Raw genomic sequence first — 72,089 nt, 5'->3', positions numbered from 1 at the left:
TGCCCGGGCGCGCGCGGGGAGCACGGAGCCGGCACGCAGGCGTGTCGTGCGCGTGGCGAGGCAACGCGAGGAGGGCGAGCATGACGTGGTGAGAAGGGTGAGGTGTGGTGCAACGGGGAGAGGGAAGGAGAAGGGGAGGGCTCATGGGCGATGCAGGGGGAGGCAGTGGGCTCGGGGAGGTCGCCGCAGTGTCGCCGACGATGGGGGCGGCGAAGGGCGGCGTCATGCGGGAAGGTGCGGTGTCGGGGCCGAGCGGCGGAGGGCTCGGGGCCGTTCCAGCGGGGAGGAGGTGACGACGACGGCGGTCCGACGAGGAAGCGACGCCGGCGAGGTAGAAGCGGGGCGACGGGGGTCGCCTGCCCCGGTCCAGATCGGGTCCGAGAGAAGGGGGCGCGAGGAGAGAGTGGGGGGGGGAGTGGGAGCGAGTGGGGATGGGCGTTAGGGTTTCGGGGGGTTAATGGGTGCGTGGGGGTTGGGCCAGGTTGGGACGGTGGGCTGGCTGGCTGGGCTGTTTGGCCCAGTTGGCCAGGGGGTCTCCCTCATTTGTTGTTTTGTTTGTTTTGTTTTGTTTTTCTTTCTCTTTTTATTTATTTTTCTTTTCTGTTTTTTGCTCATTTTAAATATATAGGCCTTATATAAAAACATGGTTTGTATATGACAAATAGTTAGGGAATATTTTCAACACATCGAACATTTTAGTTTTGACTTTTGAAAACTTTAATTGTTCTAACTTTAATTCAAATTTTGAATTTGAATCCGTTTCGAACTAACGCGAGATTATCATCAGTAACCGAGGTGACGAGGCGTCATTAACGCGGGATTACTGTAGCATAATTATCCGGGCGTCACAAATCTCCTCCACTACAAGAAATCTCGTCCCGGGATTTAGGAGCAGGAGTAAGGGTGATTGGATTTGGTTACGAAATTTTGACGAGTGTCCTCGGTCTTGGTTGCTCTTCTCGAAGAGGTCGATCCATTATGTTGATGTCTTCATTTCTCTGCTTCAGGTCATCATGATGAAGTCGGCATCCTTTCTTCAGGAACTTCATCGTACTTACGAAAGGACAAGGGGTAACTTCGGAATTACGGGCCTTACAAGGTTGACTATCTGGCGGATAACTCAGGGAATGTGGTAGAAGTAACTCTCGAATAGATACTTAAGAAAATATCGAGAGTAAAGTAAGAAGGTACCATGAGAAGTTTCCAATGGGCAGGCAATCGTTGGATGGCCTAATCAGAAGGTGAAGAGGGTTCAGAGTAACGAGAATAAGTATTGCGTCTGATACCAGAATAGATCACTTGGCAGGTGGCCCGTGAATTACACAAGAAGTCAAGCGCGAGGAATAACTTTGACAACATGGTGTACAGGAGAGTCAGGTTTCGATCCTGGGACCTGTGGGTTATGGGCCCACCATGTGGGTTAAAAGTAGGAAGAGCGGTGACATCTTGCATGGTCGGGATAGCAAGGCATGTAAGAGGGTAGCCTGTCATTTATGTCCGCAACAAAGTCGGTACCAAGGGCGAGGGACGAAGAGAACCATTTTCCTGCTCGTTGAACGAGGCGGACCAGTAGGTAAAGTTCTCGTCCATCGGTGGCTACCGGAATGTCATCAACAATAGTAACATGGTCTTGCTGACAGAATTGTACACCGAGGTGCCTACATAAGCAGGAGAATATTAGGCAAACAGATGCATAGCGATGCATGGCATGACAAGTAGCGGTGCTAGGGGTGCCCTAACGCGGTATGAGGTGGTACCGGTGAAGGGGGAAAACATCCGGGAAAGTATCACCAATGTTTCGCGTTTTCGGACAGATGAATCGGAGGGGGAAAGTTGTGTGTTCGCTATGCTAGGGATGCGTGGCTGACGAACGGGCTGCGTATCCGGATTCGTCTCGTCGTTCTGAGCAACTTTCATGTACAAGGTTTTTCCATCCGGGCTACGGTTTATTTTATATTAATTTTAAAAGATTTAAATCATTTTTAGGATTTATTTAATTATTTAAATCAACATTGTCCAGAAACAGTGTTTGCTGACATCATCATGACGCCAGCAGTCAACAGGGCGTTGACTAGGTCAAACTGACGTGTGCGTCCCGCATGTCATTGACTGTTTAGTTAATTAAGGATAGTTAATTAAGTTAATTAGCTAATTAGGTTAATTATATAGGATTAATTAATTACTTAAATTTATTATTATTATTTTAATTATTTTCTCTCTTCTTTTTAAATGTTCTGTGGGGTGGGGCCCCGTGTCTGTGACCAGGGGAGGCCACGGGGCGGGTAAGCGGGCGCAACTGCTCGGGACCGAAATCGCCCGAGGGGGAGCGAGGCGAAGGCCGGCCGCCTGAGGACAGGGGCGAGGCCATGGCGATGAGGACGGTCGTTGGGGGGGGGATGGGTGACGAGCGGTGAGGAAGGGCGGTGGATGCGGGCGCCAGCCGTGGGCGCCGACGCCTGGACACAGGGGCGCGCGAGCGGGCCGGCGGCCATGGCGCACAGGAGGGGCGGGGAGGCAGCGACGGGCGATGGGGAGCAGGGATGGCGGTGGCGTGTGTGAGCGGGTGAGAGCGAATCCGCGGAGAGACGCGACGAGAGGAGCGCAGCCAGTAGGGTCGGCCGGGCGCAGCCCTCAGCAGAGCGGCAAGGCTTGGGCGGACTTGGGCGCGGATGGGAAGGTGGGGGGCGCGCGGAACGTGCGCTGGGCACGGTGACGATGTGAGGTCAGAGGTAGGGCGTGCGGGGCCGGTGCCTGGATGCGCCGAAACGCGCATAGGGGGCGAGGAGGAGCCGAGAGCAGCGACAGGCGGCGCAGGCGTGACCGTAGGCACTTGTGGACGGCGAGCCGACGTGACAGCAGAGCGGGACTAGACAGAGCGGCATCGGAGGGTGAGTCCATGCCCGGGCGCGTGCGGGGAGCACGGCACCGGCGCGCGGGCGTGCCATGCGCGCGGCGAGGCAACGCTGGGAGGGCGAGCACGACGTGGTGAGAAGGGTGAGGTGTGGTGCAACAGGGAGAGGGGAGGAGAAGGGGAGGCCTCACGGGCGATGCAGGGGGAGGCAGTCGGGGAGGTGGCCGTAGTGTCGTCGACGATGGGGGCGGCGGAGGGCGGCGTCATGCGGGAAGGTGCGGTGTCGGGGCCGAGCGGCGGAGGGCTCGGGGCGGTTCCAGCTGGGAGGAGGTGACGATGACGGCGGTCCGACGAGGAAGCGGCGCCGGTGAGGTAGAATGGGTGACGCGCGGTGAGGAAGGGCGGTGGATGCGGGCGCCAGCCGTGGGCGCCGATGCCTGGACACAGGGGCGCGCGAGCGGGCCGGCGGCCACGGCGCACAGGAGGGGCGGGGAGGCAGCGACGAGCGATGGGGAGCGGGCATGGCGGTGGCGTGTGTGAGCGGGTGAGAGCGAATCCTCGGACAGACGCGACGAGAGGAGCGCAGCCAGCAGGGTCGGCCGGGCGCAGCCCTCAGCAGAGCAGCAAGGATTGGGCGGACTTGGGCGCGGATGGGAAGGTGGGGGGACACGGAACGTGCGCTGGGCACGGTGACAATGTGAGGTCAGAGGCAGGGCGTGCGGGGTCGGTGCCTGGATGCGCCGAAGTGCGCGTAGGGGGCAAGGAGGCGCCGGGAGCAGCGACAGGCGGCGCAGGCGTGCCCGTAGGCGCTTACGGACGGCGAGCCAGCGTCACAGCAGAGCAGGACTAGACAGAGCGGCATCGGAGGGTGAGGCCATGCCCGGGCACGCGCGGGGAGCGCGGAGCCGGCACGCAGGCGTGTCATGCGCGCGGCGAGGCAACGCGGGGAGGGCGAGCACGACGTGGTGAGAAGGGTGAGGTGTGGTGCAACAGGGAGAGGGAAGGAGAAGGGGAGGCCTCATGGGCGATGCAGGGGGAGGCAGTGGGCTCGGGGAGGTGGCCGCAGTGTCGCCGACAATGGGGGCGGCGGAGGGCGGCGTCATGCGGGAAGGTGCGGTGCCGGGGCCGAGCGGCGGAGGGCTCGGGGCCGTTCCAGCGGGGAGGAGGTGACGACGACGGCAGTCCGACGAGGAAGCGGCACTGGCGAGGTAGAAGCGGGGCGACGGGGGTCGCCTGCCCCCAATCCAGATCGGGTCCGAGAGAAGGGGGCGCGAGGAGAGAGTGGGGGGGGGGAGTGGGAGCGAGTGGGGATGGGCGTTAGGGTTTCGGGGGGTTAATTGGTGCGTGGGGGTTGGGCCAGGCTGGGACGGTGGGCTGGCTGGCTGGGCCGTTTGGCCCAGTTGGCCAGGGGGTCTCCCTCATTTGTTGTTTTGTTTGTTTTGTTTTGTTTTTCTTTCTCTTTTTATTTATTTTTCTTTTCTGTTTTTGCTCATTGTTAATATATAGGCCTTATATAAAAACATGGTTTGTATATGACAAATAGTTAGGGAATATTTTCAACACATCGAAGATTTTAGTTTTGACTTTTGAAAACTTTAATTGTTCTAACTTTAATTCAAATTTTGAATTTGAATCATTTTCGAACTAACGCGAGATTATCATCAGTAACCGAGGTGACGAGGCATCATTAACGCGGGATTACTGTAGCGTAATTATCCGGGCGTCACAAATCTCCTCCACTACAAGAAATCTCGTCCCGGGATTTAGGAGCGGGAGTAAGGGTGATTGGATTTGGTTACGAAATTTTGACGAGTGTCCTCGGTCTTGGTTGCTCTTCTCGAAGAGGTGGATCCATTACGTTGATGTCTTCATTTCTCTGCTTCAGGTCATCATGATGAAGTCGGCATCCTTTCTTCGGGAACTTCATCGTACTTACGAAAGGACAAGGGGTAACTTCAGAATTACGGGCCTTACAAGGTTGACTATCTGGCGGATAACTCAGGGAATGTGGTAGAAGTAACTCTCGAATAGATACTTAAGAAAATATCGAGAGTAAAGTAAGAAGGTACCATGAGAAGTTTCCAATGGGCAGGCAATCGTTGGATGGCCTAATCAGAAGGTGAAGAGGGTTCAGAGTAACGAGAATAAGTATTGCGTCTGATACCAGAATAGATCACTTGGCAGGTGGCCCGTGAATTACACAAGAAGTCAAGCGCGAGGAATAACCTTGACAACATGGTGTACAAGAGAGTCAGGTTTCGATCCTGGGACCTGTGGGTTATGGGCCCACCATGTGGGTTAAAAGTAGGAAGAGCGGTGACATCTTGCATGGTCAGGATAGCAAGGCATGTAAGAGGGTAGCCTGTCAGTTATGTCCGCAACAACGTCGGTACCAAGGGCGAGGGACGAAGAGAACCATTTTCCTGCTCGTTGAACGAGGCGGATCAATAGGCAAAGTTCTCGTCCATCGGTGGCTACCGGAATGTCATCAACAATAGTAACATGGTCTTGCTGACAGAATTGTACACCGAGGTGTCTACATAAGCAGGAGAATATTACTGCTTAGATCATATAGATCACTACAAAGGTTAAACCAAACAATGGCAAGGAAAATATGATTATTAGTTTAAACAAAAGAATGGAAAGGAAAATGTGTTTACACATATTTCAGGGGTATATCCTTCCCAAGGACAAGTAGAGCATGATATCCATGACAGGATAGAAAGTAGAAACCATTTAGGTAAGGGGAGAGGAATTTGATGACAATACCCATACAATAGTGTTTTTGATAATTGATAAAGAAAAGATAGCATTGCGCTTTCAATGCTCTTGTTGATGTTTGAGTACCACAGTCATGCTTCGGGATAGCATTGACATGGTTTTCAAGTAAAGGTCAAAGCTTGGATACTCAAAGGATTCATCAGGAACAACTTATAGAATAAGTCAATTTTCTCATGGAAGAATGGTTGCTAAAAAGGAAGCGGTAACAATAGGTCCTCCGGCCAGGTGTGCTAGGAATGACGTCACCTTACCGGGTGTTATAAAGACCAATGTTATGACTCTTGAAAAACGTTCGAACCATCATATCTGACCGAGATTCAAATGTGATTGGTGTCAGGATACCTTAGACTCAGGATGCCTGAGAAAGAAAAGGTGCAACGCAATTGACGAGATGACATTATAAGATTCTCGGGCAATGAACTATGGAAGCAAGTTCTGAAACAAGAGTTCATCATTAAACCAAGAAGAGGATGAAGAGGTGGCTGATGGAGTTGGCGACAACTCATCGAGATTACTAAAAAGATGGATTCCGACAATTATGTGAACAAGGGGATAACATTTGTCAGATCAAGTGATATAATGATGTATGCTCGAGGAAAGCATACACAACCGATCATTGGTTGAAAAGTGCACCCGAAATATGGGCTTAGGTAGTACGATCAATGTTAGAATGGTGATTCGATATCCAATACACAAAGAATGTAACTATCATTAATTAACTTACAAGCAATAGGGTTGCTAGAAGTTTTGACTTCACACATCATAGTTAAATGGCTGATATCCCGGTTAGAAACAACACGGGGACCAAGATAAGAACGGAGATGGTGGGAAGTATTACTATATCAAGAATTCTTGAGAGGTGGTGAAATTCTCATGGCATTCTTGACATAAAAGATGGTAATACTCCAAGGTAAGAAGAACAATTGCTGGATAGCAAGGAACTCAAGGTATAACACAAAACACGAACAAGTTTGTGTTGGTGGGAAGGCAATAAAGTGGTTGATGAGAATACAAATCATCGAGGGCAAGGATGGTATTTCTCATCACAAATTCAATTGATATCCTAGAAGACCTCAGAATGCTGATGATGATCATGGCACATTTGTCGAGAGGTTTCAAGAAGATGTAACCGATCGGCGATGACATCAAGTCAATGGAATGATGAAGCGAAAATTTCTTGAAACCATGGGCACGACACAAACTCAAAATCAAGCTTGTTGTTCATGGACAATTGATATGACGAGGAAGATCGACGTAAGATTAGCTCACCGTCGAAATTTTTGCTCCGAGAAGAAGGACGGGGTAGCACAGTTAAAATCGGCACGACAAAGACATAGCAAGCAGGCTAGGAATAACGTGATCGAGTTCAAACTCATAAGTAATGAAGGTTACCAAGATTTGTTTAATCGCGGTGCGGACTTGAGTCATTTATCGGTGTCTTTGAGTGTTTAATAACTCAGAGCCCATGAAAAATTGGAATTAGTGAGAATGTAGAACTTGATGAAGAACTTATAAGAAGTATGCAGTTCCATGATAATCTCGAGATACCAGGGGGTAATACTCGACGACAGATCATAGTAGAGGTTGGACTAGGGTAATGCTGTGCAGAAAACAAGTGCTCAAACTTGCACGAGAAATGGAATCAAGGAGAAACATGGTCGGAACCATGTCCACAGATACAAGATGAACTTATAACAAGGGGATAATTATTTTAAGAGAAGCTTCCATGATAAGGTATGCATCGTTTCCATGGGCATGAACACAGGGTTCAAGGTCGACTCCCACTTGTTCAACGCATAACCTTTCATTCACCTCTCGTATTTTGAAAATGAAATTAGTTGTTGAATGTTTTACCTGGTACAATACCAGATAAGTATGACCCGTGAAATCTTCCGGGTTTGCACAGATTAGGGAAGGCATTAGTTCAAACCATCGGGTATCTTAGGAACATATACTACAAAGTTCAGAAGTAGATAACTCAAGCTCAAAAGCAGAGCATCCTTGGCCATATCAGAGAATAGGATTTACCAATGGCATTATGTATCAGGGAAGAACTTCTTAAGGTTTTTGTATACAAAGGACACTGTTGGATGATAATTCAACAAAGGATCTGACAGTCCACAACGGAGCTGATGTGAGCATCGGCACACAATCAGAAGAAGAAACAATGCAAAGGCAATGGAGTATAGAAACAACTGACTAACTCAAAGCTCAAATGCAAAGTAATTATCATTCCAAAATCAAGGGATCAGAAGCAATCATTATGATCGAAAATGAATAAGTTCGATAGACTTAGAAGCACAACCGATCAAGGCATTGATTGGTCAAGAACCAGCTCATATCCAAATGACGTCTGAGCCGGAAGGATAATCCTAGGATTCGACTGATGATTGTGAACATTCACAACTTATTGAATCAAGGGACTCAAAAATGATAGTGACAATGATGCAATAAGATTAGTATACTTATGGGATTAACCACAATGCAAGCAAGCTAAAATTTCAAGAATAATAGGTTGTTGAGGATTTTCGAAAGACCAAATAGTATCTCAAAGACTTTGGTGAAACACATGAACAACTGGGGAAAAAAACCCTCGGTGTGTGTGCGAGGATTAATTTGTAGGTTTATTCAGGTGACAATGAACTGCAAGTCAGTAAGCTTTAAGGATTCTCGGAACAATGGAGAGCAGTTCAAGGCATCTTGTAATAACAAGATCGATGGGGTTGAATGTAAGAATGGCAGGTGTATGCAATTATCCATAAGGATATAACAATGGTAGAGAATTTGCAAAGGCGGTGGACACAAGTGTCTCGGAAGAACATCTTAGAGTATCTTCAAAATCTTTTGGTGCAGTAGGTGATCATCTGTAATAAGAGGATCTCCGGGAGGAAGTAGTTACGAGAACCTAGTGTCAGAGTTAGTAAAATGTTTTAACCCTGAATAGAAGAGAGATCAGAATCCCGGAGTAAGGATCGAGGAGTAAAAGATCCTAATACCACCCAAATGGCGACGTGGGCCCGTAAGGCACACAACCATGTTAGTAAAAAGTTTTGTAATGTCTAGACTCGACTTCGGCCAAGGAGTGTGGAAGGTGGATTCCTACAGGCAGTCGGCTCTGATACCAACTTGTGACACCCTCGATTTGACCGTACACTAATCGCACACACAAACGTGTACGATCAAGATCAGGGACTCACGGAAAGATATCACAACACAACTCTACAAATAAAATAAGTCATACAAGCATCATATTACAAGCCAGGGGCCTCGAAGGCTCAAATACAAGAGCTCGATCATAGACGAGTCAACGGAAACAACAATATCTGAGTACAGACATAAGTTAAACAAGTTTGCCTTAAGAAGGCTAGCACAAACTGGGATATAGATCGAAAGAGCCGCAGGCCTCCTGCCTGGGATCCTCCTAAACTAATCCTGGTCATCGTCAGCGGCCTGCACGTAGTAGTAGGCACCTCCAGTGTAGTAGTAGTCGTCAACGACAGTAGTGTCTAGCTCCAGGACGCCATCATCTGGTCACATCAATCGAGTATAGAAAGGGGGAAAATGGGGAGCAAGGCAACTGTGAGTACTCATCCAAAGTACTCGCAAGCAAGGAACTACACTACATATGTATGCATTGGTATCAAATGGAAAAGGGGGTATCATATGTGGACTGAACTGCAGAATGCCGGAATAAGAGGGGGATATCTAGTCCTTTCGAAGACTACGCTTCTGGTAACCTCCATCTTGCAGCAGAAGAAGAGAGTAGATGGTAAGTTCACCAAGTAACATCGCATAGCGTAACCCTACCCGGTGATCCTCCCCTCGTCGCCCTGTGAGAGAGCGGTCACCGATTGTATCTTGCACTTAGAAGGGTGTGTTTTATTAAGTATCCGGTTCTAGTTGTCATAAGCTCAAGTTACAACTCCAGGTCGTCCTTTTACCGAGGGACACGGCTATTCGAATAGATAAACTTCCCTGCAGGGGTGCACCACATTTCCCAACACACTCGATCCCCTATGGCCGGACACACTTTCCTGGGTCATACCCAGCCTCGGAAGATCAACACGTCGTAGCCCTACCTAGGCACAACAGAGAGGTCAACATGCCGGTGAAATCCTATGGCGCAGGGGTCTGGGCCCATCGCCCATTGCACACCTGCACGTTGCGTACGCAGCCGGTGAGCAGACCTAGCCTCCCTTATACAAGAGTAGGCGTTCCAGTCCAACCCGGCGCGCGCCGCTCAGTCGCTGACGTCACGAAGGCTTCGGCTGATACCACGACATCGAGTGCCCATAACTGTCCCCGCGCAGTTGGTTAGTGCATATAGGCCAGTAGCCAGACTCAGATCAAATACCCAGATCTCGTTAAGCGTGTTATTTGGAAGTAACCGCGAACGCCTACCAGGGCCAGGCCCACCTCTCACCTAGGTGGTCTCCGCCTGCCCTGTTGCTTCGCCACAAAGTAACCGCCGGGGGGCCGTCGGGAACCCAGGCCCACCACTACCTGGGTGGAACCACCTGCCCCTTCAGCCCCCACATTGGAATCACTTGCGGGTACTCTACGAGCCGACCTGACTTAAGTCACAACATGTATAGTATGTATGTATAGTATATACCCATGATCAACAGCCGACGTGATCATGGCCCGATAGTATAGCATGGCAGACTGACAAGAATGTAGGGCAACTGATGATAATCTAGCATCCTATACTAAGCATTTAGGATTGTAGGTAAGGTATCAACAGTTGTAGAAACAATGATAGGCTATGCATCAAAATAAAATTAACGGAAAGCAGTAACATGCTACACTACTCTAATGCAAGTAGTAGAAAGAGAATAGGCGATATCGGGTGATCAAGGGGGGGACTTGCCTGGTTGCTCTGGCAAGAGAGAGGGGTCGTCAACACCGTAGTCGTACTAGGTAGCAGCGGCATCGGTCTCGGTGTCTAGCGAGAGAAGAGGGGGAAGAAACAATAAATATTAAGCAAACAGATGCATAGCGATGCATGACATGACAAGTAGCGGTGCTAGGGGTGCCCTAACGCGGTATGAGGTGGTACCGGTGAAGGGGGAAAACATCTGGGAAAGTATCCCCGATGTTTCGCATTTTCGGACAGATGAATCGGAGGTGGAAAGTTGTGTGTTCGCTATGCTAGGGATGCGTGGCGGACGAACGAGCTGCGTATCCGGATTCGTCTCGTCGTTCTGAGCAACTTTCATGTACAAAGTTTTTCCATCCGAGCTACGGTTTATTTTATATCAATTTTAAAAGATTAAATTCATTTTTAGGATTTATTTAATTATTTAAATAAACATTATCCAGAACAGTGTTTGCTGACGTCATCCTGACGTCAGCAGTCAACAGGGCGTTGACTAGGTCAAATTGACGTGCGGTCCGGCATGTCATCGACTGTTTAGTTAATTAAGTTAATTAGCTAATTAGGTTAATTAAGAAGGATTAATTAAGTTAATTAATTAATTAATTTATTATTATTATTTTAATTATTTTCTCTCTTTTTTAAACATTCTGTGGGTTGGGGCCCTCGTGTCTATGACCAGGGGAGGCCACAGGGCGGGTTACCGGGCGCAACTGCTCGGGACCGAAACCACCCGAGGGGGAGCGAGGCGAAGGCCGGCCGCCTGAGGACAAGGGCGAGGCCATGGCGATGAGGACGGTCGTCGGAGGGGGATGGGTCACGCGCGGTGAGCAAGGGCGATGGATGCGGGCGCCAACGCTTGGACACAGGGGCGCGCGAGCGGGCCGGCGGCCACGGCGCACAGGAGGGGTGGGGAGGCAGCGACGGGCGATGGGGAGCGGGCATGGCGGTGGCGTGTGTGAGCGGGTGAGCGCGAATCCGCGGATGGACGCGATGAGCGGAGCGCAGCAAGCAGGGTCGGCCGGGCGCAGCCCTCGGCAGAGCGGCAAGGCTTGGGCGGACTTGGGCACAAATGGGAAGGGGGGGGGCGCACCGGAACATGCGCTGGGCGCGGTGACGATGTGAGGTCAGAGGCAGGGCATGCGGGGGCGATGCCTGGATGCGCCGAAGCGCGCGTAGGGGGCAAGGAGGCACCGGGAGCAGCGACATGCGGCACAGGCATGCCCGTAGGCGCTTGCGGACGGCGAGCCGACGTCATAGCAAAGCGGGACTAGACAGAGCGGCAGCGGAGGGTGAGGCCATGCCCAGGCGCGCGCGGGCGCGTCGCGCACGCGGCGAGGCAACACGGGAAGGGTGAGCACGACGTGGTGAGCAGGGTGAGGTGTGGTGCAACGGGGAGAGGGGAGGAGAAGGGGATGCCTCACGGGCGATGCAGGGGGAAGCAGTGGGCTCGGGGAGGTGGCCGCAGTGTCACCGGCGATGGGGGCGGCGGAGGGCGGCGTCGTGCGGGAAGGTGCGGTGTGGGGGCCGAGCGGCGGAGGGCTCGGGGCGGTTCCAGCGGGGAGGAGGTGACGATGACGGCGGTCCGACGAGGAAGCGGCGCCGGCGAGGTAGAATCTAGGCGACGGGGGTCGCCTGCCCTCGGGTCCGAGAGAAGTGGCGCGAGGAGAGAGTGCGGGGGGGGGGGGGAGTGGGAGCGAGTGGGGATGGGTGTTAGGGTTTCAGGGGGTTAATGGGTGTGTGGGGGTTGGGCCAGGCTGGGACGGTGGGCTGGCTGGCTGGGCCGTTTGGCCCAGTTGGCCAGGGGGTCTCCCTCATTTGTTGTTTTTTTCTTTCTCTTTTTATTTATTTTTCTTTTCTGTTTTTGCTTATTTTAAATATATAGGCCTTATATAAAAACATGGTTTCTACATGACAAATAGTTAGGGAATATTTTCAACACATCGAACATTTTAGTTTTGACTTTTGAAAACTTTAATTATTTTAACTTTAATTCAAATTTTGAATTTGAATCCGTTTCGAACTAACGTGAGATTATCAGCAGTAACCGAGGTGACGAGACATCATTAACGCGGGATTACTGTAGCCTAATTATCCGGGCGTCACACCTTGGATGAGAAAAGGTTTTGCAAGTTGCGGTGTGAGCTAAATATCCTAGAATCCTTAAATGTCCTGTGATTGGACACACATCCTAACGCTTATGCAGGTTGATGACTTAGATGTGCAACGCACGAAGTAAAGTATATCTTCAATAAATGAAGACATACACTCTAAGTGTGAAAACATTAACGCGGAATTTGACCTCGGAGCGCCACGATAATTGTGCGCCGTGTCTGGGTCTAATACTTCCTATACGGTGGGTAACGCCACCACCAAAGTCTTGCTTGAAGTGTTTTCAATTGGCATCACATTTGCATAATCTTCGCATTTGGTTTTGTCTTCAACATTGATTCGACTTCATGTTTATCTTCACAATGTTGATTTGGTATCATATTGATATATACATATATTGGTGTTCTGTCCTCTACAACATTCACTTATAGCTATGACTTCATGTTTGAATCTTTTGATCTAAGTGAATGTGATCGGACCCTAACCCCCCCTATGCTTCTACCTCAGATTCTATCTATCCAAATCATATGCATTCTATTGAAACTGTCGTTTGTCTTCTCTGAGTCCTTGTCAGCAGAAGACATAGAAAAAAAATTGAATCTGTTTTAATGCTATATCCTTATTGCCTGAAACTCGGAGAAGCCGGAACGACCACCTGACAATCTAGTCGTGCGTGCGAACATGGAACAACTTCCAATGTGTTGCATGCATGCCACATGTCCTTCAGATGTGAACCGCCAGGGCCACCTGCGTAATTATGCTCTGCTGTCCCTTTCCTTATAAATACTCAACTCACCGCGGTCATTATCTCTTCTTCCACCTCGCCACCTCGCACAAACCCTAGCGCCTCGTCTGGCTCGCGACGATGCCGGAGACGAAGTGCTTAGCTGCCGCGACTTCTTCGATGCCGTTCTCATGCCGGCCGCCAAGCTCGTCCTCTCCGCCGCCGCCGTAGGTGTCTTCTGCCGCCAAGTTAGGGCGCGGGAGATTGAATTGCTCGGCCTCCCTCTCAACTTCGTCTAGCAGTTCTTCATGTGGTAATTAAATCTTACTTTTACCGCCCTTTTGATCCGTCAGACCCATCCAGTTCAACCAAAAGTGGTTTCTAAACTTGCAAATCTGGATCTATCTTGTTCTGCATCTCATATCATGCCAAGTATATTCACTTATGCTTCACAACTAGTTAGATTCCTCACTTGTACTTATTCTTGGATTCGTACAAATCTGGAACCAACTCTCATCAAATAAGTGAATGTCTTCGCACTAGAGGTCAATGTCTTCAAACTGATTTATCTTCAAAATCTTCTAAGAATGCATATGACCTCTGCCCCTTCCCTCGCACCTCTAATGCTGTCATAGGTACATGTCCGTGGGAAAATCCCTTGGTTCTCATAGTCTGCATTCGTTTGTAGAATTATTATAGTGACACATCAATTCTCCTAAAGCCAGTTCCTGTTTGACCAGCAGACGGAAGCCATTCACAGTCTTGAAGCCTTTTAGCTTGATACAATGGCCACTGAGAAATCAGCTAGGAAGTGCGGTAGACAACGCCGTGGGAATACAGCCAAGGACCTGCCACCAGATGTCTTTGAAATGTACAAGACATATCCTAAGGAAACCTACGGAGAATGCAAGAATCGAATCCAATGGATTCAAAGATATTGGGCAGAGGAATGGTACAAATACAGATTTGTAACTACCGAATATGCTGAAAAGAACGCCATCAAGGCCCCTGGGGAGATATTGTATACAAAGGTCTTCATCCCAAGTCCAAGTCTGAAGCCATAGCTCAAGGCTTCTATCCTTGCATGGTCCGTGGACCGCAGCCAGACAGTGCCGACCCATCATCTCTGCTGTGGTGTCGTGAAGACAGTCTCTTCAAGCACAATTTCCAGTTTGCAAAGGAGTCTGCTGCAAAGAACAAGAAGGACCTGGGACTCAATTTCAACCCTGGCCCGTCTGCTCCAAGGGCTGATGGCACACGTGATGCCAATCCCAATGAAATCGTCCCCTTCTACAACCTCGAAGTCCTCATTGATGACCCACAAGTATAGGGGATCTATCGTAGTCCTTTCGATAAGTAAGAGTGTCGAACCCAATGAGGAGCAGAAGGAAATGATAAGCGGTTTCCAGCAAGGTATTCTCTGCAAGTACTGAAATAAGTGGTAACAGATAGTTTTGTGATAGGATAATTTGTAACGAGCAACAAGTAACAAAAGTAAATAAAGTGCAGCAAGGTGGCCCAATCTTTTTTGTAGCAAAGGACAAGCCTGGACAAACTCTTATATAGAGAAAAGCGCTCCCGAGGACACATGGGAATATCATCAAGCTAGTTTTCATCAAGCTCATATGATTCGCGTTCGGTACTTTGAGAATTTGGTATGTGGGTGGACCGGTGCTTGGGTACTGTCCTTACTTGGACAAGCATCCCATTTATGATTAACCTCTATTGCAAGCATCCGCAACTACAACAAAAGTATTAAGGTAAACCTAACCATAGCATGAAACATATGGATCCAAATCATCCCCTTATGAAGCAACGCATAAACTAGGGTTTAAGCTTCTGTCACTCTAGCAACCCATCATCTACTTAATACTTCCCAATGCCTTCCTCTAGGCCCAAATAATGGTGAAGTGGTATGTAGTCGATGTTCACATAACATCACTAGAGGAGAGAAAACATACATCTCATCAGAATATCGAACGAATACGAAATTCACATGACTACTAATAGCAAGACTTCTCCCATGTCCTCAGGAACAAACGTAACTACTCACAAAGCATAAACATGTTCATAATCAGAGGGGTATTAATATGCATATAGTATCTGAACATATGATCTTCCACCAAATAAACCAACTAGCATCAACTATAAGGAGTAATTAACACTACTAGAAACCCACTAGCACCAATCCCGGACTTGGAGACAAGAATTGGATACAAGAGATGAACTAGGGTTTTGAGAGGAGATGGTGCTGATGAAGATGTTGATGGAGATTGCCCTCTCCCGATGAGAGGAGCGTTGGTGATGACGATGGCGATGATTTCCCCCTCCGGGAGGGAAGTTTCCCCGGCAGAACAGCTCCGCCAGAGCCCTAGATTGGTTCCGCCAAGGTTCCGCCAAGTGGTGGCGGAGTTTCGTCCAAGAAGATAGCTTGTTATTTTTTTCCCATCGAAAGACTTCATATAGCAGAAGATGGCCACCGGAGGGCCACTAGGGGGCCCATGAGGTAGGGGCGCGCGCCCAGGGGGGTAGGGCGTGCCCCCACCCTCATGGGCAGGGTGTGGCCCCCCTGGTGAATTTCTTCCGCTGAGTATTTTTTATATATTCTGAAAACGTCTTCCGTGAAGTTTCAGGACTTTTGGAGCTGTGCATAATAGGTCTCTAATATTTGCTCCTTTTCCAGCCCAGAATCCCAGCTGCCGGCATTCACCCTCTTTATGTAAACCTTGTAAAATAAGAGAGAATAGGCATAAGTATTGTGACATAATGTGTAATAACATCCCATAATGCAATAAATATCGATATAAAAGCATGATGCAAAATGGATGTATCACTCATCCCTTACATAACTGTACAGGGGGCTACGGTGGACCACTCAGCCGATGATGCAGATTCTGAAGATGCGCCAGCACCACCACTACAAGAAATATGTCAACTTATGACCTTCTGTCAGTGACCCTCGAAGAATTGGTCATAAATTTATGACCATTTTAGACCAATTGGTCAAAAGCTGTTGAGGGGGCTCCAAACCCTAAACCATTGCGACCATTTTGGTCAGAAAGGTCGTAATTTCCTTACACGAAATGGTCACAAAGCAAACAGTGCTAGTCCGTTGCCTTATTTCTAGTTGTTAATGACCAATATAGATGGTCATAGCCTTGTAGATTGTGGTGGGTTGTGATGACTAGGCGCCATCTCATCAGTTTTGCTTATGTGTCATGTCCATGTGGCAGTTTTTGCCCTAGGTTGTGAAGCAACCTATATTTCTATCATTCCCAAAATTCCCAAAAAATCTCATAAATTCTTTGGGGCATATCTTCATCAAATATGTAAAAATCCTTCCTTGCCTAGTTCAAAACTAATTCAACAATATTCATTTTCCTATTCTGTTCACAACAACACTTTATGAAGGAAGTGCTATTTATATATTCTTGATTGCCCTCGGAATTTTTGGGCACTCTTTCCTATCCAAATCATTACCGCATGACAAAATTCAGCTCCATTTGCCTAGCAAATCTTCCTCGGCAAATTTCCAAAGTTTTTGTCCACCTAGAAGCATTGTGAAGGAAGTACCTTTTTTATATCTCTAAATGACATGAAATTTATACAGTTTCTTCATATGCCCAAATTATCACCCTCCTCCAAATTGCAGCTCAGTCAAATCATCTATGTGAGCCCAGGTTCAATTTATATTTTATGGCCAAATTGGCACGTTGCAAAGCAAGTGTTATATAGACCCCTCCTATTACCCTCAAACTTTTCGGGCACTCTTCCATATCCAAATCATTGCCACATGGTAATATTCAGCTCAATTTTCCTAGTAAATCTTTCTCGGGAAATTTCCAAAGTTTCTACCTCGAGAGAAGCTTTGTGAAGTAAGTACTAGCTAGGCTTACCGAAATGATCTGGAAATTTACCAGCGCATGACCATACCTAAGTAACTTACCTACACCAATTTTGAGCTCATTTCATTCATCCAATCTCTCTCACTAGTTTTCCCAAGTTTCTGTCCATAGAAGAGCATTGTGAAGGAAGTACTACTTTGGCATGTCCAAATGGTATCAATTTTCTACAATGCTTTCCTATGCCCAAATAACCATCCTCCACAAAATTTCAGCTCACTCCATTCATTATTTTGAGCCCAGCTTCAACATTCATATTTTTGTCCAGCGTGGTACTTTGCAAAGAAAGTACCACCTAGGATCCTCCTTTTGAGCTCAAAATTTGTGAAGACATTCTCCTTAGTAGATGATCATCCTCAGCCAAAACTCACGCCCATTGGCCATGTGCATTTCCCATACCGCTAATCAAACACTTGGCTGCTAATTCATGTTTGAGCATCGATCGGTCTCCTCGTGAGAATCTTATGTTGTAATTTTCTTCCTAGCACCAACCTGGGGAGTTCCCAACCCACTAGACATGCCTAGGCCGCCCAGAACACATGGGAACATTACGGTCACGCGGTGGCCACGCGACGGGCATGCGAGTTTACGCGCTCTAGAGTTGGGGCCCTCGGCCACCACCCAAACCTCGACGTATCGCCACCAAACCATGTATTTATGATTAAATAGGTCCTTATGTAACTAGAAACGATTTTTGGAAAAAATAAATAGCAAACTATGAGGCAGTTGCAGTTCAAATTTGACCCGCTTCCAGCTGAATCGGCGGAAATTTGTCTTTTTCACGAGAGGTGGATCAAAACTTTTTACACCCAACTATTTTGTCAATTGTGCATTAAATATGTCCTAGTATTTTAGAAAATTGATTTGGTCCAATTTTGCAACAATTATTTGGTAGTTCCTTCACAAAAAAACCTCCTTTCGGGCACTCGGAAAATGAAAAATGGTTTTTTCGTCCAAAGAAAATGAAAACTTCCTTAGGCAACATTGTTTGCCATTCCAATATGCACCCTTGTGCACATTATGAGATCATTTGAACAAACTATGCCACGAATGTGGCCATAAGATTGATCATTTGGCTTGAAAGCCATGAATCTTCAGAGATGATAGCTCATTTCTGAGAACACTTTTTTTAAAAAAATGCCGTATTACAAGTTTGTTATTTTTCTTGGGAACTTGGCCACATATAATGACACAATGTGAAGGTTTCCCATTTTTTTGATTTTTTTTGAATTTTTTATGCCCGTTTCAAAATGTGGTCAAAACGGCGGGCTTGACCGTTCCTAGCTAGTGGTTGAATCTTGGAAAACTTTTGGTGTTTCTATGATTAAATAGATATTTATGTACCTAGAAATGATTTTTGAAAAAAATAAAGAGCAAACTACAACGTAGCTACAGTTCAAATTTGACCCGCTTCTAGCTGAATCGGCGGAAATTTGTCTTTTTCATGAGAGGTGGATCAAAACTTTTTACACCCAACCATTTGGTCAATTGTGCATTAAATATGGGCTAGTATTTTAGAAAAATGATTTGGTCCAATTTTGCAACAATTATTTGGTAGGTCCTTCACAAAAAACCTCCTTTTAGGCACTCAAAAAATGGAAAATGGTTTTTTTGTCCAAAGAAAATGACAACTTCCTTAGGCAACATTGTTTGCCATTCCAATATGCACCCTTTTGCACAATATGAGATCATTTGAACAAACTATGCCATGGATGTGGCCATAAGATTGATCATTTGGCTTGAAAGCCATTGATCTCCACACATGATAGCTTGTTTCTGAGAACACTTTTTTATAATAATTACCATATTACAAAAGTTTGTTATTTTTCCTAGGAACTTGGCCACATATGATGACACAATGCGAAGGTTTCCCAATTTTTTGATTTTTTTTGAATTTTTTATGCCCGTTTCAAAATGCGGTCAAAACGGCGGGAATGACCATTCCTAGCTAGTGGTTGAATCTTGGATTTTTTGGTGTTTCTCTGATTAAATAGATACTTATGTACCTATAAATGATTTTTGGAAAAAATAAAGAGCAAACTACGAGGCAGCTACAATTCAAATTTGACCCGCTTCCAACTGAATCGGCGGGAATTTGTCTTTTTCACCAGAGGTGGATAAAAACTTTTTACACCCAACCATTTGGTTAATTGTGCATTAAATATGGTCTAGTATTTTAGAAAAATGATTTGGTCCAATTTTGGAACAAATATATGGTAGGTCCTTCATAAAAAGAACTCAATTTGGGCACTCGGAAAATGGAAAATGAATTTTCCGTGCAAAGAAAATAAAAAGTCCCTTATGCAACATTGTTTGGAATTCCAATATGCACCCTTGTGCACAATATAAGATCATTTGAACAAACTATGCCATGAATGTGGCCATAATATTGATCATTTGGCTTAAAAGCCATGAATCTTCACACATGATAGCTCATTTCTGAGAACACTTTTTTAAAATAATTGTCGTATTACAAGTTTGTTATTTTTCCTGAAAACTTGGTCACATATAATGACACAATGCAAAGGTTTCCCAATTTTTTGTTTTTTTGAAATTTTTATGCCCGTTTCGAAATGCGATGAAAACGGCGGGTTTGACCGTTCCTGGCTAGTGGTTGGAAAACTTTTGATGTTTCTCTGATTAAATAGATACTTATGTATCTAGAAATGATTTAAAAAAAATAAAGAGCAAACTATGAGGCAGCTGCAGTTCAAATTTGACCCGCTTCCTGCTAAATCGGCGGGAATTTGTCTTTTTCACCAGAGGTGGATCAAGGCTTTTGACACCCAACCATTTGGTCAATTGTGAATCAAATATGGCCTAGTATTTTATAAAAATGATTTGGTCCAATTTTGCAACAAATATATGGTAGGTACTTCACAAAAAGAACTCAATTCGGGCACTCGAAAAATGGAAAATGAATTTTCCGTGCATAAAAAATGAAAACTCCCTTAGGCAACATTGTTTGGAATTCCCAGATGCAACCTTCTACACATATTTTAGAAAATTTGGGGTCAATTTTGCAACTAATATTTGGTAGATTCTTCACATAAATAGAGGGAGTTAATGTTTTTTCTGTCATATCTATTCTACTCAACTGGGCCGAAACTTATCCAGCCCAGTCTTGCACGGGCCTTAGGCCCATTGGGACAGCGGCTCGAGCACCGCCTGCCCTCAGATCTCGATCCGACGGTGCGGAGCGCGCGCGTCTGGAATAAAAGAGACGCTTCCTGCGGAAACCCTAGCCCCCTCCCACCGAAAACCTAGCCTCCTCACTCGATCCCTCGATTCAGATCTGCCGCCGTCCCCTTCTCCCATGGCCCCGGTGCCTCTTCCCCAGTAGACATGCGCGTCGCCCGCCTCGGCCTCGTCGGCGACAGACGCGCCGCCGCTCATCGACGATGGCGTCACGCTCGGCGAGCCATAGCCATGTCCTCTCCCTCACCCCTCTCTAACCCTAGCTTCCCGTAGCCGGAGGCGGCGCCCTCCTTCCCGAGCCACGCCTTCATCCTCTCCTCTCCCGCAACCCCAAACCCGGCCCCACCGCCAATCTCCACTCCCCCAACCCCAGCCCCAGCCCCGCCGGCGACCTCCTCCCCCACTCCTCAATTCCCCGGCGATGTCGTCTCCTTCATACCCGTCGTCGACCTCCGCCTTCTACTCCACCCTCTCCTTCTCTCCATGTCGAAACCGTAGATCGACGCCATGGCCACCTCGCAGGTGACGCGCGCAGGAGGAGCCCGTCCATGGCGACACCGGTGAGATCTGGTATGGATCCCCCCTTTCTTCTTCTTCTAGATTTCTTCAGCTTGCTCGAATCTCATTGCGTTTGTGTGGTTTTTTTGCAGATCGTCTGGTCAAGGAGGACGCCATGGACAAGCTCGATGCCATGGCGACCTCGCACGCAGCACAGGAGGAAGCTAGACATGGCGACAACCGATCTGGTATGACCCCCCTCCACCCTCTCTGTGTAGGTTCTTCCTCACCTCTCCTTCTCTCCCTCCCAGATCCATCGGAGCAAGGTCGCCATGGACCTTGATTGAGTAGTAGCGATGTCATGTTGTTCTATTTTCCCAACTGCCCAACTGTACTACTGCATCTTGATTGCCGATTAAATCATATGTTATGGTTCAATTTACAAAAATATGGATTAATTTCACATATCCTCCTTTGCAAACATATGGATTAATTTTCAATAGTCTAAGTTTAAAGTAAATGAAATCACACACACATGTTTGTGTGTGGATTCTACTATAGCAGTAGTACTCTTTTAAGTTGCTGCTGCTGCTGGGTTTAAACACCCTAAATGCATACTCTAGCTGAATAGTACTATGGATTCCTGTTGCATCATGGGTTCCTGTTGATGAGCCCCTAAATACTCTTGATGGTGCTTAAGGGATGCTAGTTACAAATTCCTGCTGTTATCATCACATGGGTTCTGTTCTGTTGGAATAGATGAATGGATGCTTGTTTACATGGCAGGCAACTTGGTTCAGTAGTTTCAATAGTTTTATAACAGCAGTAGTAGCACAAATTTAATTGAATTCAATTAAAATTTCTAGAATCTCTTCTTGATCTGTAATGTTTTAGTGCAACAAAGTCATACCGAGTGAGGTCCATGTGGTGCTCTGAGATGCTCTTGGTGGTTTGTTGTCAAGCTTGAGTAATTTAGTGTATTGCATCTTTAGTTTCAACTGAAATTTTTATCATGCTACTGTGACATCTACTAAAAATTTCAAACAAATGAAAGGAGTATTGTAGTTACAAATGGAGCATACAAATTCTGTACATCTACTGTACTCATTTTTCAGTTATCTGTAGTTACAAAGCATTAATTGTAAGACTATAACTAAACATATCTTCTTATCCTTTGTCATTTTACTCATACACATGCTTATGATCCTGTTAACACATGCTGATGCTCATTTTACTCATGCACATGCTCATGATCTTCTTAGTTCAAACTATAACTACTCGATTTGATTGCATGATCTCTATTTGAATGCATGCTCATAAGATTGTAACAGGAGTTCAATATAACAGTGAACATGCTCATGATCTCTATTTGAATGGATGTTCTTCGAGTACTCGCAGCCTGCATCTTGAACATGCTCAGGATCTCTATTTGCTGGGTCAGCTCAACCCAAAAGAACCGTGTCACACTCATGATTAACTATAGAATACACTAGCGTCACATTTCTGATTTCTTTGTAGTATTCAAGGAGTTGAGTGACTGCTTTAGATGGTGAAATGTTAACTACCACTACTATTTAGTTCATCTGACCATAACAAGCAGGCCACCGTCGGCCCTGTCAACACAGGCACACACATTTTTTTTCAAACAAACTGAAGCATTCTTTTTTTCATTTCATCATGTGTGTGCCAGATGCTTTTACTTCTGCAACGCGAATGCGCTAATGATGAACTACTCTAATTTAAATGAGTTGGGTTCCATCACTACAATATGAGTATGTTTGCATTTTACTTAGCTTGTAATCAATAACCCAGTCCTTAAATAAATATTTGATTACATCATGAGGTTTTCTACAAATTAGTAAGGTAGTGGTTTCAGCTGCTGCATTGTTGCTTATATTTGATACTACACAATGTGACTGGAGTTTATTGTGATTTGCAGAAGATAGAATCTGGATGCAATTGCTTTGATATTCCTGTTTGGCCCCCAGGCCTGCTCATGAAGTACAATGAGGTGTCCTCATCTGACTATTTCGCCAATGGGTAAGCCTCACTACCAATCTTTTAAGTAGTAGTAGTATGGTGTCACTATCATCTCTGTTTGTATATAAGTACGCCACTGTTGAGGTTTAGCAATCTCGGTTATGGTGTTGATCTGAATCATGCTTTTCTTCATGATAAACGCCACTATTGATTCCAAAAGGACTTATGATGGTGTCCAATGACTCGACAATATGAAAAATTAATCTATTTTGCAGCTGGTTATTGATTGCTGGTTAGAGAGGAACGACTACAATGGTTGTCTACAAGATGTTTTTAGTTCATATTTCCTGGTTGATGGATTCAAACCTGTGCAACAACATAAGTTTGATGTGCTCTGTGATCATGTATGCAGGAGGAGCAGTTGAGGATGAGCACAGAGAGAAATTTAATCAAATCCAAAAGGTAGGTTCTTTGTTCTTATCAGATGTTGGCAGGTTCTATTTTGTTGTGCATATGCCAAGTGTGTCTACCTGATTGTAAACATAATTGCAATACTGTATATATGTTGATAGTCTAGTAAAAACAAACTTGTTGTGCCTGGGTTTGTGGATCTTAAAAAAATCATCTATGCTTTCCTTACTCATACAAAACGCCCAGCTGTTCTTGTTAATACAAGCGTGCATACCATCTGCACCTTCACCAAACAGAAAAGGCTCTAGCCACATATTCCTCCATACTGAAAACTCATTGTTCTTTTCTAAACTATTGCAAAAATCGAGCAGTGGTACTGATTATATAAATTTTTTATTGTCTTGGTAGCTTCACTCGTGTTTGCCACTGATTGGTTTCTGCTTAACCCATGTGTAGAGGGAGTACTAAACAGCAGGATTTCAATCACCTTGTATACACTAGCAGCTTGCTTACACAGTTGTCACTTTTGCTTGTGGTAGCCATTATGTGGCTGAATCATGTTTGTGTCTACTAATCATCAGTTAATAGTATTTGGCTTCTCGTGATGCTTTCTGATTTATAGTTACTAATCTGTGGTCTGGTGTCATATTATGGTCTAATATTTTTTGTTTTGACTCTTTTTCTGGTGCGAGGAAAGCTGTGAGTAGACATCAACAATGCCTACTTGTTTGGCTGCTACAGTCATGCATGCGCCGGTCAAGCAAGCACACATGCATATACGTTCCTACTATATTCCTGCTATATACGTACATGTGTAAATGTATTTCTGAGAGATGTGTTATGTAAACCTGGGAGATGTGTTATGTGATGTGATATGATGGATGATTTGAATTCGACATGGAGTTTTCCTGATTTGAATATGAAACAACTTTGTCCAAACATTTCTTTCAAAATTTGAGATCTAATATTGGACAAATAATTGGACTGGAAAAGGCAACAACCGAACAAGCATTGGACTGTTTAAAAAGCAAAACAAAAAAACCTTAGAAAATAAAAAAAAGAAATATACTGCAAAAAAGGCCGAGGCCCACTAGTATGGAAAAACCTAACAAAAAGGCTGAATTGTAGGGTATGGCCCATGCTGAAATTAATAGGAAAAAATACATTAAAAAGGCTGAATTAATGGGCTCGGCCCATATAAACACCGAATTCGACCGGGCTGAATCTTGTGCCACGTCAGATTGCCACGTTGGATGCCTACGTGGCCTGGGGAGGTTGCTAGTGACCAAAACGCCACAGTAGACGTATTTTGGTCATAAACGTTTGCGACCATTCCAGAAGAAAGGTCGTTATAGTCAGTTTACGACGCCCAGCTTTTGACCTTATGTTTTTGGTCACAAAAAGGTCATAAATGGAAATTTGTGACCTTTCAGTGACCAATAGTGGTGGTCATAAGTTGACATATTTCTTATAGTGCACCAAAGCAGAAGCCAAAGAAGTCAAAGGCTTCGAAGCCCTGTGCTGCACCAAAAGCTTCATGTGCGAAGCCATTGGCCACTGCACCTCTTGAAACCAGTGTGCAATCTGAAGATCTTTCTCGTGTCTCCAAGAAGACGGAGAAGCCCAAGAAGAAAAAGCCCATGAAGATTTCTGGGCATGAACTTACACTTGCTGCCGTTCTGCGGAACAAAGATGAAACCATTGATCTGTCCAGCGATGATGAGGTTGCGATGAAGCCCTTGAGCAGCTGATCAAGAGCAAGCAAGAGGCAGAGATCTTCAACGATCTTCCCCTCTTTGACGTTGACATTTTTAACAATTTCATTGATGAATGGTTCAATGATCAAAGCCTCAGCATTGATGATCTTGCCAATCAGCATAAGCGTCATGTTTCATGGAGTCATTGCAAACGAACTGGCCGTGGCTCAGAAAACCGTCGAGCTGAAGAACAAAATTGATTATGAAAAGGCGTAGTTCAAGAAGAACATGGCAAAGCTCGGTGTGGCAGAAGTTCAAAGTTTCAAGGTGATGATGAATGAGATCAAGGAGCAGTTTCACAAGAAACGCGAGGAAGCTAAAGGTTCAAAAGAGCGGACGAAATACTTCGCTGAGAAATGTGTTCAAGCACACAATGAGGCTGAGAAGCGCAAGGCTCTGGGGCGTCCTGGTATCGATCCCAGAATGGCTGCCAAACAGAAGAAGAAGTCTGTTGCGGCACGCACTGAAGCACCAAGGCAGGAAGCACCTAGCATTGTCTTCCCTGGCAGCATGACAGGCTCGAAGCCTAAGGTCCCCTCAGCAGCTTCAGAACTGAAGAAGACTAGGGCAGCTGAAGCCGAAGCCAAGAAGCGCAACAAGAATGCCTCTGATGGTGCTCCATCAATAAAGAAGCCGAAGACAAAGTCTTCGCGGAAAGAGCGTGCTGCTGCCACAGAGCCACTTGTTGTTGAGCCCATCTCAGTTGCATGTCTTGCCTCCTCCAACCAAGAGCGTCAACTTGTAGTTCATGAACCTGCTACCACAGAGGCTCCTGAAGATGAAGAAGTACCAGCTCTTGACCCCATCACAGCTGAAGACATTGGCCATGAAGACAATGTAGAAGATGATGAAGTCCTTCCTCAGATCGAGCACCAATTGGTATCATCGCCCATTCTCACGAACAACAAGCTCATCAGCATTGGTCGTCCCATGACGCCAATTGCTCAGGATGCTTCGTGGGCTGATCGCCCTCAATAAGAGACCCCAAGTAATGAAGACACACCCAGTACTCCACCACCTCAAGTCACCACTCCGGTGCTTGACGACGACTACATGGTCCAGACCACTCCATCACCACAGGCGTCGCCCGCACTCCGCAGGCTTCGCAAAGACCCTAGGCCACAGGTCGCCATGTCAAGCATTCCAGAGGGAGAAGTGCAACAAAGGTCAGTAGCATGCGAAGTGTTTCCTGAAGCCACTCCTACTGTGAATGTCTTTGAGTCTGAAGCCAAAGCTGCTCAAGACATTCTGGTTGCATCAGCCGGAGACGAAAGAAGAGAAGAAATAGTTGCCACACCCCCAGTCACTAAAGAAGTTGTTCTCGAGGAGAACGTGTTAGTGCCCGACCCACCTGTTAATGAAGAGGAGGTTAAAACATTGAGGCGGCCACAAACAACACTGCTGAAGCCAATGATGTTGTCATGGCTAAAAATACTGTGGCCTGTGAAGCTAATGTTGCACCTGAAGCTAGTGTGCAACCTGAAGCCACAGTCAATGACGATGCCGCAGTTCCACCCCAAGGCCTCACACTATTGAGCATGCATTTGAGCGCGGCCAACTTCTCACTGTCAGATGGCATGTTCTGGTTCCTCCCACTGCTCCCGGACCACAATATGAATATCATGTGGAGCACAGGCCTCAGGTCCAGAAGCCAAATCCCAGACTGCCAAGGTTTCCCGGTGCTGCAACATCGCCAGGATCGTTCAGTGTGAACAGCTTCAGGGCACACAACACAATCTTTGACAGTGCCAAGAACCCGTACTCGAAGCCAAAGATCTCATCTGATCGCTTCTGGAGCTTTCAGCAGCGCAGTTATTACTCATGTATATTATACAATCAAGGGTGGATCTTTCCTCACATGCCCCTGGATTGTGAAGCCATTGCTGGACTACCCGCCTTGGAAGAAGCTCTAGACTGTTTCAGAGATGTTGGCCTTCTGCAGTTTGTCACTGACAAAGAGCATCGGAACAAAGAGCTTCTGCTGCAGTTCTATGCTACTCTTCACATTCGTTGCTACAACAGGGATCCGAAGACTTGGGTCCTTGAGTGGATGACAGGTGATGTGCACCATGAAGCCCAAGCTCAAGATATCATCGATCTTACTTCCCTGCCCACTCCAGGTGAGTTCTATGAACCTGGTTGTCAGCTACACAGGAATGTATTGGAGAGCATATTTCAGAAGCCTGAGCCCAACAAGAGTCAGATGCTCAGCATGATGAAGCCACTGCCATAAGATGTAGAATATCCTAAGGAATTCTTTGTCGAAGACCTCGAGTATCTGCCCTGAACCATTTATCACATTGTAAGGAGAACTCCATGGCCCGTCAAAGGACATTCTCCTGCAGCCAATCTTGAAGGCACGATGAAGACATTGGTGTTCTATATTCTCAATGGCGTCAGCTTCAATGCTCAAGATTTCTTCATCAGGCAACTTGGTGCATCTGGAATTGATCTATTTGGCCGGAAGTTTTATGATCCATGGGTGATGCGCTTAATCAAGCTTCACTCTTCTGTCAACTATTAGCCCTCTGTGTGCAACCATCTTATCTTCTTGCCTGAGGTTGCACTACAAAAAAAGACACATCCGTGATATTTTGGGCCGAATGAATTTTTTTTCTGTCATACTTATGATACTTCTATGACAATAATTGTGACAAAACACGGTATCATCATAGATGTGGTGGGGTCCTACTTCTATAACAAAAAATCATGACAGAAAATGGGCTTTTCATCCTGGGCGGGCCGGAGACGCGGCTGCATGACATTCTTTGGGCCGTCCATGACATAAAAAACCGTGGTAGAAGCGAGGGCGAGGAAAATATCGGGGTGTTCCCGGTTACGGTGGGTGGTCGAGGCCGAGCCATGCGCATTTCTCTCATACACGCACGCGCGTGGGTGCGAGGCATTGGGCTCTAACTGAACCCGAGCGATTGCACTGTAGGCTATGCGTTACTGAACCCGAGCGATCGATCGATGGCTGTTAACTGAACCCGATTGAGCGATTCCTTCGCTACTGCTGCTAACTGAAGCCGATCGATGCTGCCTCTGGATGAACAGTGAGCATTGCTAGGGGGTTTTGGATGAACAGTTCCCAGTGGGTGTGGATGAACAGGACCCCGTGATGTTGCCTCTGGATGAACAGGACCCCGATCGATCGAGCCGGTTGGGGCTGGATGAACAGGACCCCGTGGAGGGCTGGATGAACAGGACCACCCCATGGAGGGCAGGATGAACAGTAGACGGTGGAGGGCTGGATGAACAGTAGCCCGTGGAGAGGTGGTTGAACAGGAGCCCGTGGAGAGGGCTGGTTGAACAGTAGCTGGTGGAGTAGCGCGCGGTGGAGGCTGGATGAATAGGAGCCCGTGGATGAACAGTCGCAGGTGGAGGCTGGAGTAGGTCGACGGTAGATTAACAGTAGCCCGTGGAGGCTGTAGGGGGTCGACGGTGGAGATGAACAATATCCCGTGGGGTCCCGTTTTGCGGTACGCCACACCCCTCCCGATGAACAGGACCCCCGTTTCGACCGTAGCGCTCCAATACAAGTCCGTTTCCTCCGTTTTGCGGTACGCTACACCCCTCCCGATCAACAGGACCCCCGTTTTGACTGTAGGAGGTCCGTTTCCTCCGTTTTGCGGTACGCCAGACCCGTCCCTATGAACAGGATCCCGTTTCGACCATGGCCGGTCGAACACAAGGCCGTTTCCTTCGTTTTGCGGTACGCCAAGCCTCGTTTCCATTGGCTATTCCGTCCAAGCCGGCTGGCTCCCACACGTTCTGTTGCCTCCCGATGAAAACGACGCATTCCGTTGCCTCCCCATGAACACGACGATGACACAGTTTCTCTGTTCCGACCCAGCCATGTACACGAGCCCTGGCCGTACGTACGCGCGAGTAGGCGTTCGAGACCCCGCCCGTATGTACGTACGTGGCCATATTTACTTTCTTGCACCCTCGCCGCTGTACGTACGTGTACATGCTACGTGCGTGCCTCTACTACGACATGTGCACGCCTCTACATCGACCAGTATGTACGTACACCTTCGTGACCTGATTGACAACGCTACGTACGCTTCGACCAGATGGGTCCCGACTGTCAGGCACTTCCTTGCATGCGAAAATGTAGCTGGTGGGTCCCAGCAGTTAGGGGGGTGAATCGTTTTTTTGCCCGGATGCAGTTCCTTGCGTGCAAAGATGTAGCTGGTGGGTCCCAGCAGTCAGGGGGAAACATTTTTTCGTGAAATACGGTGGCCCGTCCGGTGGGTCCCCACTGTCAGGTGGAGGAATAATTATTTTGCGCGTAATAAGGAGGCACTTCCTTGCTGCGGCCGTGGACCCAGCTGTCAGCCTCTTCACATAGAGTCCATGTCCTATGGAGACCATTCCTTGACCACGTTGACCACGCCGCGCTGAGAGCACCAGGGCGGTGGATGACGGCGAGGCCTAGGAAGGGGACGACGCGGAGCCGGGGAAGACGCGGCAGTGGAAGCTCGCGCGGAGAGGAGTACGAGGGTTCAGTGGTTATGCTGTGGCGTGAGGCTGCCATCGCCGCAGAATAACACGGGGTGTGGGTGAGTAGAGGGATGGCCAGGCCAGCGGTGGGAGTAGTAGGGAGCGGTGAGGCCTCCGCGGCATCACAGCCGTCCACGGGATGCAGGAGCACGCGGCACGACGGCGCTGGTTTGGGCGGCTGGAGCAAGAAGACCAGAGGTTGAAGAAGCACTATGGCGGTTGGATGGACATTGTACGGTCACTAGAGCTAGAATCATTCATATTGACTAAGTTGACAAAGCCCTCCATCCCCGTCAACTTAGTAGGCCCACAAGTCAGCCTTCCACCAAGGTGGGTCCCAGCTAGTAGGGGGAGTATTCATTTTTTTCTGCGTAATAAGGAGGCACTTCTGATGGGTCCGAGCTGACAGTGGGGGGAACGTTTTTTTCACGAAATACGATGACCCCTCTGGTGGGTCCCTGCTGTTAGGTGGAGGAATCATTATTTTCCGTGTAATAAGGAGGCACTTCCTTGCTGCGGCTGTGGACCCAGCTATCAGCCTCTCCACATACAGTACACTTCTGATGGAAGTCGTTCCTTGAACAAGTTGACCACGCCGCGTTCCGTTGCATGCATGCGTCCATGGGCGTGGTGCGTCCCCACTGTCAGCCTCTCACGTACAGTCATCTTCCGATGACTCTCGTTTGTTAACCATGTTGACCACACCGTGCCGAGTGCACCAAAGGCCGGTGGATGATGGCGAGGCCCCAGACTAGAACAACCCGGAGATGGAAGACGGGGCAGTGGAGTCGCAGATGGAGAGGAGTGGGAAACTTGACTGGTTCGGGTGCGCGATAGCACACCCGCGGTGCCGCCCACGGGAGACATGAGCAAGAACAGAGGTGGAAGAAAGAGCACAGCTGTTGGATTGACATCCAACGGTCCAGCTGCTAGAATCAGTTGTTGATTAAGTTGACAAAGCCCTGCGTACATGTCCGCTTAGTAGGCCCACAAGTCAGCCACCAAATCTGACGGGTCCCAGCTGTTAACGGGAGGAATAATTTTTTTCGCATAACAAGGAGGCACTTCCTTCCGTGCGAAGATACAGCCGGTGGGTCCCAGCTGTCAGGTGGAGGAAACATTTTTTTCACCTTAATAAGGAGGAACTTTCCTTGTGTGCAAGCATGGACCTCGTGGGTCCCAGCCGTCAGGCTCTCCATGTACAGTCCTCTTCCAATGACTCTCGTTTGTTGAACAAGACGCACCGAGCGTAGCGAGGCGATGGACATCGGCGAGGCCTCGGACGGGAACGACTCGGAGATGGGAAGACGCGGCAGTGGAGTCGCAGATTGAGTGGAGGAGAAAGGTTATAACTGGTTCTGGTGTGGCGTGGGGCTGCAGTCGGTGGAGAATAATAGGAGGTGTGGAAGGGTGGAGGGATACCCTGGCCGACAGTGGGGTAGCGCTTCGCAGTGATGTGTGCTAAGCAGAGCCGCTAGCCGCCGAAGGCTGGACCAGGCGGTCCCGGCGACGCCGGAGGAAGAAGACGAGAGATTGAAGGTGTATGCCGACCAAGTTGACAACGCCCTTCGTAGGCTTCGACCTATTGGCCCACATGTCAGCCTGCAAAAATGTGGCATATATTTAACACATGTTTTCTAGAATGTACAGTCCATTTGCTGGGCTGGGTGAACAAATAATTTCGCGTCAATGTGGCCCATTTATATTATCTAAGAAATCCCATCCCATTTGCACTTCCTTCAAATACACGAATTAGTTGGGCTCATTATATATATAATGTTATGTTAGAAGGAGCAATTAATATCAATAATAAACCAGAGAGGCACATTGTTTATATACATAATTAACAAATTAGCAAGTTATTGCTCAAAATAAAAAATGAGCGCGTTATTATTACATTGGTCCTTAAAATCTTCGCAAGCATTTGTGCGCAATCACTAGGATTTTCCTTGCCTGTGAGTCAAAAACAACCAGGATTTTCATTGCCAACTTTTGTTAAACATTTACTTTTATAAGTTAATAACACGTGGGATGTTTTTATAATGTATATATAAGTCTCTATAAAATATACGATAATAGTAATAATACAAATATATATAATGTGGTTAAAAAATACATTAGGCTGCCGATCTTTAAGAAAAAGCCCATAGGCCAGTATGGACCTCAAAAAATAAGTTGAAACCATTGTCACCGTATGTCGTGGCCTATGCATGTTAAAATACAAAACCTAGGCCTAGATGATACTTGTTCGCCCTTTGGAAAAAATGATACCAGATCCCCGAGCGAACTGGATTATAGAGGGGGCCGGCGGTACGACTGAAGAAGCACATCAGGAGCGATTTTCTTCTTCTTCAGTGGATGGCTCTCGATGGCGTTTTTACTTGCCTCTGCACCATACAACTTGTATTTTTAGCCTCCCAGTCCGTGGTGGACCAGCAATCCATTTGCTGGGCAGGCCAACCTACAGAAACCAGCGCTCAATTTTTCATCAAGCCCCCAAAACAACGCAGTACTATGTTTGTTTTGAGGCCGAAAACATTACGGCAGGGGTTGAGCGAGGGAGGGGGCATGACAGAGCAAAAAGATTAAAAAGAGCCGATGCGCCGTTGCTACCCTAACAAAGCAGGTGCAATTCTTCTCGGGACGAAGGTGCGCCGTTGACACCCACACGTCACATACCCCACAGTAGGCATACTAACAAGTTCACACCCAAGCACAACAGAAAAGGTAAACATTCGTATCAAACTCAGGTTCACAGGACACGTTCATATTCATAGCCAACATTCACTATCAACAACTCAAAAGATTCATATATACACAAGTTCAGCGTGTCTATGGATCCAAATGATTGATAGATCACACAACAATATTCATAGATAATTCACAAAAAGATTCAGATATACACATGTTCAGTATGTTTATGCATCCAAATGATTGAGATCACAGCCAATATGATCCATGGACGAACTTTAATTACCTAGGGTACAGACTGGTAAATGGTGTTCAGTCAAAGGTACTTCTTGCTAAAATTAATGCTTGTATGAGTAAACTTTCGAGTACATGAGAGGCAACACAGAGAATCTGGACTTTGCTTGTAGGTTTATCCTCAAATAGTGGCCTCGTGCCGAGGTAGGTCTCAGCAACTTGGCCACTACTTTCATCCAACTAGTTTACTGGCTCATCTTGGTCATATAGCTCGCCAAAATTCTACATTGCAGACTAGTAAATGGTGTTCAGTCAGAGGTACTTCTTGCTAAAATTAATGCTTGTGCGAGTAAACTTTCATGTACATAAGAGGCAACACAGACAATCTGAAATTTGCTTGTAGGTTTATCCTCAAGTAGTGGCCTCGTGCCAAGGGAGGTTTGAGCAACTTGGCCACTACTTTCATCCAACTAGTTTACTAGCTCATCTTGGTCCTATAGCTCGCCAAAATTCTACATTGCAGATGAGAAAAGAGGCGGCTGAGAAAATAACCACCCAAATTTTTTGTGCAGTTCAACTGAAATGGAGCATCCCTAGCCTACAGACTGATTAAGTGCCAGATGAATATACGCGTCAACCAAATTGTCTGGAATCTTTAGACTCCATGCCATACAGTTCGCTACCATGTCTGCCGATAACCAAAAGGCACAAGTTGGGACCAAAGACTGGACTGTGTTTTTTTGGGCTATGCGCCAAGCAATATTTTTAGCGTTCACTCTCCTAATACTTGGAGTTTGACAACTGGTTGATGCCGGTTGATACTCGAATGAATATAGGCACTTCTTGTCAACATCGATGCTTTTCTGAGTGAACTTTGGAGTACATAGCAACAACATAAGTATCCGTCCATCTAATATTTTTGTGCAGTTCTACTGAAATCACCCAATGCAATGATTAGCCTGCGAGTTCAGGCTCCAAGTTACTCCTTTATAAAATCGGCAAACAGTAGCACAATACCAAATTACCGATACATGACAAGCACAATAATCAGGATAAAGACCAGTACCAACCTATGTGAGGTAGCATATCAATTACTTTTTCCATTGATTGGAAGCCGAGATAAGCAAAGCAACTGACAGCAAAGGAAGAAAGAAGGCCTAGATTAGCGACTGACAGGAAAGGACGGAAGCTGTTGATACGTCTCCATCGTATCTACTTTTCCAAACACTTTTGCCCTTGTTTTGGACTCTAACTTGCATGATTTGAATGGAACTAACCCGGACTGATGCTATTTTCAGCAGAATTACCATGGTGTTATTTATGTGCAGAAACAAAAGTTCTCAGAATGACCTGAAACTTCACGGAACAACTTTTCGGAAATAATAAAAAATCCTTGCAAAAGATGAAGGCCAGGGGGCCCACCACCTATCCACGAGGGTGGGGGGTGTGCCTGCCCCCCTAGGGCGCGCCCCCTACCTCGTGGGCCCCCTGAAGCTCCTCCAACCTCAACTCCAACTCTATATATTTGGTTTCGGAGACAAAAAAATCAGAGAGAAGAAATCATCGCGTTTTACGATACGGAGTCGCCACCAAGCCCTAAAATCTCTCGGGAGGGATGATCTGGAGTCTGTTCGGGGCTCCGGAGAGGGGAATCCATCGCCATCGTCATCATCAACCATCCTCCATCACCAATTTCATGATGCTCACCGCCGTGCGTGAGTAATTCCATCGTAGGCTTGCTGGACGGTGATGGGTTGGATGGGATCTATCATGTAATCGAGTTAGTTTTGTTAGGGTTTGATCCCTAGTATCCACTATGTTCTGAGATTGATGTTGCTATGACTTTGCTATGCTTAATGCTTGTCACTAGGGCCCGAGTGACATGATTTCAGATCTGAACCTATTATGCTTTCATCAATATATGTGAGTTCTTGATCCTATCTTGCAAGTCTATAGTCACCTATTATGTGTTATGATCCGTTAACCCCAAAGTGACAATAATCGGGATACTTACCGGTGATGACCGTAGTTTGAGGAGTTCATGTATTCACTATGTGTTAATGCTTTGTTCTGGTACTCTATTAAAAGAAGACCTTAATATCCGTTAGTTTTCGTTAGGACCCCACTGCCACGGGAGGGTAGGACAAAAGATGTCATGCAAGTTCTTTTCCATAAGTACGCATGACTATATTCGGAATACATGCCTACATTGCATTGATGAATTGGAGCTAGTTCTGTGTCGCCCTAGGTTATGATCGTTACATGATGAACCGCATCCGACATAATTCTCCATCACCGATCCATTGCCTACGAGCTTTCCATATATTGTTCTTCGCTTATTTACTTTTCCGTTGCTATTGCTATCATCACTACAAAATACCAAAAACATTACTTTTGCTACCGTTACCTTTTGCTACCATTACCGCTACTATCATATTACTTTGCTACTAAATACTTTGCTGCAGATATTGAGTTTCCAGGTGTGGTTGAATTGACAACTCGGCTTCTAATACTTGAGAATATTCTTTGGCTCCCCTTGTGTCGAATCAATAACTTTGGGTTGAATACTTTACCCTCAAAAACTGTTGCGATCCCCTATACTTGTGGGTTATCAAGAATATTTTCTGGCGCCGTTGCCGGGGAGCATAGCTCTATTCTTTGAGTCACTTGGGATTTATATCTTCTTATCATCATGAAGAACTTGAAAGATCCAAGAACTAAGATTTATCCCTCAACTACGAGGGAAGGTAAGGAACTGCCATCAAGCTCTGCACTTGATTCACCTTCTGTTTTGAGTAAGCTTGCGACAACTAAAACTGCTTCTGCTATTCGTTCTGATATGTCGCATGTTATTGATGATGCCACTTCTACTATGCATGATACTTATGATGAAACTACTTCTATGCTTGATACTACTATGCCACTTGGTGAATTTCTTGATGAACAACTTGCTAGGGTTAGAGAGAATGAAAATATTGAATCTGATAATATTGATGAAAGTGATGATGAAGACTCGCCTGTTATTCCTGAGGGTTATGTTTTTGATAAATAAGCTTCTTTAGCTATTTTAGCTAGCAAAGATAGATACGAGCTCAAGAGGCTATTAGCTAAATGGAAGCAGCAATCTCTTAATGCTAGAATGAAACCTGACCCTGCTTTTGCTACTTCACCTATCTGTGTTACTAATAAGCATTATGAATTCTCTGTTCATCCTGATATAATTACTTTGGTTGAATCTGATCCTTTTCATGGCTATGAATCTGAAACTGTTGTGGCACATCTTACTAAATTAAATGATATAGCCACCCTGTTCATTACTGATGAGAGAACTTGTTACTTTTATATCCTTAAAATATTTCTGTTCTCATTAAAGGGTGATGCTAAGATGTGGTTTAATTCTCTTGATCCTGGTTGTGTGCGTAGTCCCCAGGATATGATTTATTACTTCTCTGCTAAATATTTCCCTGCTCATAAGAAACAAGCTGCTTTAAGGGATATATATAATTTTGTGCAAATTGAAGAAGAGAGTCTCCCACAAGCTTGGGGGAGGCTTCTCAAGTTACTTAATCCTTTGCCTGATCATCCTCTTAAGAAAAATGAAATACTTGATATCTTTTATAATGGACTAACCGATGCTTCCAGAGATTACCTGGATAGTTGTGCTGGTTCTGTTTTCAGGGAAAGAACATCGGATGAAGCTGAAATTCTATTGAATAATATGTTGACAAATGAAAATAATTGGGCACTTCCTGAGCCTATTCCTAAACCAACTCCAAAGAAAAGAGGTGTTCTATTTCTCAGTCCTGAAGATATGCAAGAGGCAAAGAAATCTATGAAAGAAAAAGGTATTAAAGCTGAAGATGTTAAGAATTTACCTCCTATTGAAGAAATACACGGTCTTAATTTACCGCTTGATGAAGAAACATATGATCTTAATCCTTCACCTATTGAAGAAACTCATGGTCCTGATAACCCGAGATAGGTAGTAAAGGTAAATTCTCTCTATAGATATGATAAAGCTGAAATCCCATTTACTAAGTTTGCTAGCCCATGCTTAGATGAGTTTGATAAATTTATGGTTAAGCAAGAAGACTTCAATGCTTATTTTGGTAGACAATTGAAATACAATTCAAATATGCTTGAACACTTGGGTGATTATATGGCTAATTTCAAAGGTGAACTTAAACTTATTAGTAAACATGCTTCTATGGTTACCACTCAAGTAGAACAAGTACTTAAAGCTCAAAATGATTTTCTCAATGAATTGAATAGTAAGAATAATGATAATGCTGTTAGAGTTATGACTAGAGGTGGTAGAATAACTCAGGAACCTTTGTATCCTGAAGGCCATTCTAAGAGAATTGAGCAAGATTCTCAGAGAAATAATATAGATGCACCTAGTCCATCTAAAAGGAAGAAAAAGAAAAATGATAGGACTGTGCATGCTTCTAGTGAACCTGTTATTGAAACACCTGAGAATCCAAATGATATTTCTATTTCTGATGCTGAAACACAATCTGGTAATGAACCTGAAACTAGTGATAATGTTAATGATAATGTTCATGATGATGCTCAACCTTGTAATGATAATGATGTAGAAATTGAACTTGCTGTTGATCTTGATAACCCACAATCAAAGAATCAACGTTATGATAAGAAAGACTTTGTTGCTAGGAAACACGGTAAAGAAAGAGAACCATGGGTTCAGAAACCCATGCCTTTTCCTCCCAAACCATCCAAGAAAAAGGATGATGAGGATTTTGAGCGCTTTGCTGAAATGATTAGACCTATCTTTTTGCGTATGCGATTAACTGATATGCTTAAAATGAATCCTTATGCTAAGTACACGAAAGATATTGTTACAAATAAAAGAAAGATACCGGAAGCTGAAATTTCCACCATGCTTGCTAATTATACTTTTAAGGGTGGAATACCAAAGAAACTTGCAGATCCCGGTGTACCAACTATACCATGCTCCATTAAAAGAAACTATGTTAAAACTACTTTATGTGATCTTGGAGCCGGTGTTAGTGTTATGCCTCTCTCTTTATATCGTAGACTTGATTTGAATAAGTTGACACCTACTGAAATATCTTTCCAAATGGCTCATAAATCAACTGCTATACCTGTCGGTATTTGTGAGGATGTGCCTGTTGTAGTTGCAAACATCACTATTTTAACGGACTTTGTTATTCTTGATATTCCCGAGGACGATAATATGTCTATTATTCTTGGAAGACCCTTTTTGAATACTGCTGGGGCTGTTATTGATTGCACTAAAGGCAATGCCACTTTTCATGTTAATGGTAATGAGCATACGGTACACTTTCGGAGGAAACAACCTCAAGTTCATAGTATCAACTCTATTGGAAAAATTCCATCGATTATATTTGGAGGTTTTGAATTTCCACTTCCTACTATCAAGAAGACATATGATATTCTTATTATTGGGGATGTGCATATCCCCGTTGAGGTAACATAGTGTTATTCGAAATTTCTCCGATTTCATGTTATTCGGAATGAGTTCGTTAACAAGACTTGATCAACCTTGTCAGTGGATTCCTTTTGATGAGCATGAGATGGATGAAACAAGAAGGCACAACCTTATGTACCCTCCTTTTAATTTCTGTTATTTATATTAAATAAAATAAAAATAGTATCTTTCTGTCTGTTATCTGATTATCCATGCAATATAAAAATACCCCGAAAATAAAAGTTCTCCAAATACCCTAAAATTTAAATATGATTTTTTCTAGAATATTTGAGAATATTTGGCACTGAGAACACAACAGGGGAGTCATCCACCTAGCCACAAGGGTGGAGGGCGCGCCCTACCCCCTGGGCGCGCCCCCTACCTTGTGGGCCCACAGTGGCCCTCCTCCACTTATCCTTTCACCCACACACTCCTTCTTCCTCCCCCAAACATGAATATCCAGCTCAAACCCGAGTCCAGGCTCATTTTGCTGCCATTTTCGATCTCCTTGCTCAAAGCACCTCTCACAAAACTGCTTGGGGAGATTGTTCCTTGGTATGTGACTCCTCCATTGGTCCAACTAGTTTTTGTTCTAGTGCTTTATTCATTGCAAATTTTTGCTGCTTAGGTGACCCTGTTCTTGAGCTTGCATGTCAAATTTATGTGGTTCCAAGTAGTTTTGATGCATGATATAGGCCCTAGGCACTTGTAGGAGTAGTTGCTATCAATATTATTGAGTTTGGTTTACTTTTATTTTGAAGTTACTAAAAATTCCAGAAATTTTTCAGAGGAAGAAATATGCTTAGGAAAATGTTCCAAGGTGGTTCTTCAAGGAAGCAAGGACCCAGGCTTGTAATGCGTGATGCTGATGAAGAGCCACCAAGAGACGCTCTAGTGCGTCCTTGTGAATGGCATTCGGAAAATTTTATGGATCGAGCGGGAATTAAGGAAGAATTTAACGCATATTTGCGTAACGCTGATCTTCTGAGCTTCGAGGAAGAAAAGTGCAGCCAGTATCACTATCTCACTAGTTCCTTTGTGAGGAGGTTTGAATTTTCATCTTCACGTAATTCTCCAACCGTCCTGTTTGATCTTTATGAAAATTCTTACACTATGGACTTAGAGGATTTTACCACTACTTGCAAACTTCTACAATGGGGTAGTATCAGGGATCCTCACAAATCTGAATTTAGAGATTTTCTTGCTAGTATAACTGTGGGAGAATCTAGAGATATAACACAAGCTACCATAGGGAGCATTCACTTTCCTACTATACATTATTTTGCTCTCTTCATAGGTAGATGCATTAATGGTAAAGATGAGGCATGTCACATGTGTGTCCCTGACCTCAGTATTCTTAGGAGTGCGGTGTTAGGAGACAAATCTTATAATTTGGGAGCCATTGTTGCACGTAGGTTGCATCTTAATAGATTTAATGGAGATTTCTTTGGTGGAATTTATACAACCCGCATAGCTAATTTTCTTGGTGTAGCCATACGCGAAGATGATATTGAGTTGCTCACTGCTTACCTGGACTTTAATGCTATGGTTCACCACCAGTTTGTCGAGAGGAATGAATCACCTCTCCAGTATCGTTTAATCTTTGGCAGACGCCGTGCTGTCCATATTACTCTCCCTGCTCCTGGCTTCTTTGATTATCAGGCAAAAGGAAGATATGTTATTACCAGAGAGGAGGCAGATGAGTACGAGAGGAGGGCGGAGGCCGCTCGTCGCCACACTGCAGCTCAGGAGGCGATAGCCGCTGCATCTCAGCACGACCCCAACTTTTACTATGGATATCCGCCAGGCTAGCCGTGGCCATAGTCCAACTTAGGCGAAAAGCCTAAGCTTGGGGGAGTACGTATTTCTCACCGACAGTACATTTATGTTCACACACTGATTGCCAGATGTCGGTGCTCATACTTTTTCATTGTATCGTCCATGCTAGTTTATTTCCCTTTTTATGCTTTCTTCTTGTGTGTTTGATAAACCTTAAGAAAAACCAAAAAAATTAGTTGTAGCTTTTAATTAGTTTACTTTCCATGCTTGTAGTAGTAATTAAAAAGAAAACCCAAAAAGATCTCCTGTTCTTCTTTTACTTGTTGGGAGCTCTCCCATGTAAATAATTTTATTTCTTTTCTTTTCTTTAGGGGTCGATAGGAGAAGACCATAATTAAATTGTTGAAGTAGCTCTTATATGCATTATTGTTGATCTGACAAAAGAGCCCATATTGCCTTGTCTTCTCCTGTTTATTGAATGCTTGCAGATTCCAGCTTAGCCCAATGCAGGTGCACTATTATTATTATCCACATCGTTCGGTCGTGCAAGTGAAAGACAATAATGATGATTATATGATGAACTTATTGAGATGAGAAAAGCTGGTATGAACTTGACCTCTCTTGTTTTTGTAAATATGATTAGTTCATTATTCCTGATTCAGCCTATTATGAATAAACATGTTTGCAATGACAACTAGAGATCATAGTTCTTGTGCCATGCTTGATTAGCTAGGAGCTTATAATGGTTTACCTTGCGTGCCAACATGCTATTAAAATGGTTGTTATGTGGTATGATAGGGTGGTATCCTCCTCTGAATGATTTAAGTGACTTGACTTGGCGCATGTTCACACATGTATTTGAAACAAAATCAACATAGCCTTCACGATATTTATGTTCATGGTGGATTATATCCTACTCATGCTTGCATTCGGTGTTGATTAATTTTAATGCATGTTCATGATTGTTGTCGCTCTCTAGCTGGTCGCTTCCCAGTCTCTTGCTAGCCTTCACCTGTACTAAGCGGGAATACTGCTTGTGGATCCAACTCCATAAACCCCAAACTTATTCCATATGAGTCCACCATACCTACCTATATACGGTATCTACCTGCCGTTCCAAGTAAATTTGTATGTGCCAAACTCTAAACCTTCAAATGAATATCCTATTTTGTATGCTCGAATAGCTCATGTATCAACTAGGGCTGTCTATATCTTCCATGTTAGGCGGGTTATTCTCAAGAGGAGTGGACTCCGCTCCTCACTCACGAGAAAGTGGCTGGTCACCGGGATGCCCAGTCCCATGCTTTATGCAAATCAAATCAAAATAATTACAAACAAAACTCCCCCTGGGACTCTTGTTAGTTGGATTCACTCGTTGTTTTGAGCAAGCCATGGATTGATGCTTTTTGGTGGAAGGGGGATCATAAACTTTACCATTCTGTTTGGAAACCGCCTATAATATGTGTAGCATGGAAGATATCGCCATCTCTTGGTTTTTATGTTGACAATGAAAGCATACCGCTCAAAATATTATTCACCTCTATTTCAAAACCGAGCTATGGCACCTCTATAAATCCCTGCTTCCCTCTGCGAAGGGCCTATCTATTTACTTTCATGCTGAGTCATCATCCTCTTATTAAAAAGCACCAGCTGGAGAACACCGCTGTCATTTGCATTCATTACTGTTAGTTTACATTGAGTATGACTTGACCGGATCTCTTTTACCATGAATTACAATGTCTAGTCAGTCCTTGATCTTTAAAGGTGCTCTACATTAATGTTTTGCGGTCTCAGAAAGGGCTAGCGAGATACCATCTTGTTATATCATATTATGATTGTTTTGAGAAAGTGTTGTCATCCGAGATTTATTATTATTGCTCGCTAGTTGATTATGCTATTGATATGAGTAAACTTGAGATCTAAGCGTTATTGTGAATGTGGTTAGTCATAATCTTTGCTAAAAACTTGAATGCTGGCTTTACATATTTACAACAACAAGAGCAAATAGAGTTTTTAAAAGTTTTTCTTTATCACTTTTAGTTTAACAACTGAATTGCTTGAGGACAAGCAAAGGTTTAAGCTTGGGGGAGTTGATACGTCTCCGTCGTATCTACTTTTCCAAACACTTTTGCCCTTGTTTTGGACTCTAACTTGCATGATTTGAATGGAACTAACCCGGACTGACGTTGTTTTCAGCAGAAATACCATGGTGTTATTTATGTGCAGAAACAAAAGTTGTCGGAATGAACTGAAACTTCATCGAACAACTTTTCGGAAATAATAAAAAATCCTTGCAAAAGATGAAGGCGATGGGGCCCACCACCTGTCCACGAGGGTGGGGGGCGCGCCTGCCCCCCTAGGGTTCGCCCCCTACCTCGTGGCCCCCCCTGGAGCTCCTCCGACCTCAACTCCAACTCTATATATTTGGTTTCAGAGAGAAAAAAATCAGAGAGAAGAAATCATCACGTTTTACGATACGGAGCCGCCGCCAAGCCCTAAAACCTCTCGGGAGGGCTGATCTGGAGTCCGTTCGGGGCTCCGGAGAGGGGAATCCATCACCATCATCATCATCAAGCATCCTCCATCACCAATTTCATGATGCTCACCGCCGTGCGTGAGTAATTCCATCATAGGCTTGCTGGACGATGATGGGTTGGATGAGATATATCATGTAATCGAGTTAGTTTTGTTAGGGTTTGATCCCTAGTGAGGGAGTCCTGGATTAGGGGGTATCCAGACAACCGAATTATATCCTTTGGCCGGACTGTTGGACTATGAAGATACAAGATTGAAGACTTCGTCCCGTGTCCGGATGGGACTCTCCTTGGCATGGAAGGCAAGCTTGGCAATACGGATATGTACATCTCCTTCCTTGTAACCGACTCTGTGTAACCCTAGCCCCCTCCGGTGTCTATATAAACCAAAGGGTTTAGTCCATTGGACAACATACAATCATACCATAGGCTAGCTTCTAGGGTTTAGCCTCTCTGATCTCGTGGTAGATCAACTCTTGTACTACTCATATTATCAAGAATAATCAAGTAGGACATAGGGTTTTACCTCCATCAAGAGGGCCCGAACCTGGGTAAAACATCGTGTCCCCTGCCTCCTGTTACCATCCGCCTTAGACGCACAGTTCGGGACCCCCTACCCGGGATCCGCTGGTTTTGACACCGAAATTGGTGCTTTCATTGAGAGTTCCTCTGTGTCGTCACCGTTAGGCTTGATGGCTCCTTCGATCATCAATAGCGATGCAGTCCAGGGTGAGACTTTTCTCCCCGGATATATCTTTGTATTTGGCGGCTTCGCACTTCGGGCCAACTCGCTTGGTCATCTAGAGCAGATCGAGAGTTACACCCCTGGCCACCAGGTCAGGTTTGGAAGCTTAAACTACATGGCTGACATCCGCGGAGACTTGATCTTCGACGGATTTGAGTCCCTGTCGAGTGCGCCGCACGGTCACGATGAGCATGATTTAGCTCTACCATCGGACAGTGTTCAGGAGACCGCACCGGCAACCGCTCCGACCCTCAATTTGGAGCCAATTGCGCCATTCATGGACGGGTGGATAGACCCTGCCACGGAGGCCGTATTCTCAGCGGCGATCGAGCCGAGTATCGACCTTACCCTTCACGGGAGCCGTGACGCCGAACTGCTGGATTCTTCCCCTGCCACGGACTCCGAACCGCCTGCGCCCGTGCCTATCGAACCCGACTGGGCGCTGATCATGGAGTTCACCTCCGCGGATATCTTTCAGCATTCGCCCTTCGGTGACATACTGAACTCACTAAGGTCTCTCTCCCTGTCAGGAGAGTCCTGGCCGAACTATGTTAGGCAGGATTGGGATGCGGATGATGAAGAAATTCACCGCCCACCCGCCACCCACTTAGTAGCCACTGTCGACAATTTGACTGACATGGTCGACTTCGACTCCGAAGACATCGACGGTATGGAGGACGATGCGGGAGACGAAGAGGAACCACTGCCCACAGGGCACTGGACAGCCACCTCATCATATGATATATACATGGTGGACACACCCAAAGAAGGCAATGGCGACGAGACAGCGGAGGATGACCCCTCCAAGAAGAAACCCAAGTGCCGACGTCAGCGACGCCACTCTAAGTCTCGCCAAAGCAAAAGCGGTGACACCGGCACATGAGATAATAGCACTCCGGACAGTGCCGAAGACGACAACAATCCCCTTCAGGAAGATTTAGAGCAGGAGGATGGAGAAGCTAGCCCTCCCGAGAGAGCGGCAGATGGAGAGGCAGAGGATGATAATTACATGCCTCCCTCCTAAGACGAGGCAAGCCTCGACGACGACGAATTTGTCGTGCCGGAGGATCCCGTCGAACAAGAGCGCTTCAAGCGCCGGCTTATAGCCACGACAAATAGCCTTAAGAAAAAGCAGCAGTAGCTTCAAGCTGATCAAGATTTGCTAGCTGACAGATGGACTGAAGTCCTTGCGGCCGAGGAATATGAACTCGAACGCCCCTCCAAGAGTTACCCAAAGCGCAGGTTGCTACCCCGACTAGAGGAGGAAGCATTAAAACCTACATATCCAGCATATGACGCGGCTGATCGGCCACCTCGTGGCCGCGACAGAGAGGCATTTCAGCCAAAAACTCAGCCCGCACCATGACGCCACTCAAATAAAAATGACAAGGCACGGGAAACATGCTAGACCCGCGAGACGTATTGGAGGACAAAGCAAAACACGCAAGATCAATCTACGGATCACGAGGGCGCGCCACTACGCGAGATGATAACCGTCACGCCAGATATAGTAAAAGTAAATCCGGCCGGGCCAAACACAGCGGACAAAACTCATTCGAGCTGTGTCGCTACATAGCCCACTACAGAGGCGCCGCACACCCCATATGCTTCATAGACGAAGTAATGGATCACCAAATCCCAGAGGGTTTCAAACCCATAAATATCGAATCATATGACAGCACAACAGATCCTGTGGTACAGATCGAGGACTTCCTCCTGCACATCCACATGGCCCACGGTGACGATCTACACGCCATCAAATACCTCCCACTCAAGCTCAAAGGACCAGCTCGGCATTGGCTCAACAGCCTGCCAGCAGAGTCCATTGACTGTTGGGAAGATCTGGAAGCCGCATTCCTCGACAGCTTCCAGGGCACTTATGTGCGACCACCAGATGCCGATGACTTGAGCCACATAATTCAGTAGCCAGAGGAATCAGCCAGGCAATTCTGGACACGGTTCCTGACAAAGAAAAATCAAATCATCGACTGTCCGGATGCAGAGGCCCTAGCAGCTTTTAAACACAACATCCGCGACGAGTGGCTCGCCCGGCACCTTGGCCGGGAAAAGCCGAAATCTATGGCAGCCCTCATGACACTCATGACTCGCTTTTGCGCGGGAGAAGATAGCTGGCTGGCTTGCAGCAATAATATATCAAAGAACCATGGTAATTCGGATACCAAGGATGGCAATGGCAGGTCACGTCGCAACAAACAGAAGCGCCGCATCAACAACGACAATACCGAGGATATGGCAGTTAATGCCGGACTCAGAGGCTCTAAACCCGGTCAGCGCAAAAAGCCATTCAAAAGAAGCACCCCGGGCCCGTCCAGTTTGGACCGTATACTCAATCGCTCGTGCCATATACATGGCACCCCCGACAAGCCAACCAACCACACCAACAGGGAATGTTGGGTGTTCAAGCAGGCCGGCAAGTTAAATGACAAGAACAAAAGATAAGGGGCTACATAGCGATGATGAGGAAGAGCCCCGGCAGCCGAACACCGGAGGACAGGAGAGGTTCCCCCCACAAGTGCGGACGGTGAACATGATATACGCAATCCACATCGCCAAGAGTGAGCGGAAGCGTGCGTTAAGGGACATATATGCGTTGGAGCCAGTCGCCCCAAAGTTCAACCCATGGTCCTCCTGTCCGATTACCTTTGATCACAGGGACCATCCCACTAGTATCCGTCATGGCGGATTCACCGCACTAGTCCTAGACCAAATCATCGACGGATTTCACCTCACTTGAGTCCTTATGGATGGCGGCAACAGCCTGAACCTGCTTTATCAGGACACAGTGTGCAAAATGGGTATAGACCCCTCAAGATTCAAACCCACACAAACGACCTTCAAAGGCGTCATACCAGGTGTAGAGGCCCATTGCACAGGCTCAGTCACATTGGAAGTGGTCTTCGGATCCCCGGATAACTTCCGAAGCGAGGAGTTAATCTTCGATATAGTCCCATTCCGCAGCGGCTATCATGCACTGCTCGGGCGAACTGCATTTGCGAGATTCAACGCGGTACCGCGCTATGCATATCTCAAGCTCAAGATGCCAGGACCTCGGGGGTCATCACAGTCAATGGAAACACAGAGCGCTCTCTCCGCATGGAGGAGCACACTGCGGCCCTCGCAGCAGAAGCGCAAAGCAGCCTCTTAAGGCAATCCACCAGTTCGGCGATTAAAGACCCGGACACCTTCAAGTGCGCCCGGAGTAATCAGCAACAAGACCGCCTGGCACGTTCCGAGATCGCATAGCAATGCGGCCCCACCCCAGTCCCAGCCAAACGGCGAAATCCATGCCACGCGTACATAATTACGCATTGAAAATACCATGGGCACAGGTGGGGAGGGGGGCACGACTACGGCATGCCCTAAGACGCGGCTCAACCGCACTAGGGGCTTCTCGCTTTGTTATTTTTCTCTCTTTCAGGACTTTAATCTCTGGAAACCCCATCCGGCAGTACGATTGCCGGACACACGATACAACAACCAAGGAGGCCGAAAGCCACGTCCCACCACGGAACTCCCAGGTGGTCTCCGATAACGAGTGAAATACTTGCTTTAAATACCATTCCTCAGCTTGCCCTTGGAGGGGACATTTCAAATAGTCCTACTTTTTGCTTATCGCACTACTTGTATCATTCTGCTTCGACGCACCTTTTTGAATAAACAATGCATAGCACTAGACTATCATCGCATTCTCTATTCTTCTTATATATATATGTTCATTCATGACATTCAACACCCATACACTTTGGTACGGCCAATGCACCATGGGCTTAAGCGTACCCCATAAACGGCGTGAGAAGTCGGAACACTTTCGACAGTGCGGCACCCCGAACTTATAGCACTATATGCATCAGCTCTGAATCATGTCTTGGGTCAATAGTTGGGTTTGCCCGGCTCCCATGTTTTGGTACCTTACATTCCGCTATATCGGCTAAGGTAGCACTGGGAGAACTACTGCAATTATGCCCCAGTTCATCTGGGCTAAGCACCTTAGTAGAGAAAGCTAAAACTGACTGTCATGATAAGGCGAGAGTTGGTCGCTGTTCGAGAGGTCTCGAGTCCCTAAAGACTTATGCCGCTTAGAGCGAGGAGTCGGCTTTGTCCGGCTTAAGGCGTGTATAGCGCCCCGAATTCGGCCTTCCGAATACTAGGAGCTTCGCCGAAATTTAAAATTGTAGACTTCTATAGGTAAGTGAGAGTGATAAAGCAATATAGTCCGATTGCCTTGTTCGTTGTGCTGAGCACCTCCCTCAAAGGACCCAACAATGGGAAAAAGAGTGCTCAGATTTATCCCAAACACCCCAGCACTCGTGGCACGGGGGCAGAAGCCGACGACTGGCCATCTCTCAGATTTGATAAACAGCCACACAGGAGGTAATATTTTAAATTCAAACAAGCGCTGCATAGCGCACATGAACAAGTTTTCATCATACAGGATCACACGAGAAAGTTCATTCAAAAATTACATCCTTCCCACACTCGTCCGCAACAAGACGGGCACCCTTCAGGACACCCTCATAATACATTTCGGGGTGGCGATGCTCCTTGCCCTGCGGCGGCCCCTCCTTCACCAACTTCTCGGCGTCCATCTTGGCCTAGTGCACCTTCGCACGGGCGAAAGCCCGGCGTGCACCTTCGATGCAGATGGACCGCTTTATGACCTCCAGTCATGGGCAGGCATCCACAAGCCGCCTCACCAAGCCGAAGTAGCTGTTGGGAAGGGAGTCACTAGGCCACATCTGGACTATAAAGCCCCTCATGGCCTGTTTGGCCGCCTTGGACAGCTCGACAAGTTGCTTCAGTTGGTCGCTCATAGGCATCGGGTGTTCGGTCCCAGTATACTGAGACGAGAACAACTTCTCTGTCGAGCTTCCCTCCTCGGCCTGGTAATACTTCGTGGCATCCGACACGCTATGGGGCAAATCTGCGAATGCTCCTGGAGAGCTCCGGACTCGGGTAAGTAACAAGTAATTCACTTTCACATGCTTGCTTTGCATATTGAATGCCTTACCCGCCGCTATCTTCCTCATCGCCTCAATCTCCTGGATGGCCTTTTGGGCTTCGGCCTTGGCATGCTTTGTGCTCTCGAGGGCCGCGGAAAGCTCGGACTCTCGCGTCTTCGAGTCAAGCTCCAAAGCCTCATGCTTCTTCACGAGAGCCTAGAGCTCTTGCTGCACCTCGCCCACCCATGCCTCTTGTTTTTCCCGCTCGGTGCGCTCCTTGGCCGCTTTGTTTTCGGCCTCGGACAGTGCATGCTTCAGGGTCGCCACTTCGGTCGTGGCTCCTGGCACATTCATGATGATCCTGTCATTTCGCAACCACATTTTCTTTTTTATATAGACAAGGTATTACTTACCTTTGTTCTCCTCGAAATGCCTCTTGGCAAGGCCGAGCTCTTTCTCGGACCGCTCGAGGTCCTGCTTTAGTGCGGCGACCTCCGCAGTCAGTGCGGCAGAGGTCAGCAGCGAAGCCTGCATATGCAAACAGACATACTTATATTAGACTCCTGCAGATATTATTTGATCCTCTATTCGGCTTTTCTTTGCGAACACCAAACAGAGCATCAGGGGCTACTGTCTATGCGGTAATATTTTTCCTATATTTTAAATACTTACCTCAAGGCCTGTTAGAAGGGTGGCACAGGCTTCAGTTAGTCCGCTCTTGGCGGACTGAACCTTCTTGATCACCGCACTCATAATAGTGCGGTGCTCTTCGTCGATGGAAGCGCCGCGAAGCGCTCCTAGAAGGTCATCCGATGCCTCTGGATGGACAGAGGTCACCAGCACAGATGGCTTGCCCCTTTTTGAAGGGGGCCGCCTGCCCGAGTCCGGAACCACTGGAGGATCCGGTGCGGTGTTCGGCTGAGGGCCGAACATGGAGCCCCAGGGAGCCTTGCTCCCTTTGCTCCTGGAGTCCAGAATGTCGCCTTGAGGTGCCTCCAGGACTATCCCCCCGGCTCGGTGCCCCTTGAGACAATACCTCGGCATTGTCCGTAGGGAAGGGGGAGGAGGCGGTTGGAAGTGTATCACTATTCATGTCCGACGAGTCCAAGGAACCGTCCGACGAGGATACGTCGATACGGGCTCGAGGCGGACTGCATAATCATATTCGATGTTAGGAGAAGCAGTGCAACAAAGGTATGCTATGAGTTACTCTGGTATCCGAATACTTACGACTTCGCTAGGGGCTTGGCCCTGAGCAGCCACTCGTCTTCGCCGTCGGCGGCGGTGGTGGCGCATTCCGGAAGGAGAGTCCTTCTCTTCTTGGACCCTTCGGCCTCCCTGGTTGGGGCGGCCTTCCTTTTCTTGTCTCCCCCGGCTGGAGGGGAGAATCTTCATCTTCCTTCTCCTCGTTTTCATGGGAGGAGTGTGTCTCGGAGTTATCGGATGATGTGTCCGATACCACCTGGCGCCGGGAACTCTTTCGGGTTCCCATGGCCTTCTTCTTGGTCTTCTCCGACACCTCATAAGGAGCTGGAGTCCGCATCTCCGTTAGGAGAGCGTCTGCAGGGTCTTTGGGCAGAGGGGCCAGACAGTTAATCTACTCCGATGTCTCCACCCAGTCCTGTCAAAGGCATGGGAGCTCAGACCCCGCACATGGTTAAGCTATGGGAAATAAATACCCTACCAGATGTACAGAACTTACCGGATTCGCAGGGCGCTTCGCGCTTAGGCCGCGGTCCTCGTTAAGAGAAGGGGGGACCTCGACGCCCTTAAATAGTACCTTCCAGACGTCCTTATACATCGTGTCGAAGAGCTCGTGTAGAGTCTGGTGCTGGGCCGGGTGGAACTCCCATAAGTTGAAAGCCTGTTGTTGACACGGGAGGATCCGGCGGAAGAGCATGACCTGGACTATGTTGACAAGCTTAAGTTTCTTGTTTATCATGTTTCGGATACACTTTTGGAGTCCGTCCAGCTCCACCGATGAGCCCCAGGACGGGCCCTTCTCCTTCCAGGAAGTGAGCCGCGTGGGGATTCCGGATCGAAACTCGGGGGCCACCACCCAGTTGGTGTCGCACGGCTCGGTGATGTAGAACCACCCCGATTGCCACCCCTTTATGGTCTCCACGAAGTAGCCCTCGAGGCATGTAACGTTGGGCATTTTGCCCACCATGGCTCCGCCGCATTCCGCTTGTTGGCCGCCTACTACCTTCTGATTGATATTGAAGGTCTTCAGCCATAGGCCGAAGTGGGGCCGGATGTGGAGGAAAGCCTCGCACACGACGATGAACGCCAAGATGTTGAGGATGAAATTCGGGGCCAGATCATGAAAGTCCAGCCCATAATAGAACATAAGGCCGTAGACGAATGGAGGGAGGGGAAACCCCAGTCCATGAACAAAGTGGGGGAGGAAAACCACCCTTCGTGAGGTTCCGGGGTAGGGACGATCTGCCCCACGGCTGGCAGCCGGTGCGCGATATCCGCGGCTAAGTATCCGGCACCACGTAGTTTTCTGATGTGTCCCCCCATGACGGAGGAGGCCATCCACTTGCCTCCCACTCCGGACATGTTTGGAGAGAGTTTAGGAGGAGGATGTGGACTTGGGCGCTGGAGCTCGAGTGCGCGAGAATGGATGAGCAAGGAGGAAGAAGGCGTGGGTAGAAAAAGGTGAGACCTTATCCCTTTATAAGGGCGGACGAAACTATGCGCCCCCACCAGCCTGGTAAAACTCGCTTAACCTCCAAGCGCTGTAATTGATGGCGCGGTTGGGTTACCCACGTCCGTATTGATGGGAATCCCGTAATAAGGGGACACGATCTCTGCTTTGACAAGACGTGCCAAGGAAACCGCCTCGCGAAACACGCTGAGATAGGTTATGAAAAATGATTCGAATAAAGACCTGGCTATGGTGTGATGCCACGCTACGGGGTACGTCAGCAGATCATATTTGTGGAAATATTATTCTCTCTACGGTGGTATGTGGAACTTATTTTGCAAAGCCGGACACGATCCTCGTGTTCAAGATCTTCTATGAAGTATACGGAGGAGGAACTCGCCTTGCAATGCCGAAGACAATCTGCGCACCGGACATATCATCATTGAAGCCTGGTTCAGGGGCTACTGAGGGAGTCCTGGATTAGGGGGTATTCGAACAGCCGGATTATATCCTTTCGCCGGACTATTGGACTATGAATATACAAGATTGAAGACTTCGTTCTGTGTCCGGATGGGACTCTCCTTGTCGTGGAAGGCAAGCTTGGCAATACGGATATGCAGATCTCCTTCCTTGTAACCAACTCTGTGTAACCCTAGCCCCCTCCGGTGTCTATATAAACCGGAGGGTTTAGTCCGTAGGACAACATACAATCATACCATAGGCTAGCTTCTAGGGTTTAGCCTCTCTGATCTCGTGGTAGATCAACTCTTGTACTACTTATATTATCAAGAATAATCAAGCATGACGTAGGGTTTTACCTCCATCAAGAGGGCCCAAACCTGGGTAAAACATCGTGTCCCCTGCCTCCTGTTACCATCTGCCTTAGACGCACAGTTCGGGACCCCCTACCCGAGATCCGCCGGTTTTGACACCGACACCTAGTATCCACTATGTTCTGAGATTGATGTTGCTATGACTTTGCTATGCTTAATGCTTGTCACTAGGGCCCGAGTGCCATGATTTCAGATCTGAACCTATTATGTTTTGATCAATATATGAGAGTTCTTGATCCTATCTTGCAAGTCTATAGTCACCTATTATGTGTTATGATCCGTTAACCCCGAAGTGACAATAATCGGGATACTTACCAGTGATGACCGTAGTTTGAGGAGTTCATGTATTCACTATGTGTTAATGCTTTGTTCCGATACTCTATTGAAAGGAGGCCTTAATATCCCTTAGTTTCCGTTCGGACCCCGCTGCCACGGGAGGGTAGGAGAAAAGATGTCATGCAAGTTCTTTTCCATAAGCACGTATGACTATATTCGGAATACATGCCTACATTACATTGATGAACTGGAGCTAGTTCTGTGTCACCCTAGGTTATGATCATTACATGATGAACCGCATCCGGCATAATTCTCCATCACCAATCCATTGCCTATGAGCTTTCCATATATTGTTCTTCGCTTATTTACTTTTCCGTTGCTATTGCTATCATCACTACAAAATACCAAAAACATTACTTTTGCTACCGTTACCTTTTGCTGCCGTTACCACTACTATCATATTACTTTGATACTAAATACTTTGCTGCAGATATTAAGTTTCCAGGTGTGGTTGAATTGACAACTCAGCTGCTAATACTTGAGAATATTCTCTGGCTCCCCTTGTGTCAAATCAATAAATTTGGGTTGAATACTTTACCCTCGAAAATTGTTGCGATCCCCTATACTTGTGGGTTATCAGCTGTCGAGGCAATGAAGCACCCAAAGTTTTTGTGTAGTTCCACCAAAATCGAGCATCCCTATTGGCACATATATTGAGAGAGTAAGATTACGGTAATAGTGGGACTAGTTGATGAAACATACACTAACAAATGGAAGCACCCCTCATTATCTTAATGGGTAAAGTTTGCAACATAGTAGTTTTGCTTAAACAGAGGTGTTAGTTTATTTAATCAGTGCTAATTAGCTCAACACTCAAAGCATTGCCATGTATCATAGGTTACAAAACTTTAACGTGCAAAGATAAAGGAGTTTCTCATGACAGTAGCACGATACAAATAGAGATGACAGCAAACTAATATGGATGTATGCCTTAGGCCCATACCAACCTGAGGAAAAAAAATCTTATTCATGTAGTCCCATAAGAGATGATAAAGCACTCACTGGAATCACTCAATAGTATATATTTTTGTGCACTTCAAATGTATGGTTGAAATCACTCTTGTTTACCAGTGCTGAGATTATATCGAAAGATTATCAAGAACTTCCAACAGAATTAAAGCACAGGCTGGGATACAGTTCATTGTATTGTCTTGTGTAGTTCCACTAAAATGTATGATTGGCACAACATGATCCCTGTTTGCACAAGTAGGAACAAGTTGAAACCTTCATTAGTTTGTGAGAAAGGATAGAAAGACATTAGCATATTACTCTAACAGTAGCATCAAAATCATGATGGACAATACGCAAAACATTGCCTCATTGAACCAATGGCAATAAATTGACATGCAAAACAATAGCACTATTATGTCATGATGCTACCTCTTGAGCACTGCGTTGGTTTTCCCTTGAAGAGGAAAGGGTGATGCAGCAAAGTAGCGTAAGTATTTCCCTCAGTTTTTGAGAACCAAGGTATCAATCCAGTAGGAGGCCACACACGAGTCCCTCGCACCTACACAAACAAATAAACTCCTTGCAACTAACGCAATAAAGGGGTTGTCAATCCCTTCACCGTCACTTATGAGAGTGAGATCTGATAGGTATCATAAGATAATATTTTTGGTATTTTTATGATAAATATGCGAAGTAAAGAAATCAAAATAAATGGAAAAGGAAATAGCTTGTTGATGGAAGATTAATATGATAGAAAATAGACCCGGGGGACATAGGTTTCACAAGTGGCTTCTCTCGAGAGCATAAGTATTACGATGGTAAACAAATTACTATTGAGTAATTGACAGAATTGAGCATAGTTATGAGAATATCTAGGTATGATCATGTATATAGGCATCATGTCCGAAACAAGTAGACCGACTCCTGCCTGCATCTACTACTATTACTCCACACATCGACCGCTATCCAACATGCATCTAGAGTATTAAGTTCAAGAGAACAGAGTAACGCTTTAAGCAAGATGACATGATGCAGAGGGATAAACTCATGCAATATGATATAAACCCCATCTTGTTATCCTCGATGGCAACAATACAATACGTGCCTTGCTGCCCCTACTGTCACTGGGAAAGGACACCGCAAGATTGAACCCAAAGCTAAGCACTTCTTCCATTGCAAGAAAGATCAATCTAGTAGGCCAAATCAAACTGATAATTCAAAGAGACTTGCAAAGATAACCAATCATACATAAAATAATTCAGAGAAGATTCAAATATTGTTCATAGATAAACTTGATCATAAACCCACAATTCATCGGTCTCAACAAACACACCGCAAAAGAAGATTACATCGAATAGATCCCCACAGGAGAGGGGGAGAACTTTGTATTGAGATCCAAAAAGAGAGAATAGCCATCTAGCTAATAACTATGGACCAGAAGGTTTGAATTAAACTACTCACACTTCATCGAAAAGGCTATGGTGTTGATGTAGAAGCCCTCCATGATCGATGCCCCCTTCGGCGGAGCTCCGGAAAAGGCCCCAAGATGGGATCTCACGGATACATAAAGTTACGGTGGTGGAATTAGGGTTTTGGCTCCGTATCTGGTAGTTTGGTGGTATGTAGGTATATATAGGAGGAAGAAGTACGTCGGTGGAGCAACATGGGCCCCATGAGGGTGGAGGGCGCGCTTGGGGGGGGGGGGTAGGCACGCCCCCTACCTCGTGCCTTCCTGGTAGCTTTCTTGACGTAGGGTCCAAGTCCTCTGGATCATGTTCGTTCTAAAAAATCATGTTCCGAAGGTTTCATTCCGTTTGGACTCCGTTGGATATTCTTTTTCTGTGAAATTCTGAAATAGGCAAAAAAAACATCAATTCTAGGCTGGGCCTCCGGTTAATAGGTTAGTCCCAAAAATAATATAAAAGTGTATAATAAAGCCCAATAATGTCCAAAACAGGATATAATATAGCATGGAACAATCAAAAATTATAGATACATTGGATACGTATCAAGTATCCCCAAGCTTAATTCCTGCTCGTCCTCGAGTAGGTAAATGATAAAAATAGAATTTTTGATGTGGAATGGTACTTGGCATAATTTCAATGTAATTCTCTTAATTGTGGTATGAATATTCAGATTCGAAAGATTCAAGACAAAAGTTCAATATTGATATAGAAATAATAATACTTCAAGCATACTAACTAAGCAATTATGTCTCTTCAAAATAACATGGCCAATGAAAGTTATCCCTACAAAATCATATAGTCTGGCTATGCTCCATCTTCACCACACAAAGTATTTAAGTCATGCACAACCTTGATGACAAGCCAAGCAATTGTTTCATACTTTTGGTGTTCTCAAACTTTTTCAATCTTCAAGCAATACATGAGAGTGAGCCATGGACATATCACTACATGTGGAATAGAATGGTGGTTGTGGAGAAGACAAAAAGGGAGAAGATAGTCTCACATCAACTAGGCGTATCAATGGGCTATGGAGATGCCCATGAATAGATATCAATGTGAGTGAGTAGGGAGTGCCATGCAACGGATGCACTAGAGCTATAAGTATATGAAAGCTGAACAAAAAGAACTGAGTGGGTGTGCATCCAACTCCCTTGCTCATGAAGACCTAGGGCATTTTGAGGAAGCCCATCATTGGAATATACAAGCCAAGTTCTATAATGAAAAATTCCCACCAGTATAAGAAAGTGATATCATATGAGACTCTCTATCATGAAGATCATGGTGCTACTTTGAAGCACAAGTGTGGTAAAAGGATAGTAGCATTGTCCCTTCTCTCTTTTTCTCTCATTTTTTTATTTGGGCCTTTTCTCTTTTTTTATGGCCTCTTTTTTATTTTTATTTAGTCCGGTGTCTCATCTCGACTTGTGGGGGAATCATAGTCTCCATCATCCATTCCTCACTTGGGACAATGCTCTAAAAATGATGATCATCACACTTTTATTTACTTACAACTCAACAATTACAACTCAATACTTAGAAAAAAATAGGAATCTATGTGAATGCCTCCGGCGGTGTACCGGGATATGCAATGATGCATGAGTGACATTTATGAAAGAATTATGAGCGGTGGCTTTGCCACAAATACGATGTCAACTACATGATCATGCAAGCAATATGACAATGATGGAGTGTGTCATAATAAACGGAACGGTTGAAAGTTACATGGCAATATATCTCGGAATGGCTATGGAATTGCCATGATAGGTAGGTATGGTGGCTGTTTTGTGGAGGGTATATGGTGGGTGTATGATACCGACGAAAAGTGCGCGGTATTAGAGAGGCTAGCAATGGTGGAAGGGTGAGAGTGCGTATAATCCATGGACTCAACGTTAGTCATAAATAACTCACATAATTATTGCAAAAATATATTAGTTATCGAAACAAAGTAATACGCGGATGCTCCTAGGGGGATAGATTGGTAGGAAAAGACCATTGCTCGTCCCCGACCGCCACTCATAAGGAAGACAATCAATAAATAAATCATGCTCCGACTTCATCACATAACGGTTCACCATACGTGCATGCTACGGGAATCACAAACTTTAACACAAGTATTCCTCAAATTCACAACTACTCGGCTAGAATGACTCTAATATCACCATCTCCATATCTCAAAACAATTATCAAGTATCAAACTTCTCATAGTATTCAACACACTCATAAGAATTTTTTTATTAATCTTGAATGCCTAACATAATTAAAGAAAATTACCATGCTGTTTTGTAGACTCTGAAAATAATCTAAGTGAAGCACGAGATGACAATAGTTTCTATAAAACAAATCCACCACCGTGCCCTAAAAGATATAAGTGAAGCACATAGAGTATTCTAACAATTTCCGAATCATGTGTGTCTCTCTCAAAAGGTGTGTACAACAAGGATGATTGTGGAAAACTAACAAATAAGGACTCAAATAATACAAGGCGCTCCAAGCAAAACACATATCATGTGGTAAGTAAAAATATAGCTCCAAGTAAAGTTACCGATGGAAGTAGACGAAAGAGGGGATGCCTTCCGGGGCATCCCCAAGCTTAGCCTTTTGGTTGTCCTTGAATTTTACCTTGGGGTGCCATGGGCATCCCCAAGCTTAGTCTCTTTTCACTCCTTGTTCCATAATCCATCAAAACAGAACCCAAAACTTGAAAACTTCACAACACAAAACTGAAAATAGAAAATCTCGTGAGCTCCGTTAGCGAAACAAAACAAAACACCACTTCAAGGTACTGCAATTAACTCATTATTTATTTATATTGGTGTTAAACTTACTGTATTCCAACTTCTCTATGGTTTATAAACTATTTTACTAGCCATTGATTCATCAAAATAAGCAAACAACACACGAAAAAACAGAATCTGTCAAAAACAGAACAGTCTGTAGTAATCTGTAGCTAACGCAAGTTCTGGAACCCCAAAAATTCTAAAATAAATTTCTGGACGTGAGTAATTTATCTATTAATAATCTGCAAAATTAATTAACTAAATAGAACTTTCGAAATAAAAATGGCAGCAATTCTTGTGAGCGCTAAAGTTTCTGTTTTTTACAGCAAGATTAAAAAGACTCTCCCCAAGTCTTCCCAACGGTTCTACTTGGCACAAACACTAACTAAACACAAAAAAAACAACCAAAAAAGAGGATAGATAAATTATTTATTACTAAACAGGAAAAAAAATCAAGGAATAAAAATAAAATTCAGTTTCCTCCCAACAAGCGCTATCGTTTAACGCCCCTAGCTAGGCATAAAAGCAAGGATACATCTAGGTATTGCCATCTTTGGTAGGCAATCCATAAGTGGCTCTCATAATAGATTCATATGGCAATTTAATTTTCTTTCTAGGGAAGTTTTCCATGCCTTTCCTTAACGGAAATTGGAATCTAATATTCCCTTCCTTCATATCAATAATTGCACCAATCGTTCTAAGGAAATGTCTACCAAGAATAATAGGACATGAAGGATTGCAATCTATGTCAAGAACAATAAAATCTATGGGCACATAGTTCCTATTTGAAACAATAAGAACATCATTAATTCTTCCCATAGGTTTCTTAATAGTTGTATCCGCAAGGTGCAAGTTTAAAGAGCAATCATCAAAATCACGGAAACCTAGAAAATCACACAAAGTTTTTGGAATCGTGGAAACAGTAGCACCCAAATCACACAAAGCATAGCATTCATGATCTTTAATTTTAATTTTAATAGTAGGTTCCCACTCATCATAAAGTTTTCTAGGGATAGAAACTTCCAACTCAAGTGTTTCTTCATAAGATTGCATCAAAGCATCAACGATAAGTTTGGTAAAGGCTTTATTTTGACTATAAGCATGAGGAGAATTTAGCACGGATTGGAACAAGGAAATACAATCTATCAAAGAGCAATTATCATAATTAAATTCCTTTAAATCCAAAATAATGGGTTCATTGATATTTAAAGTTTTGACCTCTTCAATCCCACTTTTAACAATTTTAGCATCAAGATCTAAAGACTACGAATTTTTGGAACGCCTTCTAGGTAAAGGTGGATCATATTCAGTCACATCATTATCAAGATTCATATTGCAAAACAAATATTTAATAGGGGACACATCAATAACTTTTAGATCTTCATCTTTTTTATCATGGAAACTAGAAGAACACGCTTTTATAAAGCAATCTTTCTTAGCACGCATCCTAGCGGTTCTTTCTTTGCACTCATCAATGGAAATTCTCATGGCTTTGAGAGAGTCATTGATATCATGCTTAGGTGGAATAGATCTAAGTTTCAAAGAATCAACATCAAGAGAAATTCTATCAACGTTCCTAGCCAATTCATCAATCTTAAGCAATTTTTCTTCAATCAAAGCATTGAAATTCTTTTGCGAAGTAATAAATTATTTAATATTAGATTCAAAATCAGAGGTTATATTATTAAAATTTCCATAATAATTGTTGTAGGAATTACCATAATTATTAGAGGAGTTACTAGGATAACGCCTAGGATTAAAGTTTCCTCTATATGCGTTGTTACCAAAATTATTCCTACCAACAAAATTCTCATCCATAGATTCATTATTATTCTCAATTAAAGTAGAAAAAGGCATATCATTAGGATCATAAGAAACACTTTTATTAGAAAATAATTTCATAAGTTCATCCATCTTTCCACTCAAAACATTAATTTCTTCTATCGCATGCACTTTCTTATTAGTAGATTTTTCAGTGTGCCATTGAGAATAATTAACCATAATATTATCTAGTAGTTTAGTACCTTCTCCTAAAGTGATTCCATAAAAGTGCCTCCCGCGGCTGAATCTAAAAGATTTCTAGAAGCAAAATTCAATCCGGCATAATTTTTTTGTATAATCATCCATAAATTCAAACCATGTGTAGGGCAATTACGTATCATTAATTTCATCTCCTCCCAAGCTTGTGCAACATGTTCATGATCAAGTTGCTTAAAATTCATGATATCATTTCTAAGAGAGATGATCTTAGCGGGAGGAAAATACTTAGAGATAAAAGCATCTTTGCACTTATTCCATGAGTCAATACTATTTTTAGGCAAAGACGAAAACCAAGCTTTAGCATGATCTCTAAGCAAAAAACTAAATAGCTTAATTTTAAAAATATCATTGTCCACATCTTTCTTGTTTTGCATATCACACAAATCAACAAAGTTTTTTAGATGGGTAGAAGCATCTTCACTAGGAAGGCCGGAAAATGGATCTTTTATGACAAGATTCAACAAAGCAACATTAATTTTACAAGATTCAGCATTGGTAAGAGGAGCAATCGGAGTGCTAATAAAATCATTGTTGTTGGTATTAGATGAGTCACACAATTTGGTATTATCTTGAGCCATCATGACAAGCAATTAATCCAACACACAAGCAAACAAGAGATGGGCAAAAGGAGGCAAATAGAGAAAGAGAAGGAGGGCGAAGAGAGAGGGCCAATAAAACGGCAAGGGTGAAGTGGGGGAGAGGAAAACGAGAGGCAAATGGCAAATAATGTAATGCGGGAGATAAGGGTTTGTGATGGGTACTTGGTATGTTGACTTTTGCGTAGACTCCCTGGCAACGGCGCCAGAAATCCTTCTTGCTACCTCTTGAGCACTGCGTTGGTTTTCCCTTGGAGAGGAAAGGGTGATGCAGCAAAGTAGCGTAAGTATTCCCTCAGATTTTGAGAACCAAGGTATCAATCCAGTAGGAGGCCACACACGAGTCCCTCACACCTACAAAAACAAATAAACTCCTTGCAACCAACACAATAAAGGGGTTGTCAATCCCTTCACGGTCACTTATGAGAGTGAGATCTGATAGATATGATAAGATAATATTTTTGGTATTTTTATGATAAATATGCAAAGTAAAGAAAGCAAAATAAACGGAAAAGGAAATAGCTTGTTGACGGATGATTAATATGATGGAAAATAGACCCGGGGGCCATAGGTTTCTCTAGTGGTTTCTCTCGAGAGCACACTACTAGAAAAAGGGCTATAGATGGGATTGACACTAATGGCGCACCAGACAAGCGGTGCGCCATTAGTATATACTAATGGCGCACCACCTTCTGATACGCCATTAGAGTTGAAACTACTAATGGCGCACCTGGCCCAGGGTGCGCCATTAGTATCAAATTTTTTTTGAACTAGTGCGCCTGTCCAAACATACTAATGGCGCATCCAGACACAGTGCGCCATTACTAGTTGTAACTAGTAATGGCGCACCTGTCAGAAAGTGCGCCACTAATGTTGTTTTTTTATTATATTTTTTATTCCTTTTTTTGCAAAACTACTAATGGCGCACTGTTCCACCGTTCGCCATTACTAGTTTAAACTAGTAATGGCGCACTGTTGAACAGTGCGCCATTAGTATGTTTTTTTTTGCAAAACTACTAATGGCGCACCACCAGAAGGTGCGCCATTAGTAACCTGGATTACTAATGGCGCATTTAGAGTTGGTGCGCCATTAGTAAGTGGGCAGCAACAAGATATTTTGGACAGCCTCTCCCACCCACACTCACTTTCTCCCCACTTCATTCTCTCCTCCTCCTTGTCTCAGGTGCCTCCTCTTTTTCACCTCATTTCCACCATAGATTCATTCAATTTAAGTGGTTAAATTACCTTGTTTTGATAGGTAAGTAAGGGGGGAAGCTATATTTATGTTGTTCTCCCTACAACAATGTGCACATGCACTTTTTATGGCCTAGCTAGATCTATGTATGTTCGTGGTGTTGCATATGTTTGTGGTGTTGCATATGTGTTTGTGTTTGGAGGTGTACCGGTATTTGAAATGCGATAGTTGCCAATATTTTGCCGGAATGTTGATTCATTTCCGTTTCGGCGAGAATTTTGGCATTAAGCATTCTTTTTGGTCCTATTTTTAGGGAAAGTCATGCCAAATTTTTTCTTGGTTCTAAAATATCGTTTTGCTCTACCCCGCAGGCGACCATGGTCCGCACGATGACCGAAGGCATCGTTAATAGGTTTTTTGGTCCGCGAAGGCCGAGATGCTTCAAAAGAACGAGACGGAGATAAGATGTCCATGTCGAAGATGCGAGCTGAAGAGCCTTATTGCGGACCCGGATTCCGGGCAGGTGCGGGACCACGTGCTCTTGCGTGGTTTCATGGATGGCTATCGGTGGCAAGGTGATGAAGATGACTACGAAGTCGTCCATGGGGGCTGGGCAAGAAATGAGGAAGGGCAACAAGACAACCACCGCGGCTCGGGCGGGCGAGAAGACGAAGAATCCCTAGGAGATGATCATGACGGTGATGCTGTACACAGTCATCATGTAGAAGATGCAGGACATGATGATGAGGAAGATGCCGGAGCAGACGACGGGCATGATCATGAAGATGATGATGCCGTTGGAGCAGACGACACTGGACCATCGATGGGCTGGGTGCAGGACCCTCATATTCAAGAGCTGCTTCTCAAGCCGACGGATAACGCAAGAGCTGCCGCCCGAGAGAAAGCCAAGATGGATCAACTTGAGTTAGACGCGGTTACTCCATTGTATGAAGGATGCAGGCCTGAGGATACCCGCCTGAAAGTAACGCTCATGGCTCTGGAGATGAAGGTAAAACACAAAATGACCGACGCCTGCTTCGACGAGAACATGTCATTCTGGCACGAACGTCTTCCCAAGGGGAACAAGTGCCTGACCTGTTTGGAGGAGGCAAAGAAAATCGTGCGTCCTCTGGATTTACCACACGTGAAATACCATGTGTGCATGAACAATTGCATCATTTATCGGGACGAGCACGCGGAGTCTACCATATGTCCGGTGTGCGGCGTCACTCGATACAAGAAGAGGAAGAAAGCTCCTCGAAAAGTGGTGTGGTACTTTCCGATCACTCCTCGTCTGCAGCGGTATTTCACGGACCCTAAGGTAGCAAAGCTCCTGCATTGGCACGCGGATAGGGAGGAGAAGAAGCGAGAAGATGACGCAAATGATCCGGAGATAGATAAAAAAGACAAGATGCTGATTCACCCTAAGGATGCGAGCCAGTGGCAAGCGTTGAACTTCGAATACCCAGAATTTGGGAAGGATCCAAGGAACATCGTGCTGGGCGCGAGCACCGATGGAGTCAATCCGTTTGGCAGCCAGAGAAGCACACTTAGCACCTGGCCTATGTTTGTGTGGATGTACAACCTTCCCCCTGGTTGTGCATGAAGAGGAAGTACATTCACATGAGTATGCTAATTGAAGGGCCGAAACAACCAGGGAACGACATCAATCTGTATCTGGGGCTGCTGAAGGAGGAGCTAGACACACTATGGAAAACGCCAGCCAATACGTGGGACGCCGCAGAGAAAGAATATTTCCCTATGAGAGCCGCACTGCTCACGACGGTGCACGACTATCTCGGTTACGGATATCTCGCGGGGCAGGTAGTCCATGGATTTTCTGGATGCGTAAGGTGCATGGATGACACAACGTATCGCCAGCTAGATAGAGATCCCGGGTCTTTGAAAACCGTGTTCATGGGACATCGAAGGTGGCTTCGCGACGATGACCCGTGGAGGAAACACAAGGATCTGTACGATGGTGAAACCGAACCCCGAAAACGCCCGTGTACGAGGAGCGGCGAGGAAATAGACAAGCTGTTGAAAAATTGGAAAGAGTGCCCACTGCCGGGAAAGAAGCAAAAGGCGCCAGAGCCGGGAAAGAAGCGAAAGGAGCCAGAGCCGCTGCTGAAGGTATGGAAAACGAGGTCTGTTTTCTGGGACTTGCCGTACTGGAAGATCCACCGTGTGCCTCACAGCCTTGATGTCATGCATATCACGAAGAACGTGTGCGAGAGTCTGCTTGGTACCCTGCTCAACATGCTAGAGAGGACCAAAGATGGGCCGAAAGCAAGGGCAGACTTGAAATCAATGGGCATCAGGCAAGAGCTTCACGCTATATATGATGATGATGATAATGATGATGATGATGATGATGATGATGATGAGGCGAAGCAGGACACAGAAAGTCGTCGCAAAGGCAAAAAGGCCAAGAAGACCGGAAATGACTACCCTCCCACGTGCTTCACTCTAAGTCAGGAGGAGATCGAGCAGTTTTTCACCTGCCTCCTAGGAGTAAAACTTCCTTACGGTTACGCGGGGAAGATAAGCAGATACCTAGACCCAGCGAAGCAGAAGTTCAGCGGGATGAAGTCTCACGACTGTCACGTGCTGATGACGCAGATACTTCCAGTTGCAATCCGTGGGATCATGGACGCGCACGTCCGTGAAACGCTATTTGGCCTATGCAACTTTTTCGACGTCATCTCTCGGAAGTCGATTGGCGTGAGGCAACTAAGAAGGCTACATGAAGAGATCGTGGTGATACTATGCGAGCTTGAGATGTAGTTCCCGCCCGCATTCTTCGACGTTATGGTGCATCTGCTGGTCCATATAGTGGAGGATATCATCCAACTCGGGCCGACGTTCGTGCACAGCATGATGCCGTTCGAAAGGATGAATGGTGTCATCAAAGGATACGTTCGCAACATGTCATGTCCAGAGGGAAGCATAGCCAGGGGCTTTCTGACCGAAGAGTGCATCTCCTACTGCACGAATTATGTAGGCATCGAGAACCCCGTTGGTCTGCCCGTCAACAGGCACCTCGGCAGGCTCGCTGGATGGGGTCACCGTGAGGGTCGCCGTGAAATGCATGTCGACTTCGGTGGTCGACTCGCCGACTTTGAAAGAGCAAACCTAGTCGCGCTACAACACATAGACGTGGTCGATCCTTGGGTGGTAGAGCACAAAACCTTTATTAAGAAGACGTACAATGACCGAGGCCAACAGAGGACGGACGGAGATATACTCAAAGAGCACAACTCATGTTTCACGCGTTGGTTCAAGCAGAAGCTTCTGTCGTACCCTTTACATGAGGATTCTTCCGCGGAAGAACAACTCATATTCGCCTTGTCACAGGGCGCCGAGCACAACCTAATGACCTATGAGGCGTACGATATCAACGGCTACACATTCTACACCGAGGCCAAGGACATGAAGAGCGATGGTTATCAGAACTCCGGGGTAACGATGGAATCCTACACCGGTAACGACAAGGACAGATACTATGGAAGGATCGAGGAGATCTGGGAGCTGATCTACACTGGAGAGAAGGTCCCGATGTTCCGTGTCAGATGGGCCAAGAGCGTCCTAAAAGAAGACCGGTATTTCACCACCAAGGTTATACCCGAAGCCAAATCCAAGACCGCGGGCGCGAACGTCACCGCGAAAAATGAGCCATGGGTACTGGCTTCCCAAGTGGACCAATGCTTCTTCATTACCGACCCGTCAAAGCCCAGTCGTGTTGTCGTGGGGAGAGGCAAAAGGAAGATCATCGGAATGGATGGAGTAGCCAATGAGCAAGACTTCGACAAGTACGGTGACTCGAGGATCGAACATGACGACGATGATGAAGTAGAAGCATACACCACAAGAAGAAGCAGGACCAACCTACCTAAAGGACGTCCGTTCCAAAGAAGAACTCCATTTGCGAAAAAGAAGGGCAAGAAGATTGTGAACAGATAGCTAGCTAAGATCGATTGTATTTAAATCGTAGCCTTCATTTCTCGATTGTATTTCATGGGCACTTTTTGAACTATCATGAATATTTTTAAATTTCATGGACACTCGATCTCGATCCCCCTCCATCTCGATCACTATCCCACCTCGCCAGATCCGGTCCCCCTCGCCGCCGAGCACCCCCCGGTCCACTAGCCGCCGCCGCCGACCCCCCGCACCCTCGATTCCCCTACTCAACCGCCACCGCCGACCCCCCGCACCCTCGATTCCCCTACTCAACCGCCGCCGCCGACCCCCCGCACCCCGCGCACCCTCTCCCGCTCCACCGGCATTACTGTTTGATGATATTTTTTAAAAAATTATTACTGTCTTATAAAAAAATATTACTGTTATGATTTAAACAAGTTTGAACATATTTAAACACAAATAAGTATCAAACAGCATTTTAAATGCATAAAAAAAATTGTGGAGCCTGGGAATTGAACCCAGGACCTCCTAGTGTGAGAACTAGCTGCTGACCAGTCAAGCTAGTAGAGGGAACTTGGTGTGGATCAGGTCAGGTGGAAGATAACCTGTTGGCTCGAGCAGAAATCAAAAAAAAATACTAATGGCGCACCAGGGTGAGGTGCGCCATTAGTATGGATGTACTTATGGCGCACCGAGGGGTGGTGCGCCATTAGTATTGTGCCGCTCCCATCCATATTTCCTCCCCGGCCCAAACCTATCCCCTCTCTCTCCCTCGCCCTCGCCCTCGATCCCCTTCCCCTCTCCTCTCCCGACGCCGCCGCCTCGACGCCGCGACGCCGCCCCGTCGTCCTCGTCTCCTCCCAAACACGATCTGGATCGGGGCGCCTTGCCCCTGTGCCCATCGCCGGCGCCCCGTCGTCCCTGTCGCCCATCTGCAACCACCGCCGCCTGAGGCCCCGACGTCGGCGCCGCTCTCCCCGTCGCCCCACCTCGTTGGACGCCATCGCCCCGCCGCCCTCGTCGCCGGCGGCCCGGACGCCGCCCCGTCCACACCACCGTCGCCGGAGCACCACCACCACCCCGACCTCGTCGCCTCCTCCCCTGCATCGTCGTCGTCCCCGACATCCTCCCCGCGCCCCACTGCCCTATCCCTACGGCCCCCGTGAGCTCCCCCTCCTCCTCTCCCCTCTCCCCCTCGCGCGCACGCGCTTACGTCGTTTCGAGGTAGTTGGTTTGGAAGTAGTACGAAAGTATTATTCCGATCTGTGGCTGCCTTTTTGGGTTAGTTTTTGTTCGTTCCTCGCAGTTCAGATTGTCGTATTGGTGCATCTGTCAGTCAAGAGCGCACTGCTGACCAGTTGATCATCGGAACATAAACATCAACCAACTACCTAAGGCATTAAACATACCTGACAACGAACTATACAGATTTTTTTGTTAAGCTTTCAGTGCCACTAGCATATAACGAACTATACAGATTGTGTAGTTATTCTGTCATCTTCCTTTAGTACTGGGCCATGGGGGAATACCAGAAGAAGCAAACAAACGTTATGTATCCTCCTTAGTAAGAAGGAAGCAATGGCCACTTTCACTTGAACAACAATTGAAGGCAGTCTGATATGTTGGACTTGCCATGTGCTGTGTAGTTTATCTCCATTATTGTTCTCATATGTTGCCACCTTTTTTTGGGGTAGTTTTTGTTTGGAGATTGCAATTGGAATTGTTGTATTTGGTGCATCTGTCAGTCAACTGCTGCTGACCAGTTGATCGTCGTAACTTAAATCATCAACCAACTATGCAAGGGAATTAACCAGATTTGACAATGTTTAATCACAACTGTTTTAAAGCTTTTTCAGTACAACATGGGTCCAAAATTGGCACAGATTCTGTTATTGAAGTTTCATGCTTCCATTTATCAACAGAATTCCGGTTCTGTTTTGAAAGTTGGCGACACAGAAGATGCATCAGCGTCGTGCTGCCATGCTTAGTTTTTTATCCATTCTCAGTTTTCTATCTGTCATACCAATATTAGTTATGTAGAGTTCTCATCTTATGTAATGTTCAACTCTGACTAAACAGGTTCTACAAACGGTCTTTTACTGCACTTGACTGAAGAAGTAGGTGTCTGCTATATCCTGCACTTGAGGTGAATTGTGTTCTCAGGTTTACATTGCAATGGGCACTCTTCTTGTAAACACAAATTTAGATTTATATACTATATGCTGGCATGACTGTTTTTATTAGGCAGGACAGTGCAGTAGTTGATGTATCTTGGGTTAATATTAACCTAACTATTCATTTTTCCTTAGGTTAATATTAAAATGTCCAGTGTATATATATTTGAAAATGATTGCTACTAGATGTTAATTTGCTGGTACTAGCTAGAATTCGGCACTGAAAAGCAAAAGCAAGCTGCATATATTGTTTCACCTCTTCACATGCCAATGTATTTTCCATGTTGTGATGGAGGCCTTTTTTGCCTTGTCCACCCGAGAGGCCCTTGAGTTTTCTGGAATGTCGATTAACTTCCGTTCCGGCAAATTCGGGTACTCCATATGTCCTATTTTCAGCAAAGGTCATGCTGAAATTTTCCGTGAATTTTAGCATGACTTTGCTAAAAATAGGACATATGAGGTACTTGTGACTAATGCATGGGCCGGGGTATCTTAGTAGTTAATTAAGTAGGATCAAGTGCCCCGGCGTACTTGTGACTAATGCATGGCTTTTAGGGTGCCTCGGTGTCGATAAAAACCTAAATGATGAAAGCTTAGGCTTTTAGGGTGCCTCGGCGTCGAAAAACCCTCAATGATAAAAGCTTAGCTTTTAGGATGCCTCGGTGTCGACAAACCCTAAATGATGAGACCATGATCTTGTTCCTTGACAATAACCAACTTTTTGACCAAACTTTGTTCCTATTTAGAGAGAAACATGGCCAACAACGATGAGGCCGGGGGTTCGGGCGGCAAGGCATTCTGGGAGCTGTCCCAGGAGATGGAGGAACAACCTCACTTGTATGAGGACGCCGCCTTCCCCACCAATCCTGGGACCACTGATGGTGCCGCCGAGGATGAACCCACTGATGCCACCACTGATGGTGCCATCGAGGATGCCACCACTGATGATGGTGGCGCACACACAGATGGCAGCCAACCGAAGAGGCAACGAAAGGACCGGCGCCCGACCGTGCTCCGCACCCTCAAGGAGGAAGTTACTGAAGTGGACTCCGACGGGAATCCAACGGCGCCCGAACGAATAGTTAAGGGGTACTCGCTTCAGCTCGGGTGCATTCTCCGGAGCACCGTCTCGATCAACACCGAGAACCTGAGGCATCCTGACCAAGGGAATTTGCGCAACCTCTTGTTCTCGAAGCTGCATGAACGATACAAGTTCCCCGCTGAATTTGAAAACACAAGCCTCAACGGGAATAAAGTGAACAATGCTGCCCTCACGAAGATGAGCAAGGCCCTGTCTACTTGGAAAAGCAATGTGAAGAGAATGATCGAGAAAGGTGAGAGTTATGAGAAGATCAAGGAGAAAAATCCTTCGATCACCGAAGATGACTACAAAGACTTCAAGATCAATTGCTCGAGCACCGCAAACTCCGAATCAAGTAAGTGGGGGAAAGAAATGCGGGAGCTGAACTTAGGGGAACACACACTCGGTGCCGGCGGTTACAGAGTGGCGGAGCCTATATGGGACAAGGAGGAGGTGGACCGTGCCGAGCAAGGCCTACCGCCCCTCTTTGATAAATATGGTGACAAGAAGACCAGGAACTTTGTCAGGGCCCGGTACAAGAAGGACCCAAAAACAAAGGAGCTTACCACGGATCCGAAGACCAGGGCGCTTGAGCTTGTTCTGGTCAGGAATACACCCCCGCGTAATTAGCTCCATATGGTTGCATTCTAATTAATGAAGCCAAATTTCTAAATGGTTCACATTCCTTCCGCAGGCGACTGAAAGCAGTAGCGCGGGGTCGACTAAGAGCAACCCTTGGGACACCACTCTAAATAGGGCGTTGAATGTAATGAAGAACAAGGATAAGCTTAGTAAGCCGACGTCAGCTGGTCGTGTGGCCGGCAAAGGTTTGTCGACAAAATGGTCGTCATACTATAACACCGGTGGGCGAAAGGAGAAAAAGACCAGCTCGGAAAGCCAGGCGCGCGAGGTTCAAGAACTCAAGGCACAGGTGGCGCGGATTCCGGAGATTGTCCAAGAGCAAGTGCAACAACAACTCGGAGCGACGATCACCGCCATTATGCCTACCTTGATCCAGGGGTTGAGTGCGTGGATTGCGGGCGGCCAACAGGGGCCGCCCCCGATTCCTAGCTTCACGGCCAGCAACTCGCAGAACGCGATGGCGGGGCCATTGGTGTCTCCGACGGAGGCGGCATTGGTGTCTCCTATGTCGGCACGGGAGCTTAATGCACCCGGGTGTACGCCGGCCGGCACCTCTGCAGCAAGCGGCCCCTCCGTCAACTACACGCCCGCCGTTGGCGGTGCCTCGACATTAGCCGAGCTCGACGCCATCATCACGGTAACTAATTAAGCCTCTCTCGGCCAAGGACTTCATCTCCTTGCCTTTGACCGGGCATCCCTGACGCCCTACATGTTTTCACAGGGCGCCGCCGATGTTTCGTGCACTCTCCTGCACTTCGTGAACAACGAGTTGGTGGATGTCGCCAAGGGCAAAATCGTTCAACCCGGCAACCCCTTGTTCCACGGTACCCAGATGCCACCCAACTTGTTTAGGGTTCAACTGGTTCGGGTGCTGCCAGGCTGCGACGAGTTGTTACCTCCGATTCGACCCGTCGGGGCCGACGATGATGACGTGATGACCCTCAGCGCCTGCCTGAGCTGGCCCCTGCTTTGGCTGAAGAGCCAGATTCGTTTGGGGGCGGGGGACACCACCCCAAAGACAACACCGCCAGTCGTGCAGGCGCCAAGTCGGCCCCATAGCTAGACCGCCGCAACGGTGCCAGACATCCCTATGCCACTGGATCCAAACATGCATATGGCACAGGATCAGAACGACGACGATGACGATACATTTGGCAACGTCGATCAGTACTTTGCCGATCATGGGTACGGTGGCGACTTCATGGGGCCTCCTTCTGAAGAACCCAACCCAACAAAAGACGTGCGCGATCTAGCTGGTACCGCGGAGAAGCCAAGTTGCAACAGGCGTCGTCTGCAGTTCAGCTCTCAGGAGACGCCTCCAGCTGCCGACTTCACCGAGCCTCAGATAGGCGAGGTGTGAAATATTATCAGCCCCAACACACTCAAGAAGGCGGTCTGTGAGCAGAACTCGGTCCCATTATAGGAGAAGAAGAAGGCACGCAAAAGAAAGACTAACAAGGGTGCGGGCCAGCCGGCACCGAGTACGATCCGTGCTCAGGATGGGCCACCTTCACCTGAGGATTTAATGAGGAGGCTGCATGTGGCGGGTAGGCCGATGCTACCAAGAAATATGCTTGATGCTGCAACCGGTGCTATGCGGAGTCTGCATGACAGTGTTCTTTCTTTGGAGAAGCAGCGTCTCACAAAGAAGGATGTGGCATACCCGGTTTTCACGGCCAAGGTACCAGAGGGCAAGGGCTTTGTGGATAACTCCATCGGGGGTACGATCGTCCTGCGGTTTGATGACATCCACGCTATGTTGAACCTTCATCCGCTGCACTACACCTTCGTTCGGCTATTTTCGCTGAGTATGGAGATGCGGATCATTCGCGACAAGACCCCGGACATCGTGATAGTCGACCCCTTCTACATGCGTGCCAAGATCTTGGGTAGCGCTGGGGACCGGCAAGTCGCGAGTTCATACCTCGAAGGCGTCACTCTGGCAAACCAAGATAAGGATAACTTCCTCATGCCTTACTTTCCCGAGTAAGTTCTCCCCTCAACCGCCCCGTAACATATGAATTCTTAGATTTTTGATCGTTTTTCTTTTAACATTCCGTGTTTTCTGCAGTGACACACATTGCACGCTCATCCTCCTAAGCTCCAAATATTCCATGGCCACGTATTTCGACCCGGACCGTCATTCGACCGTAGACTACACAAATGTCAAGAAGGTTCTTGATGATGTTCTCCCCGGCTACGCCAAATCTGGAGGCACCTTCACCAGGCCTATTCATAAGTATGGCAAGCACGTGTTCTCCCACAATACGATGTTCTGCTGCGTCAAGCAGCCGCCTGGCGGTCAGAAGGGTGCCTACTACGCCATCCATCACATGCGGGTGATCGTACGGGACCATCATCAACTTCTGCTACCGAGTAAACTCAAAGATTGGGCCGCGAGCGTGTCGGCAATCCAGGACGCGGACATCAGACAAGAATTCTTTCGCATCCAGTCGGAGTTTGCGGAAATCATCCATCAAGTTGTCCTTCGTACCTCGGGGCAGTTCTACCTCAGAAATCAACCGTCCAACAGTGACATCGACACAATGCTACAAATGCAGGCTGACAACGACCGTTATTTCATGACTCCCACGATAGACGGCGGCTTCATCCACGCTCTGGTCCCTTTAGTCGAGTCGAAAGCAGTGATGCTGTGTCTAGTTCTGAAACATCGATTGGCTCATGTTGTAATTAAACTTTAATGAACTTGTAGTATGTCTCTTTGGTTTCGAGAGTCGTTCAACTTAGATGTAATCGATGCTATTAATGTCTTGCTTTTCTCTTCCGATCGTTCTGTTGCATACTTATATATTGCTTATGTATTGTCTGTGAATTGGTACTAACGTTTCGTTTGGCTAGTGCATAGCGATGCCGTCATATGTCGTGTACAAGGGTAAGGTTCCCAGAGTCTACGACGACTGGGAGGAGTGTCGGAGACAGGTTCACCGATTCAGCGGTAACAGTTACAAAGGGTACACCACTAGGGCCGAGGCCGAATCTAGATACGCCCGCTATCTAGCAGGAGAGGGGAGGGAGCGTTGGAGGAACCGGATGAAGACGAGTTTCATCGTGATGATGCTCATCGTGATGACCGCAGCTCTCTTCTATGTGATGGTAGTTTAGATGATCGATATCGACTTGTAATGTGAAGACAAACTCGCTACTCGCGGTCTCGAGACTTGTAATATAATGTTCTATATTTGTTTGGTCTTTTCAATTCGGAGACTAATATGATGAATTGTATTCGGAGATTAATATGATGAATTGTATTCAGAGACTAATCTTCTATTGTATTTGATGAATCTGTTGTTGATTTGTGCTATCTATATTTTGTCCAATTATACATTTTGTAACCTGTGCAAAAAACAGAAAATTAAAAAATAAAATAAACCTAATATTCATACT

This window comes from Triticum urartu, chromosome 4A (genome assembly GCF_056163025.1).
Source record: "Triticum urartu cultivar PI428250 chromosome 4A, HENAU_Tu73, whole genome shotgun sequence".
Taxonomy (NCBI): domain Eukaryota; kingdom Viridiplantae; phylum Streptophyta; class Magnoliopsida; order Poales; family Poaceae; genus Triticum; species Triticum urartu.
This window is presented reverse-complemented; position numbering follows the sequence as displayed.